The sequence below is a fragment of the Artemia franciscana genome, chromosome 4, assembly GCF_032884065.1.
Source record: "Artemia franciscana chromosome 4, ASM3288406v1, whole genome shotgun sequence".
In the NCBI taxonomy this organism is placed as follows: domain Eukaryota; kingdom Metazoa; phylum Arthropoda; class Branchiopoda; order Anostraca; family Artemiidae; genus Artemia; species Artemia franciscana.
This window is the reverse complement of record NC_088866.1, coordinates 19,619,777-19,691,865: the sequence shown is the minus strand read 5'-3', so window position 1 is coordinate 19,691,865 and position 72,089 is coordinate 19,619,777. Positions and strand designations below refer to the sequence as shown.

Here is a 72,089-nt window from a genome sequence, read left to right as displayed (position 1 = left end):
CCAAAGAGAGCGGATCCGGTCCAGTTACGTCAATCACGTATCTACAAAATTTGCTTATTCTACCCACCAAGTTTCATCCCGATCTCTCCGCTCTAAGCGTATTCTAAGATTTCCGGTTTCCCCCTCCAACTCCCATCAATGGAAACAGATCTAGTCGGGATTTGAAATTAGAAATCTGAGACACGAGTTCCTTCTAAATATTAAATTTCAATAAGATCTGGTCACCCGTTCAACGGTAAAAAATATCTCAATTTTTTTAATTATTCCAAATTAACAACCCCCCGCTCCCGCAAAGAGAACGGATTCAGTCCGGTTATGTCAATCACGTATCAAGGACTTGTGCTTATTTTCCCCACCAAGTTTCATCCCAATCTCTCCACTCTCAGTGTTTTTTTCAAGATTTCCGGTTTCCAAGATTTCAGTTTCCCCCTATAACCCTCTATGTCCGCGAATCCAATTCGAGTTGAAAATGGAGCATCTGAGACATAAGATCTTTCTATATATCAAGTTTCATTAAGATCCGATCACCCATTCGTAAGGTAAATATACCTCAATTTTCACGTTTTCTGAGATTTCCGGTTTCCCCCTCCACTGCCCCACTCCCAACGTCACCAGATCTGGTCGACATTTAAAAAAAGAGCTCTAAAGCACAAGATCCTTCTAAATATCAAATTCCATTAAGATCTGATCACCCATTCGTAAGTTACAAATACCTCATTTTTTCTAATTTTTCCGAATTACTCCCCCCCCCCCCCTTTCCTGGCTCCACCAAAGAGAGCGGACCGGATCCGGTCGGGATTTATAATAAGAGCTTGGAGACACGATATCCTTCCAAACATCAAACTTTCATTAAGATCCGATCACCCGTTCGTAAGTTAAAAATACATCATTTTTTCTAGTTTTTTGATTTAACCCCCCCCCCCCCTTGGTAGATACCAAGTGCCGAAAAAACTTATTTAAACCTTAACTACTAAAAACCAATTACAAAAAAAACTTTCGTCCCACCCAAACCAGAGCAAACGGTCCCAACCACAAATCCAACACCTCTTAAGGAAGGGCGCCTGCCCCCCGCGCACCCCTGGATCCGCCACTGCTCACTCTTGTTCCAACCCCTGTGCCCACAAATTGAATAAATGCTGACAAAATCAAGAAAAAAAAACATGAGAAACGTACACAATAGTGTTCTTAACATGTCTCCTTCTCAACAGCACCAATTCTAGGCTATTACCCTTTGTAGTTAAATCGATTTCTACAAACGAATAATATGGAAAAATAATTGAAATGTATACGATTTTTACTACTAATTTCTATGTTATGGGAGGGGTAAATTACATTAAAAAGCCACGAAGTATTTATAAGTAAGTGTTTTAGGATTTTTTAAAGTTGTTTCTGGATTATTATAGTATTTTCTACTTGGTATGCCTAACAGTACACCAGTACCAGTATCCCTTCGGAAGGTATTTTGAAGAGCCTAACCTCCACTCCGTCTTACTCAAAAGGGTGCTACCCTTAGATGAACAGTTATTATCTTAGCTATGCCTCGGCATGATCCGGGAAACGATGAAAAGAAAAAAAAAATTTGCAAGAAGCAACATATGTGAAAATAAAAAAAAAAAAAAAAAATCCTTGTCCTTCCCCTACATTCTTCTGAATTGTGCCCCCTTTCTTGTAAAAAAAAAGACTACGGGCAATCCCCAACCAAAATTCCGAATGTAGCCTGCATATAGTCGCTTGGTTTGCCAATTTTATTTAATATTCTTAAAGGGCCATTAAAGTAATTTCCTATGTCCTGTTGTTGCGCAGTGGATTTGACCTTAGCTTGGTAATACGGGACCCAGAGATCGAATCACGCTGCAGGAATGCACTGCAGGGCCGACGCAGGGACCATAGTAGTCAAGAAGCGTCGTTAATTCTTAAATAATAAGTAACTTCATATTCCTTATTACACTAATTGCTTATAGAAAATTGATGCCCAAAATATGCTCAGTTGGGTAATGTGAAAAACTATAAATTCACCTAGGCCATTAGGTTCTGGTTTGACCTCATGATCGGTAGCACAAACAAGGGCCAGGGGGAGGAGGGGTAATTTTTTAGTTTCGTCACAAGCCATATAAACTGGAAATATAGCACTTTTAGTCCATAATATAGTCCACTTGTACTCCATAATATAGCACTTAGAAATGCTAATTCTAGAGGCGCATCCCTTTCTGGTTGACCCTCCTCCTTCATGGGGCAAAGTAATAATGCGTAAAGTGGGCTTGCTTTACCTATAGAGCGAAGCGTATTAAACTCGAAAGTTTCTCGAAAGTGAAAGTGAATAATCTTGGATATGAGCATTAATGGTTGCTTGGGTTTTTTAATTATCTTTGGACTTTCCACTTTACAAAAATTACCAGTGATAACTGGAATTACTATTAAAAATATAATTTCATTTATATTGTACAACCCCAACTTTTCCTTTGGCTTCAAAACCCTGACCACTTTACGCATTTTTAGTTTGCCCCATGAAGGAGGAGGGTCAACCAAAAATGGATGCACATCTAGAATTAGCATTTCTAAGTGCTATAGTGTGCTATAGTGAATATAGTGAAACTATGCTGCTTCGCAGCATAGTTTCCACTTTAGACGACTTATGACGAAACTAAACCATTACCGGAGGAGATGCACCCATTTCAAAAATTAGCTTTTTACATTTTCAAAGAAAATTTCTTTTTGATTTTAACAAAATTCGGAAAATCAAAACTTTCTGGTTAATTTGAATTGATTTACCACATTTAAAGGGAACACGCTAATAAATTATCAAAGTAGAGCCACTAGATTCATTTTTTTATCATCTTGCTATTACCACGGTTATTTTTCGTACAATTCCCCCCCCCCTCTCTCTCTCTTATGGCTCAGATATAGCACTAGGATTTGTGCCAAGAAAAGGGAAGATAGCCCTTTTGGAAAAGCCTAAAATAAGGCATTTTTACAATAGAACACTTTATTAGACACAAATATATAAATTATCTTAAAGAAAAAACTTACATGCCTAGTGCATACTACAGCCACTAGGCTGTTGTTTACATATTGACCCTCCCCTCAAATATCTATGTAAGAGCATTCTAGCCTATAGAAAGTAATCTCACCTAAACCCAGTCTTGAAAAAAATTAAAGTCAACTCTCCGATTTCACACGCTCGACTAAATGAAGACCAGCTCGCATTACTTTGATTTATGACGAAGTGCATCTGCAAAGCTAAGCCAGTGTATTCTTTCTACACAGTCAAAACAAAATCAAATGGGGTTTGGTAGGGAGAATTTCATCTAGATAAGTGTGACATTACCAGCATTTTAGATATGCCATCACAATCATATCATATAGCAGGACATCAGACCATGAATCAGATAACAGACAAAGTGAAACACTTTTTTATTCCCCATTTAATTCTCTTCTGAGTCATAATTATTGCTACCGTCACCATTTCGTGCCAGCCCCTCCCCGTAAATCCTAAATAAACCCCTAGGCTGTGTACAAAAGTGGCATAATTTTGTAATTTGACTTATTTATTTGGTATTCAGTTTTTACATGGTGGCACAAGTTCACAAAAACATCGGTAAAATGTATTTCATCGAACCGGAGGGGCTGGGGGATAATTTTTTACTATTTCTTTCAATAAAAACACCAGAAAAGGGGTATCATCAATGAAGGTGCAGAAAGAGCTTTTGGTTTGAAATCTAAAAGTGAGCGAAAGATCTAGGGGAGAGGCAAGTGACACCCATGTCCCCTCCAAATTTACGCAATTACTGGCATTATGGGCCAAGTATTCACAGAGGTCGTTTTTGGGGGGAGAAAAAGGGCTACCAGCCCAGAAAAGATAAATGTTAGGGCCTCAAAATTTTGGATATTAATTAAATGATTTTTAGTTTTAGATATTTTATTTTTATTAGTATTAAGTGGAGGGGGCAGTTTGCAAAGTTTTGTGAATAAATGAAAGTTCGTTTAAAATTTACCTGAAAATTTTTGGGAGACAGGGAAGGGGGCTCTAATCAAGATTTTGCTCTGGTCGCAAGAGAGGTCAGAACCACCACTGATTATTAGGAGGGGTGGCTTGTAAACAATAGTGACAGTACTAACGGCAATTGCTATATTTAGAAACACAATTAAATGAAAAAAATATGGCTAGTAGTCTTACTGTGTTTAGCTAGAATTCTGCCCATTTTAAACTCAAAGGATTATTGCAGCCACTTGAATCTTTAAATTAAATTTGGAAATTTATATGAATTTAAATTCACCTGCTTCAACTTAGGTTAGGCTGAAAAGTTAGTGCAAACAGTAAATACCGACTCTACATTAGCTCTTAAAAAATCAACTTACATTACGTGAAGTTTCTTAAGTTAAGAAGATACTTAATTTACAATGGGTATGTGTCCCTATTCCTCAGATGGTTAAAATGTCCACTAATTAAAGAGACTGAGGGGCAAAAAGTTTATATCGGGGAATCTGTGTTCTGCTGGTGCCCCCAACCTTAATGCTGTATCCACCCCTGCTATAACACCCCTTTGAACATTCTATCCCATAAGACATAATAAAATGAACTAGTATTATAAGTAACAAGCAATCATATGTAAACTGATAATTACAATGATATAAACTTTAATGCTGCAATTTGAGTTTTAGGGTCTAGGCGTTTATCCCTCCTCAGGGCTGAAAACAGTCCCGCCCCTCTCATGAATAATACCTCCCCTGGAAGATTTCCCCTTGAAAATCTCCCACCGGATAATTCCCCCAAGATAATTACAGATGTTCATTAGAGGGGAAATTGAAAGTTCTTTTCACCTGTTTAATACAGAGGCAATCCTATAGCATTGCTTATAGTAAAGAGTCATAAGAGTTTAATGTATTAATATGAAAAAACAACAACCATCCCCTTTAGATTGATAGATTATTAGTAGATTAATTATTAGTAGTATATTTGTGTTGAAAAGGGGTTATTTTTTTCAATCTAATATGTGTTGACACCATGAATGGATTTAGTGAACCCTCACTTAAATCTGGCCTACAGTACCCAGTCGGTGGACTTTTGGATCTAAACTTGGTTTGGCAGCCTAAGAAACATATATATTGATAAATTGAACCCTTATAGCTCTTTACAACCACATAGGATTGCCTATATAGAGCCATAGAGCCTACAAGATTGGCTCTTTTGAACTCCATAGGATTGCCTCTGCTTATACAGGTGAGAAGAACTTTTAATTTCCCTTTTAACCGCCTTCTAGGATTACACAGAGGGAGATCATACAGGAGAAATTTTCCTGGGGAAATTTTTAGTGGAAGAAATTTCCAGGTGGGGTATGGGTTTGTATGGTATGAGCTTTCTAGTTGGCTTTGGAAAATAGGTACATAAAATAGTACAATAGGCTTGGTTAAGTAATTAAAAAAAAATACATTTACCCTAAACGGTAAGAACTGGTCAGTGGAAGATTTTAGGGAGGGACAAAATGGGGACTTACCCTGGGCACGAAAAAACTAGGGGCAAAAAATTTCTGAAGTTTATTTTTCTGAATTTTAACAATTTGTTTTTGAAATTGTATTATTAGAGTTGAATTAACAGCTGAAAAAATAAATTAAAATTGAATAAACCGTAGCAATTAAAATAATGTTTTTAACAGAATTAATAATAGTTAAATAAAATACATATCAAATATAAAAATAAATTATTAAATCTATTAATTAGTTTAAACTAAGTTTGTTATTAAATGAAAAATTTGTTAGAATTTGGCCTGAAAATTCTGTAGCAGGCAGGGGAGGGGGAACTGATCAAGATTTCCCCCTGGCTTATCAGAAGCTTGAACCGCAAGTGGTTCTGGTCTGACCTTATTTTCAGTGGCAAAAACGGGGCTGAATAAGGGAGATTTGTCCCCATATAAAAAATTCTGCATTCGAATTTTTTCTTGAAACTCCATTTTTTATTTTTCCTGAAAAATTCGAAAGACCAAATTGTCTGGTAAATCTGTAGTGATTTACTAAAAATGTTTTCGCTTTTATACTTTAATATAATAACAATTATTGAGTTTTTTTTTAGTAAACTGCAAATTATGTTCTAGTCTTGAGAAGGGATGAGGGTTGTGAGCCCTGCTTATATTGATTTTTGCTTGTTTTGAGCTTGACTAGGTTATCTATTGTAATTTTTAATCTTTTTTAGTTCCATTTATTTATAGATGGTGGTTATACAATCAAATACATTATCAATAATCGTTGCAGATCAACTTGGGATTCTCGTTATATTATTCACAAGCGGGTATAAATAATTTGCTCTCATGTAAATTAAAAAATAGCGACGAAGACCACACTGCCTTTCCATATTAAACAAACACAAAGTAGAAACCATTAGGAATTTTTTTTCAAGACAGCAGAATTCAATTCAGTGGATATTTTGGCCCTTGTCCAAGGGCTGTCTTCAGCAAAATACGAGAATATATATATATATATATATATATATATATATATATATATATATATATATATATATATATATATATATATATATATATATATATATATATAATACATATATATATATATTATATGTATATATATCCATTCATATATATTTTTTCTCGTGTTGTGCTAAAGACGGCCCTTGAACATAGGGCTGAAATATCCATTGAATTTAATGCCACCGTCTTGAAAAAAATGTCCCTATTGTGTCTACTTTGTGTTTGTTTCTCATGTAAACGATTTGGAGAGTGTGAAGTGAGAAAAGAATTCTATGAGAATATTTGTAGCTAACACATTATACATGCAGACTCGCTGCACATTACCCCTACTCCTAATGTACAAACGTATAGCCCAAATTTGTTTTTAAAGTATTATATTTCTTATCATGCCTAAGTATATTTAATTAGGATTAAACTAACTTCACTTCTTGAGATGCAGGATGTATATTATACAAGTACTTTATTATTTCGTATCCCTACATAACTCGCTCCATCAGGGAAGTAATTAAATTCACGAGTAAATTTATCCAAGTGACCACTGGGAGGCTTGTACACCATACTAATTAAAAAGTTTGACTTTTAATTGAAAAATATTATAAGAACCTTGCCTTCTTTTAAATTACCCTGTCTAGTTTTTATCATAGATCTTTCCTAGAAAAGGGGAGTTTTCTACTGCAGCTTAAGCTGGCAAAGGTTATTCCTCTTGGCCAAGGCGGCTGTAAAGAAGATATTGAAACCTGGGGAGCCACATCATTTCTACCATTCTTTTCAAAAACACTGAAGAATGTGGTGCATAAACGACTCAATATTTTCTTCGGATGATTAGAATTTCAAGCCAGACACAGGTCGAGTTTTGCAATGTTTACTTCACGAGCAGGCCTTAGAGCACCTGGTTCAAAGTGTTATCTGTGCTTTTAATTTTAAAACTTAAAACGAACAGAAATTACTCCCGTATATGAGATGGGTTGTCCCCTCCACAATCCCTCGCTCTTTACGCTAAAGCTTTTAATTGTTTTAAAAAGTAGAATCGTGGCAAAGAGTCAAACTCTAGCGTAAAGAGCGAGGGATTGCGGAGTTGACAACCCATTTCATATACGGAGTAGTTTCTGTTCGTTTTAAGTTTTAATGTCGCTCCTTACTTTCAGTTAAAAAAACTAGTTTTTTTATTTAATTTCTGAACGTTTTTGAATTAATGCGGGTTTGATTTTGGCTCTCCACTCATAAATTATTAAAATGACATTTTTATATTAATTTTTTTTGACTCAATGGCTTTCTCTTAGTTATGATCAGATGATTTTGGGAAATAAGGGGTGGGGAAGGAGGCATAGTTGCCCTCCAATTTTTCGGTTACTTAAAAAGGGAACTGGAGCTTTTAATTTTTAACGAACGTTTTTATTCGTGAAAAATATAGGTAACTTAAGAATTAACTTGCGTAACAAACTTTTATACTCTTATATTTTTATTATGTATACGAGGGGGTTTGTACCCTCGTTAATACCACGGTCTTTACACTAAATCGTGAGTTTTGTCCCAATTCTTTAAAAATGACCCCTGAATCATAAAGGCCGTAGAATAAATAGTTGAAATTACTAAAAATACTTTAGCATAAAGAGTGAAGAATTTATCTCCTCCTAAATACCTCGCTCTTTATGCTAAAGTATTTTTCAAACCCCTCATATGTGTAATAATCATTGTTCGTTTAAAGTTTCAATGCTACTCCTTACTTTCAATTGAAAAAACGTTTTCATGTTTATTTTTTCATTGTTTTTTATAGTAATGCTGGAAAATCCTGAGCCCTTTTCATTGAATTTTTCTTCCCTCATGACATATTCCTCCAAGGTAAGATCCTCTCACGTAGCCTCCTCGCCTCAACCCCCCCCCCCAAACCAAAAAATCCCCCTGAAAACGATTGGACACTTCCCAATAACCATTACTGTATGTAAACACTGGTCAAAGCTTGTAACGTGCCGCCAGGGACAATCCCGCAGGGATTGTGGGGGAGTAAGTCATTCCCAAAGACATAGTTATTATGGTTTTCGACTATGCTGAACAAAATGGCTATCTCAAAATTTTGATCCTTTGACCTTTGGAAAAAATGAGCGTGCGAAGGGGCCTAGGTGCCCTCAATTTTTTTTTCCATTAGAATGAGTCCTCTTGTGACATTCTAGGAAAACTTGGTCGATACGCTGACCCCTGGAAAAAAAAAAATAAATAAACACGCATCCGTGATTTGTCTTCTGGCAAAAAATACGAAAGCCCACATTTTTACAGATAGGGGATTGAAATTTTTGCTATGGGGTTCCCTGATACGGCGAATGCGATGCTGCGATTTTCGTTAAGATTTTAGTACTTATAGGGGGTTTTTATCCCTATTTTCCAAAATAAGGCAAATTTTCTCAGGCTCGTAACTTTTGATGACAAAGACTAAATCTGATGAAACTTATATATTTAGAATCAGCATGGAAATCCAATTCTTTTGATGTATCTCTTAGCATCCGTTTTTTAGAGTGTCGTTTACCATTGAGCCGGGTCGCTCCTTACTACAGTTCGTTATCACGAACAGTTTGATCATATTGATTGACTTTGTCTTAAGGAGAACAGGAAACGCAATGAGAGACCACAGAATCAAATGGAGAGGAAAAACTCTCCTGGATTTGGATTATGCTGATGATTTAAGCATCCTAGATGAAAGTCTGACCAAAATAAATGAAATTTTAAAGGTGTTGCGAGTTCAGGGTGAAAGAATAGGTTTGAAAATTAAAAATAAGAAGACTAAGTCACTAAGGCTCGGAATAAGTGAAGATGAAAAGGTGACGTTGGGTAACAAAAATATTGACCAGGTGGCCAGCTTTAATTACCTTTGTAGCATTATTATTATTGACAGTAGGAGCAGTAAAGACGATAGTAGAATAGCCAAGGCTCTGATAGCAAAAGCTAAGATATACTCTCAAAGACTGGAGGTGTTTGCAAGTTTAAAGTTCATAATTTGTTTGGGCCTGAATTTTAAGAAGACTTTTTTACTAACATGCTGTAGAGGGGGTGATCTGTCGATGTAAGTGGTAAAGTCACGCTACTTAGAAACCCTGTTGTGCAAGTAAATTCACTATGGTAAATCTCATTATGAAACTCTTTATTTTCTTCGAATACCTTATTTTGTGGAGAATATTTTCTAAATTAATTATGTTCAATTTTTATTGAATAGTCTTTTCCATGAAAAAAAGAAAATAATAGTTTTTATCTTTTCTTTTTTCAAACTGTTCGTGGAAATTAGGTGCTAATAAGGAGCGAGGCGGGTCAATAGTGCCAAAACTCTAAAATATGAATTCTGATATTAATAAATGTATCAAAAGAATCGGCTTATTATCTTGATTTCAAAAATATAAAATTCATTAAGTATAGTGTGACGCATCAAAAGCTAGGAGACTGAGAAATATTACCTGATTTACAAAAAAGGAGGAAACAGCCCATAAAAATCAAGGAATCCTTATGAAGATCAAACTATTAGATTCAGCATATCTTAAATCCCTGATGTAGAAGTTTCAAGCTTTCATATGAAAAACTGTGGAATGTACAATTTTTTTGCCAGAAAAAAGATAACGGATGTGTTTTATTTGATTGTTGTTTTTGTTTTTTTCACAGAGGTGATCGCATCAGACCAATATTTCTAGAATATCTTTAAAGGGCTCACTCGAACGGAAATTAAAAGTTCAAGTGCTTTTTTAAATAACCAAAAAGATTGGAGGGTAACTGGCGCCCCTCCGATCCATCTTTTTCCTAAAAGTCATCCGATCTAAATTTTGATACATTCACTTTGTTCAACATAGTTTAAAAGCCCAGTAACCAAGTCTTTGACGATAAGATACCCCCCCCCCATATCACCTGGGAAAACGTTTGTAAGTCAGGAAATTTGCCCATTAGTAGTGGGGCTATAATACGCCCTAGCAAGCTATAGCAACAAGTTCCGATCAAACCCTATCAACAAGCAGGGGTTTTTTATTTTCTTCAAGACGTTTTCATTCATTAAGTGGACTTCGGTTTTACCTAATACTATAGGGAGTCGACTGTTAGGTAATACTAGATTTTTTTCAATATTTCTTTGGTTGTTATGTAATATTAGATGTTTTGGTTCACCAGGTTGTTAAGTAATAAAATTATTTATACAAATTTATTGGAGATTTTGCAATATCGCGAGACTTGTTTTGCTAGAGCTCAATGCCCGCTAGTCAAGTGGAAAACCCTCGGTATTAACTGAAGAAGACATAACCTCACAGGATTTATTTTGGTAGAGCTTACGGGGCACTAGATAAGTGGGGGCTTCTGTTGTAACTAAGAGGGTTACAACACCCTCATATACTTATGCAAATATTTTCTTCAAGACATTCATCAAGACATTTTCAAGACCTCTCAAGACATTTCAAAACGTTTTTCAAGATGTTTCAACACATCTTAAGATACTTTTACACATTTTATAAACTTTTATAACATTTCAAGACTTTCCAAGATGTTTTTAAGACATTTTTCCTCAAGATGCTTTTAAAAAAAAATTTCAAATAATTTCAAGATGTTTATAAGATATTTTTCTTGATCACGTATTTCAAGACGTTTACAGACTTTTCAAAACACTATTTAAGATATTCTTCTTCAAGGTGTTTTCTTTTTATTCAAGATTTTTTGTTTCAAGATTTTGTTTTTCCTCAAGACATATTTTTTCTTCAACGCGTTTTTGAAGAAATATCATTCGACGAAAAGAAATTTGTCTGTCCACTGCAGCAATCGAATATAAGACCGGAGATTTCCCCAATAGAATAGTACCTTAGACACCTGAACCAACAAATCAGTCCTGATTTAACAAATCATAATGATTTAAACTATTACGCACAAGTGGTTGTCACATTGTTATTAATTTTCTAATGTGAGCTCGACAAGGACAGGTTACCTTAGGCATTAAAGTCAGTGATGTGTTAGGTGGCTTTGACGTTAGATCTTCTATAGCACAAATAATTTCATTAGCCAGCTTTTAATCTCATATTTAAAATTGAATGACAATAATTCACCTTATAGTTTCTTTAAAAGGTATATCAGTGAAGTATCACTGATAAAGTTGATTCAATTCGTCATTTCATTGTCACTATTGATGGTACTTTTATTGGTCAAATCAATTCAAGTCTCTTTCCATTGTCTATGCCTTTGCGTCTGACCATGTGTTTTCCTATATCTGTGGCTGTTTTTTGTTTTGTTTTTATGCCTAACTATATTTGTTGGTGTGTGTTTGTCGGCGTATGTGTGTGTGCGTGTGTATTTATTTGTCTCTCTCTCTGTGCCTATTTGTCTGACAGTGTTTTTCTGTGTCTGTCATGTTTGTCTATCTGCCTCTGTGTCTTTGTGAATATGTGTGTGTGCTTTTTTATCTCTCTTTCTCCTTCTCTCACTCTCTCTCTTTCTCTCTTGCTGTCTATATGTCTGACTCTGTGTGTATTGTCTCTGTGTCTGTCTTCGTATATTCGTCTGTCTGGCTGAGTGTTTGCTAGCGCTTTTCAAGATGTTTCAAAACATCTTAAGATAATTTTATAACATTTCAAGATTTTCCAAGATGTTTTTAAGACATTTTTCCTCAAGATGTTTTTCAAAATATTTTCATATAATTTCAAGATGTTTTTAAGATATTTTTCTTGATTACATATTTCAAGACCTTTAAAGACTTTTCAAAATGTTATTTAAGACATTTTTCTTCAATGTGTTTTCTTTTTCTTCGAGATTTCTTTTTCTTCAAGATTTTTTTTCTTCACGATTTTTTGTTTCAAGATTTTGTTTTTCCTCAAGACATATTTTTTCTTTAACGCGTTTTTCTTAAAAAAAAAAGTTTTTTGAGCTATTTTGTCTTTAAGATTTTATTCAGGATACCTTTATAATCCGAAGAAAACAAATATATCTGTCTATTGTAGCAATCGAATATAAGACCGGAGATTTCCCCGATAGAATAGTACCTTAGACAACTGAACCAATAAATCAGTCCTAATGTTATGTTCTTGGAAATCCAACAATGTTAATGATTTAAACTATTACGCACGAGTGGTTGTCACATTGCTATTAATTTTCTAATGTGAGCTCGGCAAGGACAGGTTAAGTTAGGCATTAAAGTCAGTGATGTGATAGGTGGCTTCGGCGTTAGATCGTTTATAGCACAAATAATTTCATTAGCCAGTTATTGATCCCATATTTAAAACTGAATGGCAATGATTCACCTTATAGTTTCTTTAGAAGGTATATCAGTGAAGGTATCACTGATAAAGTTGATTCAATTCGTCATTTCATTGTCACTGTTGATGGTACTTTTATTGGTCACATCAAATCAAGTCTCTTTCCATTGTCTTTGCCTATGCGTCTAACCTTGTGTTTGCCTATATCTGTGGCTATTTTTGCGTGTTCTTATGCCTAACTCTATTTGTTAGTGTGTGTGTGTCTATGTGTGTGTGTGTGTATGTGTGTGTGTGTCTGTGTAGGTGTGTGTGTGTTTATGTTTTTGTGTGTGTGTGTTTGTGTGTGTGTGTGTGTTTATTTACTTGTCTCTCTCTAAGTGCCTATGTTTCTGACCAGGTTTTTCTGTGTCTGTCATGTTAGTCTATCTGACTCTGTGTGTTTGTAAATTTGTGTATGTGCTTTTTTATATCTCTTTCTCCTTCTCTCTCTCTCTCTCTCTCTCTCTCTCTCTTTCTCTCTCTCTCTCTCTCTCTCTCTCTCTCTGTCTATATGTCTGACTCTGTATGTATTGTCTTTGTTTCTGTCTTCGCATATTCGTGTGTCTGCCTCAGTGTTTGCTAGCGTTTTTCAAGATGTTTCAATACATCTTAAGATACTTTTATTACATTTTATAGACTTTTATAACATTTCAAGACTTTCCAAGATGTTTTTAAGACATTTTTGCTCAAGATGATTTTTAAAATTGTTTCAAATAATTTCAAGACGCTTTTAAGATATTTTTCTTGATCAAATATTTCAAGATATTTAAATACTTTTCAAAATGTTATTTACGACATTGTTCTTCAAGGCGTTTTCCTTTTCTTCGAGATTTTTTTTCTTTGAGATTTTTCTTTCTTCAAGATTTTTTGTTTCAAGATTTTGTTTTTCCTCAAGACATATTTTTTTTCCAATGTGTTTTTCTTTAAAAAAAAATTTGAGCTATTATGTCTAGTTTTGATTAAGGGAACCTTTATAATCTGACTAAAACAAATATGTCTGTCCACTCTAGCAATCGAACATAAGATCGGATATTTCCCCAATAGAATAGTACCTTAGACACTAGAACCAATAATTCAGTCCTAAAATTATGTTATTGGAAATCCAACAATGTTAATGATTTAAACTATTACGCACAAGTGGTTATCACAGTGCTATTAGTTTTCTAATTTGAGCTCGACAAGGACATATTACGTTAGGCATTAAAGTCAGTGATGTGTTATTGGGCTTGAGCGTAAGATCTTTTATAGCACAAATAATTTCATTAGCCAGTTATTGATCCTATATTTAAAACTGAATGACAAGGATTCACCTTATAGTTTCTTTAGAAGGTATTTTTGAGGATCCGCCATTATTTTTCCCCATATTATACAATTCCCATATTTTCTCATTAGTTTTTTCCCCAAAATCTATTTAAAGCGTGGGAGAGGCTGCTTTGGCTTGAAACAGCGCGATCTACTTCTACGAGCAAAAATTATGGAATACTGAAATAAGCAAAAGAGAACAGAATATCAAAAAAATTGAAGGAACTCAGGAAATAAGCAGGAATGAAAAATAGATATTGAAAATCCCCGGCTTGTAACAATATTTGGCTGGCCTGCGGCATCTCTGTCATACGTATTATCATTTCTAAAACATTTTCAGACATTTTCTTGGTAAAAATTTTGCTTTCAACCCATTGGGTTTTTTTTCAAAAGTCAACCCCTTCGTGATGCTTCCATGGCAGTTTACACCACAGTAGGATTATACGCTTAGCCTGTGGCTATCTCAGGGCACAAATTGTCATTTTCAACCATTTTCCTACGAAAAATAGCCATACAAACTAAAATTGATCATTGTTTTTTTTGAACTGTGAGACTTTCCATATCATTGTTAGAACATGAGAGTCCAAGGCAGTTCAGCTCACCGTGGCATTATACGGCTGCCTTTTGTACCTTGTGGCACATAATATCATTACTAAAGCAAAGCAAACGCTCAAACACACAAAGGTAGATACAGAGACAGAAACACACAGAGTTAGACACATAGGCACAGATAATGAAGTTAGGATAGGTAATTTTTAATTGATAGGTTGCTTTCAAGCTAGGTTCATTTAAGTTCACTTACCATGGTGCGCCACATAAAAATCTCTTATACCTGGATACAGGTACCCAAGGTAGGGCAGGTTAGCTTCATGTACCCGCACTGTGGCAAGTGGTACTTTCACTGATAAAGTTGATTCAGTTCATCATTTCATTGTCACTGTTGATGGTACTTTTATTGGTCAAATGAATTCAAGTCTCTTTCCATTGTCTGTGCCTTTGCGTCTGACCATGTGCTTGCATATATCTGTGGCTGTTTTTTGTGTGTTTATATGCCTAACTCTATTTGTTGATGTGTGTTTGTTGGTATGTGTGTGCGTGTGTATTTATTTGTCTCTCTCTCTCTGTGCCTATGTGTTTGACCGTGGAAATCTCTACACATTTAAAGGCTACTGTTGATTATGCGTTAGAAGTTGACCGAGCATTAACTTTACTAGAACTAGGCCAAATACCCAAACTTTTATTGCCACCAAAGGAACTCAAAAAAGTTTTAGAACCTATTGAACACATGCTTTCGGCAGAAGGGCATTTTGAATTACCAAATAGCATCGACCCAATTGTTCCGTTTTATTGGTATTCACAAATGGATGCATCGTCTTTTTTTTGTCAACAGGGCATCTTCAAATAGTTGTTCAAATTCCCTTAGTGAAACCTAAACGCAATTAAATAGTGTATCAAACATTTCTGACGTCAACAGAAGGACCAGTTGGTACTACAATCACGCTGGAAACTTCTAAACAGTATATGTCAACAAGTGAAAACAGGGATCAGATTCTTACTATAGGGAACAATATAGATGATACAATTTTAGAAATGGGTATCTTGGATCCGAAAATAACAAAGCAAGGCATGAAAAAAACCAGCAATGATACCAGTCTTAGTTGTTGGGAGAGTATATTACTAGGAAATTTTCTAGGCATTGACAAAGCTTGTAGTTGGAAAGTCACAGCTAGATTGAGTACCACGGAAGGCATAGTTCGTATTAGCGCATCAGAAGTAGTAATTACGAATAAGTTTAAGCTAGAGGGATCATGTATAAGTAATATAACCTTAGCCAATTTTCCGGTGGTCATAAGTTCTTCTTATGAATGTAGTCTATGGTACAAGGATACTGAATTTCGGTTAACCCCCCAAAACTTGGTTAATACTAAGAATTTTACCACAAAAATAGTCAGTTTTCCTTTGAAATACATTTTAAGTGGAAATCAGTCAATTTTCACAAAAGGAAAAAAAAGTAAAAATCTAGTAGAGTCGTTGAAAAGAAACTTCAAGGAACCTATCGAATGGAGACAATTGTATAATGATGTTGTGAAAGAAAATGAAATAGCTCTAACTCAGGCGGATGTTCTTCTGAGAGTTATTAGGGCAGAAAGTGTTCAATTAAGAGAGTTATTGTTAGTAGCCTCCACAATAGGAAGATTGAGTATAATTTTATTTTCACTGACGGCAGGATGGGTCATATATCAGAAAATCAGGATTAAGAATGTTACTGAAGAGATTAACGAACTTCAGTTATTATCGGTCACTCGTGAACAGCTCAGAGTTAAAAGAATACGCAGATTATGTAGTTGTCGGTCGTTTAGAGGTTGAACACGTAAGAGCAAGTATAATTATTTTCGTTTTTAATCTAATCTGAAACTTACTACTTCCAGATGAAGTTACCAGTTCTTATTTTCATTTCTTTTTTGCTTCATAAAACTTATACCGAGTATAGGGTTGACAAAGGAGTCGTCTTTCGGAAGCTGAATAACGTACGACCAACCGAAAGCGAATGGCAAGTAGTAATTCATTTTGATGCATCACCTCTGTACTCGAAAAAGTCGTTGGTTACTCTTTTATATGATTTTGTTTTGACTTTAAAATTTCTAACAGTGTTGAAAGTGAGTCATATCAATATCAAATAAAATTTGCCAGTATGACTCAACAACTCTCACCTGAGGTAACTGTAAAGCTAGTCCTCCGTCTACAGCATGTACTAACACTCCCTCTGGTGTCAATTTTGCCCCCACATATCTTCCCTTTATAGACACGATCGGAATAATTGCCCCAAAGAGAATTTTCAACTTTTCTAAAAGAAATATAACCAATGAAATCATGACTAGAGCTATCGGTTTCCAACTACGAGCACGCCCACATCATAAATACATTGTGTGTGAGAAAATCAAAATATCTTGTTCAATACGATATATTTTATTCTCTTTTTTTTCTATTTTAACGCTTTCCAACAAATTAACTTCGGTAAACGGTAGTTTGGTGAAAATATGCGCAATCATGAAAGTCCACTGTTCATAATTGTGCCACAGTTTAGATATGCGATTTTTACTAATGGATCCTTGCTAATTATAATTTCAAAAGTCTCATCCGAAATCCTAACTATCCACTCTACTCCTGCAAAGCTTTTTACTAGAGAGTCTTTGTTCGGTTGTTGGTTTACCACATGCCATAGGTCTTTTTTATCTTTCATGATTTTCTACCACTGTTTTCAGTTTCAATAAAAACTCAAAACTAGGATAATTTCCTACCTTGCCAAAATCTCTGCTAAAATGGTTAGTACGTATTCTCGCGAAAAATCTTTTGTTACCATGTTATTTCGCTTGGTTTCCGTGCAAAATCGCCGTAATGCGGAGGTATCTCCCCTGGGCGCTGCAAATTCAGTTACTTTCATAGAATCCATGCCAAAATTTGTCTACAAAACGAGCCAATTTGGAATTGAATTGCTTCTATGGGGTTTCACATTTGATACTTTTTTTTTACTTATTAGTTTAAAACTAACCTGGTTGGAGGTAAACATGATCTAACCGACAAACTTTCTTGGGGAGACTCAGACTCCTGTGGAAGCCCTAATCGTTTTTTCCCCTTAATGCTTACATGACTTTTCAGTAACATCAGAATCCGAGTGAGACCTAATTTTTGTCGCTTCGTCAAATTTTTGCATTAACTTTTCCTCTTATTGTTTTGCTTTTAATTTGATCTGTTTGGCTACCTGAGCCGCAGATTTTGACGGAGCTTTTGGAGACCCAGTTTGGTGAACTTTCCTACAAAGTTTTTCTCGAATCGTTAACCGTTCTGTTCCATGAGCTTCGGTATCAGTTGACGAATCGCCAGTGTCCTCTGAGGTCATTTTCTGTCGTAGTCCAGCTGGTCGCTGGCTTATCTGTTTTTGTTTCAGTTCTGTTGGGGATTCCAAAGAGTAAAATCTGTTAAAATCTTCTGCTGGCATAGGCTTTAGAAATCTAGTGAACTCCGTCTTTGGTTCTTTGGCTCCACTGGCGCTGGGGCCACAAGCGTAATCACCACCGTCCAGAAATCCTTCATTTACATGCTCCTCGCAGTCCTCCGTGTGACTTCGCCCACGATCCTGACAAGTTAGTAATTTTCTTCCTGTGGTAAGTTCGATATTTGGTGTATTCGCCAGTTCCCCCATTTGCAAACTATTTGGTGGATGAGCTATTGGGCTGATGGCTTCTGTAATGGTGGCGGGACTGACTGCTGGAGGAATCGGTGAACTCTGTTTAGTTAGAAAGAAATGTTGCTTGGGATTCTCGTCTCCAGATTCGACGTCACTCGATTCGGGTGAATCTGACAAGTCTTCCTTCTGGTTGTATTGCTTGAGGTAGGCCATCCAAGTGCGTGCTAGATACTCCTTTAATTCCTCCCATTTGTTATAATTGTTAAAAAGATCAAAGAACTGATATGGCTTATGTGTTAGAACCGGGGCTGCCATTTCATCATTATCTAAATAGTTTTCCTGAACAGGTTTTACTTTTCATGGTTTGGGATAAAAACCAGGTTCGATGCGGTTATGGTGTACTATTTCCTCTGTTTATTTTTCTGAATGCCTCAAGATATGTGTTAAATTGTTGTAATACGAAAAGGTTCATTCCATTTTCCTTTTAGCTTTTTTGTTCCTTCCAAATTTGGTTTTTGAACCCAGACTATGTCTCCTATTTTATGTTCCCATGTATTTTTTACTCTACGATCATATTTATCTTTTTGTTTTACCTTAGCTTTTTCTAAGTTTTTAGCTACCTGTTCCATTGCCTTTTTCATTCTCATTTCTTGTTTGTACTGATCCAGACTATAGTATACGCGCTCATTACCTATAGTTTCCATACAAATCTTGGGATCCCGCAAGCGCTGTATGAAAAACGGCGTGTCTCCTAAAGTAGCAGAATAAGCGGTATTTATTGCGAATACTACAAACGGTAGGTAATCGTCCCAATGATTTGGTTCTTGCTTGGCATGAATACCCAACATGTATTCAAGCTCACGGTGTTTATGTTCTACTTTCCCATTACAAACGCCCATATAAGCTGATGTATACCACCTCTTTATCTTAAGGTAGCTGGTGACTTTGTCAAGCAGTTTGGCCCAAAAGCAAGGCTCATTATCTGTTAGAACGGTTTTAGGAAAAATACCATGATCCTAAAATAAGCGAGTGACTAGAGTTTTTGCAATAGTGCTTGCTTTTTCATCGGGCACAGGGTAGGCGTATAAAAACGAGTTGAAATAGTCCGCGATGGTGAGAACACACCTGTTTCCTTTAGCTGATACTGGAAGTCCACCACCTCAGCCCCAGATGTCAATTGATATCAAGTCTCCACTCCTGCTGGTACTCCATAAGTCCCCAATTCTGCTCGTGGCATTGTTTGTGGTGATTTGTGTTTTGCGCAATCTTCGCAGCTCTGAATAAATTCTTTGACCGTTTTATACATATTTGGAAAATAGAAATTTCCCTTGCTTCTACCCATGGTTTTTGCTTCTCTTATATGGCACCCATTGATGACATGTGAGAAATGAATTACTTCTCACTCCATACTCTTTGTTATAACTGGTATTAATCGGGTGTCATTTTGCCTATACGTCTGTAATACTGTAGTATCTTCCAAAGGCATTTTTGTCTTCGTCTAGTTCGTAATGATCTATGTCCTTCATATGATGCTTGTAGTGTTCGGATAATTCCTTACCCTCCGCTATAAATCTTTTCATTGATGAGCAAAAATTGTCTTTGTCCTAATGAAGTGCTATGTTTCTTATCGAAAAGATGGCACTCTCCTCTTGTATTTCGGTGATAGTTAGAGATTGTTCTGATTTTTCCTGTGGATTTCGTGACAGAAAATCTGGCAATATATTACTACGCCCTTTGATGTAGATTGGATTATAGTCAAGAGCTTGAAGGCGAAGCACCCATCGTGTTAACCTTTGTGGAGCTGTTTTGCATGGTATGCAACCAAATTAGCGATTTTTGGTCTACCCTCAAGGTAAATTTCTTCGCCAAGAGAAATTGTCGAGAATGTTCCATATAAACAACGACAGCTAAACATTCTCGTTGAATTGTGGAATACTTTCTTTCAGCCTCAGTTAAAGCACGACTCGCATATTGAATAATTGACTCCTTTCCATTAGAATTAATATTGAAGAGTACGGCTCCTATATCTACTGATGATGCATCCGTTTGTATGCAAAATCATGAGAAAGGCTGGGAAGCTCTAAAACAGGAGCTTTTAACAATTCCTGTTTCAGCCTTGAAAGGGCTTCTACTGCTGCTGGAGGACATTCAATATTTCCAGATTTATTAAGGAGGTCGGTAAGAGGTTTAGCGATATTAGCATAATTTTGAAAGTAGCGCCGGAAATAGCTTAATAATCTACACACTGATCTACAAGTGTTCTGATTATTTGGAGGCTTTAGTTGCTTGATAATTTCCATTTTATTTGGGTTTGGAGATTTATTTGGTTTATTTGGTGACCTGAAAAGACCAGCTTCTGCAACAATATTTGTGGTTTTTGGGGTTTCAATTTCAAACCTGCTCTCTCGGATATTCCCAAAATTCATTTCAGTCCATCAGAATGACTTTCAATTGTTTCAGTGAACAAAATGACATCATCCAAATAGCTCAGTGTGTCTGTTTTCTTTTTGATGTTAGTGTGAGAAAACTTCCTGGTCGTTCTCTTTCAGAACCAAATTCATGAGTCTGCTGAAGCAATTCGGACTGAAAGATAAACCGAAAGGCATCCACTGATATTTGAATGTCCTACCATCATCCAATACGACAGTAGCCTTATGCTTGGTTTCGGGATCTAGTGCTATTTGCTAGTAACCAGATATCAGATCGAAACTAGTGTAGAAATTAGATCCTCCTAGTGAGTCCAAAATGGAATCTATGCAGGGAAGCTTCATTACATCTTTCACTGTAACAGCGTTCAAGACTCTAAAATCCACACAACATCGCCATGTATTATCTTTCTTTCGCACAATAACCAATGAAAAATACCACTCGCTAACAGCTTCTTTAATGACCCGTTGTGTTTCTATGCCTTTAATTTGTTCATCCAGCCACAATCGTAAATGATACGGTGTATTGTATGGCTGGTTTCTAAACGGTGAGCCTTCTGTAGGTATTTTGTGTGTAATTAAATGTGTTAAACCATAATCAGACTTGTGTCTGGCGAAAGTCCATTTGTATTTCCACAAAATCTCACCAACTTGCTGTATGCTGCTGTGCGACAAATGTTTAAGGTCAAATTGTGCCAAGAATTCAGTTTTCGTCATGCCATATTCCTCCTGCTTTGATCGTGGTGTATTGAAAGATGTATCCCGTACGCTATTTTCCCATAACTTGGAATTTTCAAGTGACTTGATATTTTCATGAGAAAATTGCTCTGCTACTTGTAGCTTAATTTTTGGAATCTTGACCTTTTGATTGCTCAAATTTGACACTTTCAAGTACACTGCCCCCCTTTCTATGGCCAAAATCTGACTTTCAACAAAAATAGAAGGATATTTCTCTAGCGTATAGACTCACTTACTGTCAAACTGTTCTAGTGCTATGCAGTTGGATTGTTACCACCCTCAAGTCCTGTGAACCTTGACCACGATGCTTGGAGAACTTAGTGTCGTCTAAGGTAAATACTTTCAGTTTGTTAAGTGAGCATAAATGGAAGTCTATGAACACCTTCATCTTTCAATGTCTGAGTGACGGCCAAGACAAAAAAAACTAGTTGTGGTAATACAGCTAAAATTTCTGATTCTTCAGGAAACGCTAGACAAGCCTTATCACCAAATCAGAAAACATTCCAAGGCTAGAGCTTTCAGCAATACCCATACATATGTCGAACTTCGAGCTAGATATCAAACTTCCCACTCCAATTCGCACGGCTACCTCATAATCTCACTTCTGTGGTATTCTGTGGCATTACATAGTTTTAGTAGCTTCAAGTCCTTGACCACTTTGAGTAGAGTTGGTCTTTTACCACTTGTAAGCCATGAAATTAAATAAAATAATGAAAAGCCAAAATTGAGTCCGTTTTTTATTTCATTTAAGTTGTAAGGGGAAATACAATGGGCTTTAGAAAATTCTTTCCTTTTCTGTTGATAATACATCGGTTTTAACCTATTCTTTCATGGTACCAAACAATCATGCAAAACAATTCAAATATACTTTATTGTCGTAAATAAACTTGAATACATGTGTTCGATAAACAAAAAGGCGCTTTTTTTTCAATTTTTGTTGTTTTTCTTTCTTCTAGAATAACAGTCACAGCATTATAATTGCAATTTTTTCTACTAGTATCTTTTCTTGCTAGCTTTTACTGTCGAAACTTGACAATAGCTATCTTATATACTTGTATTTCAGAAAATTAAAAGGTCAAAAACAGAAATAACAGCAAAAGCCTTATATTGTTCTTATGTTTGATCTGCCAGTCAGAGAGGCTCAAAGATGAATTTTATTTTAGCTTAAGATTTATAGTTGGAATTTACAATTAGGTTTAAAATTTCCACATGAATTTACATTTAAATGCTTACTAAATACCAACCACTGATTAAAATAAGGACAATATTAAATTCTAAATCATCTGAACTTGCTCAATCCCATATAAGGGTTTCAGAAAAGAAATTGACAAAATACATCCAAAAAGGACCAAAACATACTACTTCTTGCTAAGAAAAACTTGCTAGCAACGACTTTCTATTAGCGTTTCATAACTGCTAGCAACGTTTTGGGATGATTTACTACTTAAAGTTTTGAAGGGTTTCCAACTAGTCAAGTTAGTTTTTCATTTCTTTAACATAACTGGCAATAAAACAGTATAGAAAGATACTAATTGGTCGATGGACATCGTCGATGGATCAATCAAGACATTACTTTATAATTCGTCAACCTCCAGGGTCCAATTTCGAGATTCTTTCTTGGAATCAAAACTGTGAGCAACGATTTTGGCTCCGTACTCTTTTTTTAAGTAAGACATAAATTCAATAGCCTTCATCGAATGAACGAACATTTGACCATAACCATAACCATCAAAAAATAAATTTTCATTTGCGCTGAAGTGGGTATTTGACAGCAACAGTTTTTCTTTAAAACAGTCGTTTTGTCGGATGTCTATTCCTTCTAATATTAAGCAAGGTTTGTTTGTAAGTTTGTTTTGTTCTGCTACATGAAGAAAAATACCTATAAAAACAGAATAAATAACAGCTGGGCTATAACAATGGGGTGTCCTATATTTTTTTCAGCAATACCAGCTAACGCATTCAATTGTCGGTGCAGTTTTTCAACGTCTAGGTCGTTTCCAAAGAACTTTGTTGATTTTTAAGAAACTGCTTTCACCTCTAATTACTAAAAAATATAAAAAACAAGCTTTTTCAATTAAAGCTGTCATCCGCTCTTCGGTCTCTACTCAGAAGGGAAGCAAATACAGTAACAACAACAACGACTCTTAAAAGTATCAAGAAACAAAAGAAGGGCAATAGGAAGAACAAAAAATGTTAGATCAAAGAAAGGTTTCTTCCATTAACCTTACTTTTCATACTAAAGTCTTTAATTCTTTTAAAAGAGCTTTTTATTCTAAATAAACGGTCCTTTTGTTTTAGAAGTCATTTTTAAAGGATTGGAACAAAAATTCAGAAGGAGGCGTCAATTTCCATATGACTGTTGGTTTTCAGTTTTTATGATGATACTTTCAGTTGAAAAAACTTTATTTTTGTATTTCTGGTCGATATTCAAATAATGACGGGAATCCATCCCCCCCAGGAAATCCCTCCATGGGAAGTTGATCTCACGTAAAATATCCTCCCTCCTCCGTAAAATTTCCCTCGGGCAGTTAAATCATCGCTGAAAATACTCCAGAAAATTTCTTGGGGACAATTTGACCTGAAAATTTTCTACTAAACATACTTTAATTTGAAAAAAAAATAAGTTTTTCCCAGAAATCACCCTCCCCCTAGTGGAAAGTTGCTTCCGTTAAAAATTCCGATTGAGAATTTCTCTCAAGAGAAAATTCCCAATGAAGAATTTCTATCCTGCAAAACATTTCCCCCACAGAAAAATTTTCCTTAAAATTCGTACCCCACTAGCAATTTCCCGAGAAAATACCTCATAAATAAAATTTAGTCGGTAAAGAGAAAGGAAGACTAAATAAATACGATTTCATATAAGAATTCTAGCAAACATCCCCCGTGTTAAAACTCCTGTAAATATCACCCCCGGAAACTTTCCTCTATAGAAAATGCTCCCAGTGAAATACCCACCCCCCCAAAAAAAAAAATAATGTCCTTAGGTTTCCTGATCAAAAACGGTACATGTGAGCATCGGGTAAATTGCGTTTCTTATAGCCATTTTCCAATAAACTACGGTGCTGATGTAATGGCATAGGACCTTTCAACTATGCTTAATTAAGTGGCTTGAATTGTCTTGAAAACTCCTGTGATTTTTGGAAAAGGAGGAAACAACCTTTTAAAGCTAATCGATCTTAATGAAAATCATATAATCCGAGCGTATGAGGTAACCCTGATGTAGCGGTTTCTAGTTCCGAATCCCATTTTTTAGAACCCTGATGTATGTTTTCTTTTTTTCCCTGGGGTGAGTTTGTTAACGAAGTCCTGGAAGATTTAGAAGGGGCTCACTTGAACAGAAATCAAAAGTTCTTGTGCTGTTTTCAGGTGACAAAAAAACACATTTGAAGGTAACTAGTCCCCATGCCCCTTTTCCCGAAAAAAAAACATCCGATCAAAATTTTTAAGCAAGTCTTTTGATTAAGAATAGTTGAAAGGTCCTACGCCTATGACATTACATTAACCGTTCAGGGTTCTAAAAACCGGGGTTCTGAACATCAGGGTAACCTGATACGCTGAATCAGATGATATGATTTTCCTTAAGATCGATTTACTTTTAAGGGTTTTTTCCCCCTTTTCCAAAAATCAGAGGAATTCTCCAGACAATTCAAGAATTGATTGCTCTAGAAAATACAGTAAAACAGTACAAGCATCATGACCAAGAGGTTCAACCAATAATGAAAAACTAATCCGAAACATGGTATATCCTACTTTTTTGGCAGCTAACCAAAAAGATTTTGTTGACATAATTTTACAATATAAGATGTTAAATCATTTCAAATCAGTGAATATTCTGTAAAATTTTAAATCAAAGAAATACTATTACTTCTCTTAACTTTAGTTTCAAGCTGAATCAAACGGTTATCTCAAAATCTGGACCAGATGTTTTTGGGCAAATAAGGGGCGTCCTACTTTATTGGCAGCTAACCAAAAATATTTTGTTGATATAGTTTTACAATATGATATGTTAAATTATTATCAGTGAATATTTTCCGAAATTTTTAGTTTAAAAAACACTATTACTTAACTTAAGTTTAATTTCTAAATGAATCAAACGGCTATCTCCAAATATTGACCAGATGTTTTTGGGAATATAATGGGCGTGGGAGGAGGGATAGTTGCCCTCCAATCTACTGGCCCTCTTATCTAATCTTTTTGGTCTCTAATCTAACGCTAAATCTAAAGATGTGATTTTCATTTAGATTCTTTGAATTTTAAGGGGTTTTCCCCCATTTTGCCAAAAATTGTGTCTATTTTCTCAGACTAGTAACTATTCATGGGTAACGTTAAACATTACACAACTGAACATTACACGTTTAGGATCAGCATAAAAATTCGATTCTTTCAATGTATCTATTGTTATCAATATTCTGCTCTTTTACAATTTTGTTAATATTCAGCCAAATCGCTCCTTTTTTACAGTTCGTTACCACGAACTGTTTCACAGTAGGTATTAAGAGAGTTTATTGCTGTTAAATTACTCCCTCCCTCCCATATGCTACGGGACCACCATTCCTAGATTGATATTGACATATTATACAATTTTAATACACTATATCTTTAATACAAGTAATTTCCCTCGACAAAATAAAGTTAAGATTCTATCCGAAGAATAAACCCTTAACAGATGCAGCAAAATGTACATTTTGATAAAACAATAATTTTTCATAAATAAATAAATGACTAACAGACTGTTTTACTCATAATTGAAAGGATTGCGTTTAAAGATTAAAATATTGATGACTATTTATGGCAAAGGAAGCTAATGAAGCCAAAACATACCTAAAATGAACTAAAGCTATATCTACTGTTAAAAATGAGAAAAGGTCTGCATTTCAAATAAATTTTTACTGGAATGAAATGGTTTGTAATAATCTAAGTTTGGAGGTTTGAAGAGGCGGAGGAGGCATTCCTATTCTGCCTGTTTTAAGCATTTTTTCGCAATTACTTTTGATTTTAAACTAGTAACAAGAACGAGAAGTTTTCAAATCGCAAGACTTTTTAACTATTTTTCGTAATTTCTTTTGTAAGTTTTTTTTTACAGTTTTGCTTCTATATTCCAGTGGATAAACTACATAAATAGGATTCCTTTTTTGACACATGAAACAAAGAAAAAAAAATGAAAAATAAAATCAAATAGCCGAGAAAAATGATGGTAGTGTCAGCCAGAATGTTTGGGGAGAGGATAATGATTGATTTTACCTACTGGCTGATCATTTATACCGACTATTTTCACCACTAATAAACATAATGTACATTTCTAATAAGAGACTTGGGATCACAATTCCGCCTAAAGAATCATATAATATGAGGAAGAATAGCTGCTTAGTTCTTTTTCAAATAATAGCCCAAGATAAGATGAGATGTCGTAGATTGCATCATCCAAGCCGTTCACTAGGGCTCTGAGGACAACGCATTCACCTTAGCCAAGAAGAATTTCCAATCATTCAACGGGTTGGCTCCAGAATTAGCAATTGCCTCTGAATAACGAGCAGGCGGACGTCTAGGACGGTGTTTAAATTGGAACTCTTCATTGGCTATTGAACCAAAGTTTTCCGCTACTGCTTTTGCTGCCTTAATTTGCCTCCTTATCTGATCAAGGTCTTCGAGGAGAAAATCTAAGATATCAGGTGTCGCCCCGAGATTTTCGTTAGCAGTCATCAGATTGAGGTGTTCAGGCTGCAACTTTTCCGCAAGAACCTTCGTCCTTAGCATGACCTGACGCAGGAACATAATAAAGTCAAAGTAAATAATAAAGTCAAAGCAGGTTAGGCGACGCTGCAGAAGTTTAGCTTTTTCTTTTATTATTTTGTCCTCATTTTGTTCTTTTAGCTCTTTGAAAACCTCCATAATGGCGTCTAGGCTGGTCCACAATGCCATCAAACTCTTCGGTCTGGATATCCATCTTGTCATTGACAAATTCTTTAGCTTCAGTACTGATTCAGCCCTCTCCAGTGCTCGTTCATAAGCAATAATTCGTTTGTAAGCAAGGGAACTGTTGCTGCACGCATGTTCCATGATAAGTTTCTCTCTATTAGCCATGCATCGAACGTAGAATACTTGTCTTTCCGGTTTGGTTGAACACTGTCGGACATCAAACATATTATTTGCGTAATCTGAAAAATAAGTGCCTCTTGCTCACGCCATCCCTTTATAAAATCTCTAGAATCTTGTCGGCAATTTCTTTAACTTTTTTTGATTCAACTGGTACCATGTCTAAAAGTCTCTGCTGGATGGTGCCATCGCAGTCAACATACCTGACACAAATCACAAGCCTTTCTTCGTACGCATAGTCTGGAATGGCATCTGCGATAATTAAACACGCACCAGTATTTTTCACATCGGTTACAATTGTACCCTTGATGTCGTTACCCTGTACCTCAATGAATTGGTTTTGCAAAACACCACTAAGATAGTTCATCGTACTCCTTTTCATCATTTTTTCACACAACCAGTTGCTGAAATGTAGATCGTAGCGAGTAACGAGGTTAACAATTTGACGGAAATTTCCATCGCTGTCATCAGCCGTACCACGAATAGCTATCAGTTGCTTTCCTAGTGTTTTTACTATATCCATAAGAACCTTGACCCCTCGTCAGTTTTCAGTTCATGCGTTTTCTTGCTGGCTTTTCAAGGCCTTTGTCTTTTAATTCAGCATATTTTCAATCCCGTGCTCGAGTTTGCGATAAACTACCACATCAATTACGGTTGACTGATGACCAGTGCTTTCCAAATGTTCTTTCATCTTGCCAGGGTTTTCCGTCCCTCAGTTCAGAATCTTGTTCCAGGAGCACACTCCATTTTTAACTCACTCATCTTCTGTCTTTTCGCTTTTTGGTCCAGTAGGATACAGCATGCATGCGAAGCAGTAAAGATACAGTGAAGAATTTAGGATTGGAAATCTCTGATCTTTGATTAAATTATTTGAGCAAGAATTTCGACTTATAATATATTGGGATGAAAGAGCAAAGTTATCTATGAACAATTTCTACACGATAACTTTAATATGTTCCATTTTCTTCATTTAACCAAATCAAAAATTGTGGTGCCATACGTAAAATCAGGATATTCGTTGGTAAAAACGTTGCATTAAACAACCAAGAATGAGATTTTGGTAAACCTTATGTCATTATTTTCATTTCCTTTATTTAACCAAATAGAGCATAGTGGTACCAACCGTAATATCACTGCACAAGTTGGCAAAACCGCTAAATTTACCGATCGAGATTACTGCTGCGTTTACCGATTAAGTTCGAAATTTTGTAAATGACTTGTCAGTATTTTCTTGGTTTCTGTTTGAAAAAGTCTTGCTAAAACAGAATCCCATTTTCATGTGGAAAGTTTTACATCGGAAGGACCCACCAACCGCTGGGAGAACGGTTGCAACAATGCAAGGTTTAAATATATAAATTCCAGTGATCTGGATAAAAATGACACTAAAATAAAACAAAAATAACATTTTTGAGTGTGCTTTGGCCCTCCACATTTTTGGAAAAACACATCATCTAGTTCTTTTTGAGGAGGCAATTTTAATATCAAACGTAAATGGCTAACAACAATATTTTAGAGAGACAATTGAGATTAAAAATATATAAATAGAGGACTTGCTATAAATAGAGATACTGGAGATATTTCAACAAGCCCAATTTATAATAACTTAATAATAAAAGTTTCAAATAAATTTTTCTCAGTTTAAACTGAAACCACTTGTCCACATTTTTAATGAAAATTGAGTCTATAGACAAGCTAAATCTATTGCTAAGCAAAGAATTTTGCACAATCCAATTGATGAATGGTCGTTTATTTATTCTGGTTTGTTTGATTCAGTGTGTATTTGTCTTGTGTCAAGTTTACTTCAAAGGCTAGATTTTTTTTTCTTTTTTAGAACAGAAAACGACTTTGGCAGAGGTCCGTATTTTTCATTTATAATATTATTTTTTTTATTTGTTTCATATGTCATGTATAGCCAGCGTGGTCTTAGAATGTGTTTGTTCCTTTCTTGGTAAAACCAAATTGTTTTTCTTTTAAATCAAAATCACCAATCATCAACAGATCATCCGTTGTACTCAACGCATTTATTTATCAACAGTGCCCACCCTTTTAAATGTATCATTTGTTTTAATAGCAAATCTGAAATGAAATGAACTTCACTTTTATACTTACATTAGTTCCAAACCCCCCCCCCCCCCCGTTAGTTTACTGCCACAAAAAGTGATTTTAAATTGCGATTTGTTCAATTATGTACATTCTACAGCCCCATTGGCTGTAGTGCCAATTAAACTACTCCGAAGGAATAGATAAAAGTGTTATTCCAAAAGTTTAAAAGCGTAAAATGAATATTGAACATCATATACATCAACAATAAGAGTAACAAAAATTTGCTTTCGTTCTTCTTAATATAGTTTTTAGTTTTAAAGTTTTATTCTAATTTTAAGATAAAAGGCAAAATTGAAAAATTTTGGAAACATTCGATCAGTTTGAAAAACAAAAAAAAACTTCAAGATAAAGATTAGAGACGAATCAATATTTGTTTAGGTTGTATACCTGAATTCTTCTTTTCTTTCGTTCGCACCTCGATTTGAAGTTGTAGCTTTGCAAGTTCCAGTTGTTGCCTTTCTGCAAATGAGCACATTAAGCCTAAATGATGACGCGTCGATTCTTCTTCATGTTTATCCACTGTATATTGCGTACCCTAAAAGAAAATACTTCAACCTTAAAATGCAAACAAGACGTCAATCCAATATCAGTATTGTGACAATAATTTACTAAAAACATTCCCCTACCGTAGTGAGTAAACGGGGTTTTTCATTAGTCATGAAACTTAGCAATAAGAAGCAAGGGTATCTTTTAAACAGTTTCCGAATGTAATAATTGCTGGTATCACAAATTTCACCCGGCCAACCCCCTGCCTCCTAATGGTGCCAGCTATAAGATTACACTGCAATCAATATCAGCTAATTCACAATCTTTCTCTTGGTGATTAGGAGAGAGTTATACAGTTATCCTCTAATGAGCTATGGTCTCTCGTTCAGGTCCTCCCAATGTGGTGGAAAACCATTTCTGCCATATACCTCCCTAGGCAGAGGCAGATCTAAGCCTATGTAAGTAGGTAATTTACCATATTTTTTTCTGATTGGCTGGATTTGGCCTGATGCACAACTATTGATAAGCCATAACCGAAAATTTACTATTTTCATTCTAACTATTATAACTATTTTAACATTTCTAAGGACTTCTTTTCTTTACGGAGTGCAAGTTAGACCCATATACAGGTTAATTTAGAATGTTGTCTTTTTTTATTTGACAAACTTTTTTACGCTCTTGTCAATTCTGAGATTGGAAGGTTGAGAATTTGGTCTTCTCATTGATACCATGCATCTCAAGGAAATTCGTCAAAAATTAATAACACGATATGGGACTGCTACCCAGATCTTCCGTAGCTGGTCAAACAAATAAACAACAAATTCCACAAATCACAACAAGGCTTTCTTTTTGTTTGGCAGGTTTGGAATCTGGTTCTTGCTTGAAATTATCATCCACTGCCCATATACAACGTCAGGCCCAACTGGGACAACTCGGCCAAGCAATTTAGAGTTTCTTTGTTTTTAAAAAGAGTTTATAAGTAGCTTAACGGTAAGTTTAGTAGGCAAAATAAGAAAGATAAGAAAACCAGTTTAACTTAGAGAACCAAATTAGAAGAAAACCAAACCAATTAGAAGAAAAAAAAACCGATCTTGAAATTTTATGTGCGATTTAGATTTAATGTACATTAAATTAATTTAATCTTACAACGTTTTATGTGTGAGAACTACATATGCGTCTGCATCTACAGTACCTTGAATCCACATTCGACTTTCTCAAAGCTGCAGTTCACAGTCAAAGCTGAGCATGACTCTTTAATATGAGTTTCTATACGTTCTTCAGTGAGGCCTGCAGTTTCACAGCCGCGGGGACAGGCAATGAAAGTAAGAGAGTGTTTTCCATTATCCTAAAAATAAAAAAGTCTTACAAAGGTGTTTTTGGATGTAAAAAACAATGCATTCAATAGACCACTTCCAGTTATGGATGTGAAAGTTGTCAATAAAAAATCTTTGATTTAAGAATATTTAAAATATTTTTTTTTTCCTTTGCTACAGGAGACATTATGATTAGCCATTACATCACCATCCGGGTTAGATATAAAGTAACTTTCAAACAAATTATCTGTTTCCAAAACAAAAATTTTTCGTTTACATAACTTTCAAACTAAAAATTAAAATTAAAATATGAAATTTAAAGTTTCCTCAACTTTCTGTTTCTGAATTTAAATAAAACAGTCTGAAAATGGACCTCAATTTCAACTATATACATCCTTTCTTAGAAGAAACTAACAGCCAAGATTACTGTTTAGAACAATCTAAATAACAGACAAAAACAAAGTTAATTGTCACATAATGCAAATTTATTAGCATATTAGTGTAACCGTTTAAGTTGTACAGCATTGTTGAGAACTCAGGATCAACTCTAAGACAAGGTCTGTAGTTGACTGACTTTAGAAACATACAGGAATATAGAATTGTTTCATTTGATTTAGAGAACGTCTGCAAAAAAATGAAAATCAATAAAGCCTATTTCATGAAGTTAGGTACAATAAAAGCCTATAAAAAATCTTAAAATAATTTCAATGAAGTTTAGATACTCTAAAAATTTGGTTTAGTACATCTAAAATACTTTTTATTGGTTACCAAAAAATAAAAATAAAGTCCGTAAATTTTACAAACAATATAAAGAACACTTGAGAAAATTCTGAAATTTAGTGAGGATTAAGGCCAAAAGATAGTGGCAGTTTTTCTCCAAATGACCAATTTTTCCAAAAATGTGTCGAATGATTGATTTTTTAATAATAACATATTTAAACAGCTAATGTAATTGAAAATATCCTTATTCAGTCAAAAATCGAAGGAAACTTGATTGTTTTCAAGGAATACTAACGAAACAAAATAATACAACTGTGGCCTAACAACAATAAAAAGAGGAAAAAATAACTTACTCGGATTTCTTTGGAGCCACCTAATGGGTCGTCAGTTACCACAATGGCTTTGTTTAAACATTCTGGTGCAGCTAGTAATAGAATGTTGTCAGTACGGTCTTGGAATGCATGCATGGAAATAGGCGACTCCACCGTGCCTTGATGTTCAACATGAGGTATTTCAGGAGCAAGGGTGTCTTGAATAATTTCAGGGTTAACAACTGGTTCGTCCAAGTGTTCCCGTGGGCTTGCTGTTGCAGCAAAGTCTACTGTATCACCTGGTATTTCAGGAGACGAACACGAGGACATGTTGAGCTGGGTAGGAGGTTTCTGCAGTTCAATCAGTCCATCAGTGTTTAGGTAAGAGCCACATACAACAACGTTTTGATTTTCTGTTGAAACATTAGTAGTCTTGATTGTATTCTCCTCTGTATTTGCAGCCAGAACGGGGTTAGCAGCCAGAATTGCAATAATTTTTTCAAGTTTCTCCTCTATTTTATCTAATCGAGAGACCGAGCTCTCAAAAAGGTCTCTTTTAAACTGAAATACAGGAATAACCCTTAAGAAAGCAACATATAGAAGCCAAATACACATTGCCTTAAGAAAAACTCTTGAATAAGAATAAATAGAAAAAATTTAATGCATGACATCCTACTAATTCAGTCATTAAAATTTGTCTACCCTTGACTTAGCAATCAGTCATTAGAAACCAGCACATTTACTTTTCTTAAGAGGGGGGGGGGCAAAATAAAGTTATTTAATATTTTTACCAAGAGTAGAAAAATGTACTTTTGGAAGCGACCCACACCCAAAAGCCGACTTCTTCACCCTCTTCCACTTCACTGCGTATGAGCCTGAATAGAAACTTGCATGATATTTGTTTTTAGTTAAAGAGTTCGTTGATACAAAATGTTTAAAACACCTTTTCTGTTCCATTTTTAAGAATCCTCTACAAGTAACTTAAATCCTTATAGTTTGCTGCAAAGATTTGCAAGAAGTCCATCCCAGTACCCCTTCAGTTCAGTCATTTAGCCAGCAGTTGTTAATTTAGAATTGGATTGAAATTAAAATCTTTTGTCCAAAATTGTTGATGTAGTTTTACTGTATTAGATTGCTTTTCTTTTTGGATCAGTTTCATCAATTAAATCATTGATGAACGTTTTACAAAACAAATGTCTCGTAAATTTAATCCTTTAGTCACGATAATCCTTCTGACTAAGTCCTAGCCAAATATCTCTTTGTTTTTTTAACAGCTAATCTTAGAAAAATTACAAATCAAAATTATCGCTGTTTTTAAAAAGATGGTGAAAGCAATACTCCATGTACAAAATTTTATGTGTATTAGCAAGAAATTACAATTTCAAGTCTAGGACACTAGTGGATGATTGTTAACTATTAGGGGAAAAACTTTGTATTGGCTTTTGAAATGTGTGAGTTTCGTCCTAGACGAAGCGTCTATGCAGTGAGTTCTAGCGTACTATTTTATGCAACTAACCATTTGACAAGAACAATCCAAGCAGCTAGGACAAAAAACATTGAAAAGACATCTGGATTAATAATAAACACAAATGAAGAACGAAAATTTTACACGTAAAAAACTTACGGAAGAGACAATTTATAGCGAGTCAACAACGAAAGTGAAGAACAAAGGAACATAAAAGGAACACAAAGGAACAGTTACAGGTTGTCATGATGGCGAAATTCAAGGATGACTAATTTTAATTTGGAACTTTCAAAAAATGATAAGCGAAATGATCAATTGACAAATAAGGCAATACTTGCAGGCTAAAGCTGCTACTACTACTACTACAACTTGTAATCTAACACAGCAAAACAAATCACGTACATTCTCAACCATTCTAGGTTGAAAAGACTTTGAAATGCCAAATAAAAAAACATTGTCAAATTTAGCCCACAACCAAATATTTAAGCAACAAAAAACGTGTCGACCAAATTAGAACTAGAGCTAGTTCTATTCCGAATACAAAATGCAAGGAAAGTCGGAGAAAAAGAATTGGAGTGATTGCTTGATCAAAAAGCTAGTAAAACTTTAGAGAAATTACAAGTAAATTAGTCAATTCTCTCAGAGCGTTTTAACTCGTTGAAATAGATAAAAAGCAAGGACACTTGCTTTTAATTTTCAAATAAAAAATAAATAAAAATAAACAAAAAAAACGAGATTTTACTATAAGGCCATCTGGTACATTTGTTAAAACAAATTTGGTCTTATTAAGTTGTGCTTATTATAAATTGACTGCCTTTTTAGAACAAATTAGACTGGGTACAATATATTGAATTCCTCTGATTCTTTCAAAGGCTTCGAGCCATCTTCCACTTTTCTAGTTTACTTGATTTGAAAGACTCAACTTTTCAAGTTCAAAGTTTACTAAATAGGTTGTGATTATTTTTACGTCTAAAAAATTGAAGATGATTGGTTTAAATTTAAGGTCTTTGATTTTTATTCCAATCATTGGAATCATCTTATCAGGATAACTCTTGTTGAAAAATAGTATACATGAATAATAAAAGGAAGCAATAGCCACTTGTTTGTTGAAATTTGATGATCATAATACATTTACATATTAATTATTTGGTTAGATTTAAAGCTAGTCAACTCAAACAAAATAATTTAAGTGAGCCCCATTTTTACGCTTTTGTATTAAACAGTGCTTTTATTTAGAGCGTAATTTTATCCAAATAAGAAACCCTCAATTCAATTTTCATAATATTTAACATATGTCCATTTCTTTACTATATTTTAGTCCATAAATTTTTGGCCACCGCTAAGTGTCACCATAATCTTCTGTCGCGAAAAGGTGTTGTTATCTTTTTCTGATATCTTTTGATTGATTAAGCATTTTCTGATCATTGAGTAGTTGGCTTTATTAACTGTGGACTTAACATTGGACTTAACTTGTGAAGATCTACTGAACGAATTAATGAATTCCTAAAAACCTATCTGATGATTCGTTAATAAGAGGGCCCAATTTGAAAAAAACAAATGTGAAAAGTGGTGGTATTACATGGTGGTATTACAGGTCATACGTATTTAGCAGACTGGTGCCAACAAAATTTCATAAAGCTAAAAACATATTTAATAATTTAAATTAATAACATTTGATGGATGAACCATTGGTTCCACCATTGGTTCAATGGTTCCACAATAGGCTTCCATCCATTTAAAAGTTGAAAGCAAACATTTAACCCTTTTCCAATATTTTGACATTACTTGGCATTAATGTGGTTATCTTGCTAGTTTAAATTCCTTGTGGGTTTTAAAATAGGCTACCATCTGTCATAAAGCGATTCTGAGGCATTATTTATTGCATGTCATAATCATGCAATATATGACCCAAAATTACAGTATTCTACTGCAAAATGCACTATAGACATAAACTGAAGCAGTCAAAACATAAACTCTAAGGATTGCTAGTATCATTGCCATACTTTATGATGGATTTTTTCCATCCATTGAAATTCTTCAATCCATTTAGTGCTCAAATGCAGATTTCATCTTCTATTTGCAATTTCCTGCTAACTTCTTAGAAAAGGCAGAATTTCCAATAATAATAAAAATAGCAGAAATAGCAAAAAAGTAGTAAGAAAAAGGGTGAAAAAAGCAATACAAGAGAAAGAAAAAAATGACAAAAACAACACAAATACTAGGCCTATTTCAGATGCATTCTTCACCAAGGGATCTTATTTTCTACACAGATGGTTCACCTGATGACTTCACTAGTATGTTGCTGCAGTCAGTCCATACATGTTTGACACCAAACCAATCCCTTGGAGCATTTAGCAAATCACAACATTGCTTTGTAAGGGATTCTGACACAAAAATGCCCAAACCAGACATTTTAAACTTCTGTGAGAAAACTTTTTGAGCAACTTATTTGCTTGCAAATTGCACTAGTACTGGGGCAATTTTTCACTATCAGTATGAGGCTCATTCATTCTAAACCCAAAAACACTTGATTATTCACCAGAAGACATAGAAGTAACACCCATCAGTGTCAATAAGACATTGAGCAAAGTTGTTTAAAGGTCAACTCCTGGCTTTTGTTTCAGACCATTGAAAACAAGACTTTCCAAGATATTTTCTTGATTCATAATGCCAAGCTTGACGTCAATTTTTTCAAGTTGATTCTCCAGATTAAGAGTTTTCATTCTAATTGCTTTCAGATCCTGTTCAATTTGATCTAAGATGGGATTGAACTCCAGTGACACAGAATTGTACAACTCATTAATTATAGTCTCAGAAGAGTCTTAAAGACCAGATTGCACTTTCATCCCACATTTTGCAGAAATCTGACAAGATATCTCTGAAACACTAGATTCCCTAGTTTTCTCAAACTCCTGTTCTGTAGCAGAAATTGATGCAAATAAAGCAGACTGTGGAGTGGGTAATGCAGCAGCTTCATTGGATGCTTTTAGAGCAGAAAATGCTTTTGAAATTGACCTTTAAATCTCAGGAAAATGATAAACTTCGTCAAATGTGAGTTTAACATTCTTTGCAGTTTTAGTAGAAGCTTCTTGAACATTGTATTCATACAATACAAGGTTACTCTCAGAAACTATTTACTCATTAGGATCCCTGTAGCATTTTTTGTAATTATTGGAATTTGTACTGTCCACAGAGAATAGCCTGCAAATTTTGCCAGTGCTAAACTGAATTGCTTGTATAACACCATGACTAATGTGAGCAGGAGAAAAAGAAATAAAAAACAACAAATAAGACTTATATTAAAGTTGGCAGGCCAACAGATGATGTTGGCAATAATGGCTCTTGCAGGGTGGCCCAGTGGACCATGGAGGCCTGCAACATATTTCTTCACTGTTTTCTTGCATCCCGAACAGCTTAGCATCTATTAATTAACAAAACAAACAAATCCAGTCTTTTTTGCACAATTTTCACAGCAAATGCCTTGTTTACTTGGCACAAAGCCACACAGCAGTAGATTGGTATTTGTGCAAGTAATGTAATTAATGCAATTCAATTTTTTAAGTTTCATAATTGTTTATCCTTGTAACTTGAAAAAAAATAATCAAATTAATTTAGCTTATGTTCATGCTTCAAGAAGAAGGTAATATCCAAAAAAGGTTATTTTTTTTGTCTGCACTGAGTGAAAGCTAGTTGAACAATGAAAAAAAGCTCTAAATAGACATCTCTTATCCATTGGCATAATTTCATCAAAATCCTGGGGAAGGGGCAAAGCTGGAGCTATTCTTCCAAAATCCAGTGAAAACTGAAAAATGAGCCATATAGGGTAAAGGTACCAATGATTCAACAGTGCAATTTTGGAGCCACTGTCAAAATTTTCCTTCAAAGTGGAATAACTCTTTTTAGCCATGACTTGGAGTGCCATCTCTTGAAGCCGTTTTTCTATTTCAATGATAGGAAATGTTGACACTATATCCAGTACACCCATATAAGAAAAGAACATTCAATTCAGTCAGTTTCCTGTTTTTGACAAGAAAGGAGCTCCCAACAATTTTTCAGGTATGTAATGTTCAAACTGTTGTTACTTGGTCATTTATTGTAAAAAAAAAAGTTGGGATTAGCACCAATACATCTGATCTTATCTGAATTCTAGCCACATTAGTTTTTTCTTGATAAAATTAAACGAAAATGGCAACAAATATTACATTGGCAAAAGTAGTTTCCAAGGGTCAAAAAATCTTGTTTAATGCAGTGGAATACCAGGCACACAAAAAATTTTCCTTCAGCTGAATTTAAATGTGGATACTGGCTTCTATAAATGGCTTTATTTCTTTTACAAATATCTTGAAGTAACTTAGTCAAAATTTTTGACAGACAGCAACAGGTCCTGTCGAAATATAGGTGACTCTGTCAAAACTTCACTGAACATATTAAAGAGATGAGAAATAATTGCATGTCCAAACTCCAGGGTACACTGACAAAACTATAGCTTTCAAATTTATGGGTGCCCACTGCTGCCAAAAATTGCAGAAATTCACATGGAAAGTTATTTTTCCCTTTCCTTGGCATGTATCAATAAAACTACAATAAATAAAATTTTCAATTTTTCAAATCCTTATTTTCTCAGGTTTGGGGGGGGAACGCTGAGAACCATGTCACAGAAATATAAAGTGACCCCCCTCAAAATCCTGACCTATTCTTTGGATTAAGCTGAGAATCTACATATGAAAATAAAATCCACTATATAAAAAAAAATGACAATAAACTTCTTAAATTTCTTGAAATCAACTTCTGTTTTCCTAGACCCTATCCCTTCTGAAATGCAAGTGAAACATGTTAAAATCCTTGGTGTCAAAATTTCTAATAATCTTAACAAGGAAATATGGTTCTAGGCGTATACCCCCCCCCCCCCCTCTCTCGCTCAAAAATACCCTCCAGGAAAAAAAAAACATAGAAAATAAGGCTTTTCAAATTCAAAATTTTATTTGATTTTTGTTTTTTCTTCCATAGGGGGAAAGAATTTTGTACGTGTGTTATACAACCCTCACTCAAGTTTATGCTGAGTAAAACTCAAGAACACACTGGTTTCTTCATTACTTTCTTTAAGCTTACCATGAGAAAAAGTAAAGACAAGTGACACTGTGGCACAAGTTGCACTGAAAGCAGCTACTTCTAGAATGGTAAGGAGGAATTTCTACCAATATCTTTCCAATCTTGACTATTGCTATGCAAAAGCCAGAAGAAGAAACAAAGTTCATAAGGCAATAGTCAAAGATGGCAAGTCAAAATCATTTTCTGGATCCAACTCTGAAATTCAGCCACTTGTTGGGTTGGAAGTTGAACTGCAGCTTGACAAATGCAATGTGGTTTTCTTTGGTTAGAAGAAAAGTGAGGTGCTATATTTTTTTGGTACGATTCTGAACTTTCCTGACAAAGAATAGTCCAAATCAAAATTTTTCAAGTGGATTAGAATCAGAAATCACACTTTGAAATGATCAAATGCTGATGACATTTACACTGTCAACAATGAACAAATTTTTGCTGGACTGTTAAAACTGACAAGAAGTGGGCCATTCCAGATAGCATTTGGATATGCTATTCCTGTGGCATATATGCAAAACTTATAAAAACAAAGATTTATGTGATCTAAGTCACAATATTACACTCCTTATGATTAAAAAAATAGTTATACTAAATACTATACACTTGAAGCAACACTGTTAGTTTCATTACTTCTACTTTTTGAATAGTGTTTTATACTAATAAACATTAACTGTTCAAAAGTATAAATGTATTCCCCAAGTATTTTGACACACATCAAGTTGGGTTCCGACTTGCATTGAAAACAGGTAGCTTTTTTTGTGTCAAATTTGTTGGTGAAAATGCTCCAATTCTTGGAAAATCAGAGTTATGTACCCTTTTCAGATAAAACTTTAAACTTCTCATCAAACAGTTAGATTCCTAGATGTTTTTTTTTTACATACTGAAACCCTTTTCAAACCAAAAGTCTTTAAATTAGGACTTCTTGAGCAGAAAAAGTGTTTTGTTTTTTTTACAAAAATTGTTGAATCATTGGTACCTTTACTGTAGTACCTTAAGGTACTACAGTAAACTAAACTAAACTGACTTCAGTGGATGGTTGAATTATTTAGGCCTTTCTTAGTTTTGCCAAGAATTTGGAAGAAAATAGATTTCAGCTGAGGGGGAGGGGGGGTTAACCAAGGTTAGGGAGGCCAGTTGCCCTCCTGCACCATAGCAAATAGGGCCACTGCTTGCACACCTACTAAAGTCTAATAAATATCCCTACAAAATCTTGAAGGCTCTCAAAGTTACATTTTAAAACAAGAAAGAATAAGTATTATTTATATTTTGAAAATAACATAAGGCAACCAATAATTTAGAAATTTGGCCATTATTCTTCCAGAAATTATAGTGATTCTAATTACTCAATTAAAATCTAATATCAGTTGAGACTTCATTTTCAGTTGACACTTCATCTTCAAAATGATAGTTAACTTCCCATGACTTCATATTTGAAATTTCCTTAAAGACTGATAAACCAAAATCTCTTAATTTAAAACTAAAACTAATGCCATAAAATGCATTGAAAATGTATAATGTCAGAGGAAATACTATGGCATTACCTGACGTAAGGAGGTGCTACTTCATTGCTATAGCATTCAAATGCTATATAGCATTACCTGTAGTAAGGAGGTGCTACTTCAATGCTATAGCATTCAAATGCTATGTAGCATTACCTGTAGCAAGGAGGTGTAAATACTATTAATTTTTTGAATTGTTCAAGGCTTAATTATCTTCAGGTTTTAGGCCCCAGAAGACCTCATTGAAAACAAAGAAATAAAAGAAAAAACTAGGGCTTCTCCACAAGAGGACCATGAAAAAGGCTATGAAAATATTTTGACTGGGGGCACTGGCTGGCTAAAGAAAAGGCAAAGGTTTATTTTTTTGCATGAGGTTTGCCTTAACATTAACCAAAAAGCCATACAAACTTTCTCCTTTGAACAGATTAGAACAGAAAATGTGTCCTTTGTCAAATGAAAAAATATAGAAGGCAAATTTTATGTTGAGGGCATGGTCTCTATAGAAACAATGGAACCAAAGCCTTTACTTCAATTAGCTTATAACTGTCTAGGACTATTGCATGGGCTAAAGATGCCACACCTTCTTGTTGGGAGAAGAAAAAGCCAAAAATTTGTCCTTGATCTGTCAGATATTTGTAGCTGTGTCTCTGGGCCAAGGAGAAAAGATAATGTTTATGTACAATTGCAGCTCTTGAGAAGGAAATATTTTAAGAAAACAATTCTTAGGCCTACTTCAAATATACAATAAACTGTAAAAAGCATAGGCCATTTTGAAGCTGCTTTGACTAGGATTTCACCTAACCTCTCACCACACCCTGTAATGGCAAATATATAGTCCAATGTATATATTTTTTTTTGTTATTTGATTTCATCAGCATTGATTGAATTAAGTTGAAACAAGTGTGATGCATGGCAACATGCAGCATTGATTCAATGCTGATTTATGCTAATCAGTATTGATTCAATTAAGTTGTGAAAAAGCACAAACTACATGGCAAATAGAAAATTTAAATTAATATTTTAAAATTAGAAGGGGGGGGTAATGTCCTGGAAGCAGTTTCGAAATACACTAACTACAAGTGTTCTAAATATTATGAAAATTAAAATTGTTTTCTTAACATGTTCACTTCTCAAGAGCCCTAGATGTAAACTATGACTAAAAAGATTTTTCTTAAATACTTAATAGCATATATACAGGATCCATTAGACCCTGGGTTCATTCCTTACAGTTTCATTCACCTAACTCAACTATTTTATTAGATAGCATGAAGCCTCAAAGCCAGAGCTGCCTAACTTAGGTAAAATTCTAGTTAATTGACTTCTTGGTATCTCAGAAAGGGTTTTAGGTTAGGAAAATGAAACTTTCGGGGATGGGTCTACAGGCTAAAGAATGTCTGGGAAGGTATTTTAAAGTACCCACCTCCACTCCTTCCTCCTCTAGAGAGCCCTTGAATTTCCCTACATGACAGGTCCTATACCTATTGAAATCTTGACAAAACAACATTTTACCTTAATTTTCAGTTACTAGTTGCTTTTTCTCTGCCTTTAGTTCTGAAAATGCAATTTCTGTTATTTGAGTTGAATTTGGAGCCATATCAATGTTTCTTTTTCAAGATTTAGGAAGTGTATTTGATATCTTTAAAACCTTATAAAACGGAATTGAGCAAAGTTATGAAGCTGAAAACAATTTTGTTGTACTTCAATTAAGCAGAAAATCTATTTTGCAAGGTTTCACTTTTATAACACACATATTTTTAAAGGTCATCAAAGGTCAGGGCCCTCTAGAGGGAGGAGTGGAGGTAGTTGATTCAAAATACCTTCCCGGGACATACTTTAGTCTGTATATTCATCCCTGAAACTTTCATTTTTTTTAACCTAAACCCTTTCTGAAGTAGCAAGAAGTCAATTAACTAGAATTTTACCCTAACTTATTTTTAAGGTTGGACCTAATATTGAAGAAATAAGTCTTCCAAGGTTGTAGGCTAGTCTCAAAACTCCAACTATCATAGCCTTGTTTCCAACTAGGCTACTTATCTTAGCCTACCTCGTGTCCTAGCGTAGTTTTCTCAATAGAAAACAATTAGCATAGATACAATTTAACATAAATGAATTTTCCAAGAATATTCAGTGTTAGAGTGCAAGGAGAATAGGAGATTTACATTACCTATAGGCTACAACTGTTTCCAGAATTTTAAATGTTTGGGTAACCGTTAACGTTAACAACCACAGTAAAGCAGGATTTCCATCTATAGTATCCATAAATGTTTCCCATTAGGGTCAAAAAATGAGTCTGTTCTGGCTAGAATGTGTCCATTTGGAAATCTCAAAAACAGGATTTTTTTTTTATTATTTGTTTTATTGACCAAAAAATATTTAAAAACCCCTTTCAAAGCGATCAGTTAATGCCTATAAAATAGGTAGCTTTTGTCAGGGCCGATTTACAAAATCGATGTCAGTTTGCAAAAAAAAACAGCACTGATTTAAAATCTTTAATCGTATCCTTTTTTCAACAAAAATCAAAAGAACTAAATAATAATAAAAACAACATAAATATTTGATAATAACAGCATATTTGAATAATGAAAATTCGAAATTTAAAGAAATTTTTTTAATGACCTAAAAATTCAAAAAGGATAAAAATTTTCATAGTTAGGGAACTCAATGATAATAGTAAAAAAAAACTAAATAAATTAATATCAATCATGTAAATCTGTTGATCAGGCAAGCAAAATAATGAACTATTTTTAAACATTTGTAATCGTAGTTCGAAGTGAGTGGTCAAACCATACGGCTTGCTAGTGATTGTTTTTATTATTATTTTTTAGTACATTCTTTCATTAATTCAGGATATTTTACCCAATAAGTTTCTTGACACGAGTACATAACCTGGCTTTCTTTAGTTGGAAGTACATGAAGTTAATGCCATGTCACTTCATCGCTATAAGTCAAACAGTTCATGGTAACGAACTGTAGTAAGGAGTGACCCGGCTCAATAGTAACTGAAACTCTAAAAAACAGAAATTTGACGCAAACAGTTACATAAAAAGAAATATATTTTAATACTGATTTTAAATATGTAAGTTTCATCAAGTTTTGTTTTACCCATCAAAAGTAACGAGCCTAAGAAAATTTGCCTTATCTTAGAAAACAGGGGGATACACCCCCTAAAAGTAAAAAAAAATATCTTAACGAGAATGACATCATTAGATTAGCTACCAGAAAACCCTACTGTAGAAGTTTCAAACTGCCATCTACAAAATGTAAAATTTTGTATTTTTTGCTAGAAGAAAGATCACGGATGTGTGTTTATTTGTCTGTTTGTTGTGTTTTATTTCCCAAGGGTTATTGTATCGGCCCAGTCATCTTAGAATGTCACGAGAGGGCTCATTCTAACCGAAATGAAAAGTTCTAGTGCCCTTTTAAAGTAACAAAAAAATTGGAGGGCACTTAGGCCCCCTCCTACGTACATTTTGTTCCTAAAGTCACCGGATCAAAGTTTTGAGATAGCCATTCTGTTCAACGTAGTCAAAAGCCTAATAACTAGGTCTTTCAGGGACGATATAATCCAACACAGTCCCCAGGGGAGGGGCTGGAAGTTACAAACTTTGACCATTGTTTACATATAGTAATGGTTATCATGAAGTGCACATACGTTTTAGAGGGGGGATTTTTAGCGTTGGGGTAGAGTTGGGTTGGGGTGAATTGGTTACGTTGGAGGATATTTCCATGGAGAAATTTATCATGAGGGAAGAGAATTTCCATGAATTATCAAGTAGGATTTTCTAGTAGTAGTAGTAGTAGCATCTAGTAGTAGGATTTTCTATCATTTATTTAAAAAAACAGTAAAAAAAAAAAAATTCAACTGGAAGTAACGAGCAGCATTAAAACTTAAAGCGAACATAAAATATTTCTTATTTTATGTGGTTCATTTCCTCCCCGATACCTTGCTCTTTACGCTAAAGTACTTTTAGTAATTTCAACTATTTATTCTACGTCCTATGTGATTCAGGGGTCATTCTTAAGGATTTGGGACAAAATTCAAGCTTTAGTGTAAAGAGCTAAGTGTTGACCAGGAGGTGAAACCCCTTATTTACGTAATAAAATACACAAATACAGAAGTTCGTTGTGTAAGTTAATTCGTAAGGTACGTATGTTTCTTACAAACAAAAACGTTCGTAAAAAGAATAAGAAAATCTAGGTGCATTTTTAAGTAACCAAAAACTGGAGGGAAAGTAGGCCTCCTCCCTCACCCTTTTTTATCAAAATCGTCCGGTTGAAACTATGAGAAAGTCATTTAGCAAAACAAATTAATGTGCATTTTTTTTAAAATTATTTATGTGCGGTGAGCCCAAATCAAAACATGCATTAATTTAAAAACGTTCAGAAATTATAGAAAAAAACAAGTTTTTTTAATTTAAAGTAAGGAACGACATTAAAACTTAAAGTGAACAGAAATTAATCCGTAAATAAAAGGGGTTGCCCCTTCTCAACGCTTCACTCTTTACGCTAAAGTTTTGTTTATTAATTAAAAAGTAGAGTTGTGACAAAGAGTCAAACCTTAGCGTAAAGAGTAGAGTGTTGAGGAGGGGACATCTCCTTTCATAAAAGGAATATTTTCTGTTCGTTTTAAGTTTTAATGTCACTCCTTACTTACACTTAAAAAACTTATTTTTTTATTTTATTTTTATTTTGAATCCCTGATCCTCTTTAATGAACAGATTATTTACTTTGCCTTAACCTCCTTGCAGAAGAGCCAATACACATTTATTGAACCAAATTTGATAAGCTATAGTGTGTACTTTGCTTCAGATTCCTTCTGTCAAACGTTTGAACAGTTTATTTACTATCTATCTTGTAAACTTTGTTCTCATTCTGTCTCTCGTGCCTTTTTATCATCAGAAGACATTTTCCTTTTCATGCTCATATTACTCAATATTTTCAACACTGTGTCCCACAGTGACACTGATAAGTAGCTCAAATAAAAATTTCCGCCCAAGTAAAATACTGCTACTGATTTAGGAAAAAACTTCCAGCTAAGATATCCCATTAGGGAGAGTGTATTTTTTAAACCATAAAAATAGCGTTACACGATTATTTAGGGTATAAATTAAGTCCTTGTGTTTGTTTTAAAGTTGTGTTTGTCAATAGACTATGTCGATGTTTCAATAGGAAGGGGTATATTTCTTTCTCGACTTGATGCAGTAATCTACAGTGAAGGCACAATACCTACAATGCAAATGACAAAGAAAACTACGAAAATGACAAAACCTGGTGAGACAAAAATACTTTCATCAACACAAACAGTGCAAGAAACAACAGAAATAAGACTTACTGAAACAACAGGTAAGATAATTGGATTTTTGAAAGTGAAAAGTGACTAGTGATACATCAGAAGATCGTGTTTTCCGGCTAAAATTTTCAAAACAAAGTTCTTGAAATAGGAAAAGACAACAAGATTTGTTTTTTTATTAAGGTCTGTCTGAGCAACGAAAGATTATTTCAAAAAAGTAAATTTATTTTCAGAAAGTGCATGTTTTACTCTATTTTTCAACATAGTTACCAAGTTTTTGAAACAGTTATTGTGCCTCTCACTCAATTTTAAAGTAAAGTTTTTATAAGAACTTGCGGCCAGCTCCAATAGCCAAGAGTTCATTGTTGTTTTTACGTCGTCTTCATCTTTTTAACAGTTGCTACTGAGCTGGTAACTGGTTAAACCGGAGACGATACATGGGTTTTGCATATCATACATTGGGGGAAAAGAAGTTTGAGAGGGGGGAGACTAGTCACCATTGGATCACTTTTAACTCTTAAAAGTTTCAATTTTTAAACATTTGAGTCCTCTTAAAATTCATACGACCAGCTCTTTCATAAAAATCTTACCACCGCAGCATAAGTTACAATCCTTACCCTAGGTTAGGGGGGAGAGGGTTATGTTGAGAAATAACTTTTTGTTATCTTTTCCTTTGACTATTTACTACAAACTAGCTATCTCACTTTTTAAAGAGAGATAAAACTAAAAAAAAAACAACCTCAAATGAGACTGCGGCCAGTAGAGAGAAAAGAAATGAAAGGCTGTAATAACGCAGATATTTCGCCTGTTAATAAACTAGGCGTCATCAGCACAAGATAAAAAAAATACGAAAAACACTAAACTAAGAACAAATAAAACCACTGACTAATGCTGCTAATTTTACTACTACTAGTAGTAGTAATACTCCTCCTAGTACTACTACTATAAATACTTCTACAAATAAAGATAAGTATGAGGGTAAAAATTTCAGGGAATGTTGTGAGACGAAGTTGAACTGGCTCAAAACACGTTGTGTGCATGCAGGTTGTCAAAAGGATCCATAAAAAATATCCCAGGTGCTTTATACGAGAATAAGTTGAATTTTTCAGTGTGTATCAAGGGGGTGTTAAAAATAACAGCAAACGGTCCTCTGTGCATTCTGCTACTAATGCTAAAGCTACTACTACTACAACTATCGCTACTACAGAAGCTTAAAGTAATAAGCTGAAGCTTTTATGGAATGTTTAGCAGGCTGAAGAACTAAATCAAACAATGATTTATCTAAATCTAAATCAAACAGATTGTTCAAAGTGTGTACCAGCAATATCTCAGAAACAGCTTCAATTATTAGGTTGAAACTTTCAGAGTGGTTGAGTTGAGGTGGAATATGAATAAAGACACAATATGTGCATACTACTACCATTAACACTGCTACGATTACTGCAACTAGTGAGGATAGTGGTATTTAGGTAAAACGTTTAGAGGGCTTAGGAGGAGTTCCATTTAAGTCAAAACAAACCTTATACAAGGATAATTTTAAGAGGGCACACAAAAAATATATTCGGAACAACTTATAGTATTAGCTTAATACCTTTAAAAATTTTCAGAAAAGAATTGAAGTGTTGAGCTGATATTTTCAGGGCATAGTAAGGGGGATGTTAAACTTACCAAAAGGGACTATTACTATTATCACTGGTAAGACTACTAATTTTTCTGACGTTAAGAGTATTAAGTTGGAACTTTTAGGGAATATTTAGGGAGATGTTGAACTAAATCGAAATGCACTTTTTGCTGCATAAGCAACTCAGGAACAGCTTAGAGTAGTGATTTGAAACTTTCAGGCGTGTTGAAAGGGCTATTGAACTAACTAAAGGACAAACAGTGCTTACAGCGAATACCGTTATTGGTGCTACTACTGTCAATCTTACTACTACTATTACTCCGACTACTACTACTGTATATTTATTAACCAAAGCTTAATGCTCAGTTTTCATGCCAAACTCTAACTTTTGGTTCTTACAAGTTAGAGTCGCATCCTATTTTTCTGTAAATTTCTAGACATAACAAATACCCATTTTTTAGCTTTGTGCTGAGGGTATATAGCACATAAATGGACTTTGGAGTCGCTACAACTGGTAGTGATCTTCGTTTCATGGGTATATGGGACGACCTATCCCCTTTGGTTAACTCTAATTGACGGCTTATTTTAATTTCTTAAATAAGTGGATTATTTTAATCGTTAATCTTTTTTTTGAATAGCCTAAGCTTAGTGCACATTTTCGTGCTTAATTTAGTGTCTGATTTTTACTGATAGGGTAGGCTCTTACATTTTTACAAGCTGCTAGACATAGTGAAAACTTTTTTTTTGAATTTTGAGCTAATGGTAAAGAACACTCTAGTGGACTTCATGGTCCCTATCGGGGATGCTAATCTCCATTTCATAGTGGTTTGGGGCCATCCAAACTGCCAAAGTCTTTGGCTTTAAGGGTGGATTATTTAAGGGTGCATGGTTGAACTGCGAAAGAAGATACTATTTTGAGCTTATTCCTTAGTTGTTAACAATATCCCATAAATCAAACGGACGAAATAATTTCTTAAAAATAATTCAACTGAGAGGTAAACATTTTCAAAAGTTAGATATTTTGAAACTACTGACACAGACTTACTAAAACCTTATGACTTTTGTTAGCATTTTTAATCTCTTTTCAGGCTTGGACTTGACAGTTTTATTAAGAGTTTATAGCTCTAAAAACCCTATAAAGTTGGAGATTACACGAAGAGATCCGAATTAGTTGGTTGTTTGACAGACTAAGAACTCTCTGAGCGTCCCTCTCCAAGTATTGGCAACCAGACGAAGCATACTGTAACCCTTAAAAATAGCAAAAATAATCGATGTTTTCCTAATACTTGTCCTGCAGAAACGGGTCACTCTAAGTTGCTGCATTATTCCTTTTTTGAAAACTTCTGCTAAAATTTTCCAACAATTGTGCCCAATGCTTGCTAACCTTTTTGTTAATCTGATGCAAAAGGGATTACTAATACAATTGTTAGCAAATAATTTTTTCTGGGATATCTGGGAAATGGATTTCCTGTCAATAAGGTTTTAGAAGGTGCAATAACGTATCACAATGCTGTATACATAATATGGCCTCTGCAATTACTAAGACAACATAGTATATGCAATTGCAATAATACCATTTGGGCGTGGAAATACTATTTGGGTGTGAAAACTAATCGAGCCCCTAATAAAAGAGGTCTTTCTTAGATTTTTAATCAGCAAATATTTTAATCTCTACGAATAAGAGAAGATTGTAATCTGTATGAATGCTTAGGAATAAGAGACATATTTTCCATAGGTGCGATCTCAGGCGATTTGTGCTTGACTACTAACACTATTCGGTTGTAGCAAGATGCAACGTTTCTGTTAAAGAATAGTACTGCCATGCTCCTCAACTGCCTTTGAGCGCCACAACACGTGTTTCTAGGAAGTGATACTTTTAACAAGGATCTCTGGTAAATATTCATTGTGTCCACTTAAGAAACAAGTTAGGCTGTCAAAAAAGATGATTTATTCATAAATAAGTACTCACAGGAACATAAGAAAAAATATAAGGACACATTACATTCGTCACCACCAATTTTCTGTCTATATTTAAGAAAATTTGTAAATAGCTCCATTCCCCCGAAGGAAGAGATTTCTATGTACCTATGTTTATATATACCATTCAGGATTAAATACACTTTGATTAGCTCCTTAAGAGCTGTAAAGCACTAGTAGTGTTGCTTTTTTGGGGAAAACGTTTTAGAATAAAATTTTAAAGTTCAGAGGCTGCTCAAAAAAAATTGTTCAAAGGCTTTTTAACCTTGCAAGCAAGTGATTATAGAAGGCACAGGGCATAGGATAATTGAGTGATAGGAATGCATATGAAGTATTGGTCGAACGCGTCAAACCCCAAACAACAACAACAATAACAACACTCTTAAAACATCTTGATTAGCTATTTATGCAAGTAAACGAAACACTACGTATTAAATCCAATTATTTCCCTTGGTCTAATTAAAAGTGCTTCCTTCTGAATCTACTTCTCAGTAATTTGAAATATTGTACGTCCAAGCTTCCAAGCTAAAAAAAAATAAAACGGAAAAAACGGAAAACGGTAAAACGGAAAACGGAAAAAAGTTTTCCGTTCTGTCTAGAATTTGCCATCTATAAATAGGACACATTTTTGTTCAACTGATATATGAAATGGAATTAGTTTTAACTTTGCTAATAGCTAGTTTTATTGCTAATCTAAATGTAAATTTTTGCCATTCCTTTGCATCTCTAATATCTTAAATTTTAGGAATCATTCATAAAACTCAAAGTATGAAATATGGCCTTACTGGGATTATTCAAAGCAGGATAGAGTTACAATAGATATTGAACATGAAAAAATTGGTTTTGATCCAAGGAGTTACTACAACATATTCAAATAAGGCCATGTATGTTCGACATGTTATAACTGTGTCCTGCACCGTCATGTGTCTCGCATGGTTACAATTAAGATAAAAAAACAAAACATTCCTCTAAGCAAAGGCCATGGCTTTGAAGTCGGCGTGAATTAAAGACGTTTCTACTTATTTCACTTTTCGTGCAAAAAGTGGAGTAAGTACAGCGTGAATTAAAGACATTTTGTATTTATTCCGTTTTTCCTGCAAAAAGTGGAATAAGTGCAGCGTGAATTAAAGACGTTTCTAATATTCCATTTTTCTTGCGAAAAGTGGAATAAGTGCAGCGTGAATTAAGAGTTTCTATTTATTCCGTTTTTCTTGCGAAAAGTGGAATAAGTGCAGCGTGAATTAAAGACGTTTCTATTTATTCCGTTTTTCTTGCGAAAAGTGGAATAAGTGCAGCGTGAATTAAAGACGTTTCTATTTATTCCGTTTTTCTTGCGAAAATTGGAATAAGTGCAGCGTGAATTAAAGACATTTCTACTTATTTCACTTTTCCTACAAAAAGTGGAGTAAGTACAGCATGAATTAAAGACATCTCTACTTATTCCACTTTTCTTGCGAGAAAAGTGGAATAAATGCAGCTTGAATTAAAAACGTGTCTACTTATTCCACTGTTTGTGCAATCCAAGTTATTTAGAATACTGAAACCTCAAAAAATATATACAATAAGTTAAAAATATATGCAATATTAACTTTATATTTTGACTTTTTTACATATATAAAGGCACGTTGTTTATACTATATGCCAATGAAGATCACTCAAGTGGTTTCACACTGATCTGTGATCAATCAAAAGATTACAGATGATTTAATTTATTCTGGCAAAGTGAGCTTGGTTGGAATAACAAACAGGCAATTTAATTTCATGTGGGGTTGCTTGAGGGATAGGCTCACTATACTCTTCTTTCTTTCGATTTCTATTAATGGTTTCTATCATCTCTTCTATACTGGAGTCTTGCGGAGGTTCACCTGATGTTCCTGTCTCTCCTGTCGTAGGTAAAACTGTAAAAAAAAAAATTAGGATTACATTTAGGCGTACCCTGTGACAAAAATACTAGCAATCAGGACCAAAAAGGAAAATATCACTGTCATGTCTTCGTGCAAGGCTTTCTGGCTAGAAATAAAGGAAAAGAAGTTAAATGAAAACCCAGCTGTGACTTTGAAACATGGCGAAATTTCAAATTTAAGTGTCATTTTGTTAAGAATTGATCCAAAAATTTACCGATGGGGATTGCTTCACTCTCTACGCAGCAACCCCTAGGCAAGATTCAGAATTGACTGGAATTGTTTTTTACTTACTGAAAGAGTGGGAGGGGTTTGATTTTACATATCAAGTAGCTCGAAATCTCGGGGATTGTTTTGTGGCAAAATAAACACATATTTTATAGTGGAAATGGGGAGAAGAGGCCAGAAAAGGGACCAAAATATTTTTGCCCATGATCAGTTTCATACTTAAGGCCGCTAGCTCTTGGGCCAACACAAACTAAGCATTATGCTATTTTGGACATGATCCCTCCCAAAAAAATGACCCACGGAAGAAACTTAATTTTTCCTACTTGACTTGGAAATCATATCCTGAAGTTTGTAAGTCAAGAGCACTAAAAAAAGAGAAGAAAAATGGAAAATACAAGAAAATTAATGTTTCCCCTGGCTGAAATTGGGCCAACAAAGGGTCAAAATGGCTCAAAAGCTTCTCTTCCCCGGCCACCTCAGGTGAAAGGAGTGGACAGAAAAATTAATATGGAGCTTATTCAACATGAAATTGAAAGTTCGATCGCCCTTTTTGAAGATCAAAAGTTCTATCCCCTTCATAAGCTACACAATTAAAGTCCACATATCAATATATCAAAATAGATTATTAAAGGTCCTGTTAGTACAGCGTTGGAATTCAAATTGGACTTCACATTATAGAGTCATGCGTCCGATTCCTGTTTGCTTTTTTTTTCAATCACAGTTTTTTACCTCCTATACGGTCATTTTCAGATAATTTCCCTGTTTTTGTAAATGTAGCGCAGTCATTTTTTGAAGCATATCCTGGGCAGGTATTTTGTCAAGCATTTTGATTCAAAAAGGAATAGTGGTAATCAAGTTCATATTTTGCACAAACATTTTAAGTAGATCACTAAATCCATACAAAAATGGCGTAATTTTTTCAAAATCCTACGGGGCAGGGGTCAAAGTTGAAGTCAATTTTGTCAAATCGAGTGAAAATGAGAGAGAATATTGAAAAAAAGAGTCATATTGCAATATGTTTTGTAGGAGAATCCAGGTAATTATTCCCAAAATGTTTAGATGAAAACAAACTTAGTTTATAATACCATTTATCGTACTTACAAAAGAAATGATATTTTTTTAAACTTTGATTCATCTTTAAGTAATGAATAGCTTTTTACTCGATAGGTCAAATAACTCCCTAAGCCTGAGCCACTTCCTTAAGTGCTACAAAAATTTGATTAAAAAAAAAGAAAGAATTAAAGATCAATTTTATCTAGAAAAAAATAAAAAAAGAAACGATACTATGATTTAATTTTTCTTTCCACTCTAAACTTATTTTTTCCTCTAATTCTTGTACGGCTTATTCAATCAGCTCCTCACAAAGGGCTGATGTGTATTATCCCTCCTAGATTAAAAGTGATAAGAAATTATACAAAATATCAAGTTTTCAACTGAAAACATTGAGTAATATTAAAGCTTAAAACGAACAAAAATTATTCTGTATAAATAAAAAAGATCGTGGGAGTGTTATTTCTAAGTTAAATTTTAATCAAAACGAGCAAAAATTAGTCTCCGAGGGAAGTAAAGAGCGAAGTTGAAAATTAAAAAGAACAAAAGTTATTTCTTCCTAGCCAAAATATTATGTATCTGTTGGGGTTCCACCCCCTTGTTCTTTTCTTTTTTCAGAAAAATGACCTGTTGTCGTTTCTGTAATTATATTTGCATAGATTCGCCTGTAGTATAATTTTAAATGATAAATTAAAATCTCATCGCTAAGCTAGGGATTTTGCAATAAGTTAACTTTTAAGATAACTTTTATTTTTGTCTTCTTGATCTGGGCCACTGAAAGATAATATTATTCAAAAGAAGCCAGTGGTTTGAACTTTAATTTAGAAGATTGACCAGCATCAATCGGAGTTCCACCCCTACCCAAAGTTCGTTGTATAGACCTAGTGATTTCGATTTTAGTCTGGAATGAAACTCCACTTAGGGAGTCTGTTTTTCAGAGTTGATATATGTGTGTTTTGTCAAGATAGCCATGGAAAAATACCTGCGTGTTGTTTTCTACAACCGTGAAGACTATTTTTCCACGAACCCAGGCAGGATAGGAAAAGAGTTCGTGAGAAGTACTATCGTTAGTATCTCGACAGGGGAGTTCATTTACCCTACAAAGAAATAGCTAGAGATAATGGGAGTGACCAAGATTGTGGCACCCTTGGCCTAGAGTTTGGCGTGTTTGACAGTTTGGTAACGTTACCATACCCTGAAACAGGGTATATCGTAATAGGGTACTACCATACTCTATATTTACAATACAGTAGTGGAGGCCACGAGGCACTCCATTACAATATTTGGTACCAACATGGCTTTACACTTCAATATCTGGTGCAGCACCGATATCTGGTGCCAATCAGTCAAGAAAAGTTCTCATGAGATAGCTAAGAGAATCCACATTTTCCAAAAAGACGATTTAATTTAGCCTAAACAGCAGCCTATTTTAAGTCCATAGAACCGATTACGTGAAAAATACGGAATGAATTTAAAACTGTCAAAATCTGAATGTGTGTTGCCTAGTTAGAATAAAATAAAAATTTTGACGCAACTAATTATCTAACGGCTAACGATTTTCTCAGTTACAATCTTGACAAGCGATTTATGCCTGAGCCATAGCATAGTCACATCTGTAGGTAAAATCAAAATTATACACGAAGACAGCAACAATTATGTTCACTTTTCGTAATTTCACGAAATGAACATTGTTCAAATTTTAAGCCTTTATTTCTTGACTCACAAATGAGCCAAGGTTTAAGGCAAACATTTTGAAACTAGAAAAGGTGGAAACTTAGAACACTGGTTGGTTCGTCCTATGGTGGCGCAGTGGATTTGACCTTAGCTTGGTAATACGGGACCCAGAGATCGAATCACGCTGCAGGAATGCACTACAGGGCCGACACAGGGACTTTAGTAATCAAGAAGCGTCGTTAATTCTTAAATAAGAATAAATAATAAAACACTAGTTCCTGTATCTGTCAGAATAATCTGAAATATTTTTTAAGAAAACGTAGTAAAAGGAGAGAAATTAGTGTTGGTGGAAATAATTTAAACTAATTTATTCTAATTTTTATTTAGGGCATAATAATTTAATGATTTCTTCCAATTAGGACACAAATTAGTGTTGGTGAAAACTCTTTAAACTACTTTCTTCCAATTTCCATTTTAGGCTTTTCAAATGCAAGCGCAACGCTAAAATCAAGAAAATACCCTGGCATTTATATCTTTTTTTATTCGCAGGTATATAACAATAATATGACTCGGGCATTGGGTTCTTTCAAAGAAAATGAAATAACAAGGCAGATAACTACGTCAAGTTTTTCCAATTTTAAATAAAGCTAGTTTAGTACAGAATCTCTTACCAATAATATTTTATCTTTCCAGGCGAGCTTACTTTCAAAAGATGACGGTTTGCTCTGCCTCTTTTAGCTTTTTCCTATCCTATAGCTCATTTTTAGTCCCTCCAATGAAGTTCCATTTCCTTCAAATCCTTCATTTTGATGTTATTCCACGCCATTTGAGGACAACCTGTTTTGTGTTTAGCTCTAAATGAAGGGCCAAAAAAGCCTAATTTTCTGCAATCTATCATCAGTCCTCTAGAAGATATTTCTTCCCTTTTTCCGAAGCGGTTTGACTAGAGCCATACTTAACCACCGTCACTGTGTTGCTAGATGTGGTGCACTTATGGCTACTGGTTGCTTTTGGGGGGATTACTCATTAAACTCGTCATTTCGGAGGATTTTTAAGTTGAATTTGTTTGATAAATTTAAGATTTGAAATTATTTGCTCAAGAATTAGTTCTTTTTAGCTCTTATTAGTGTTCTATCTTACAGTGCATTTTGGAAACACTTACCACTACCATCCCCCATCCTTATACAGGTGTTCAAAATCCAGTTCCAATTTTCTGGATGGGTGCTTTTTTTCAAAACAACGTAAGAATGAAAATAAATATAAAATACTCCACTTTTATTTTGAACAAACTGCCCACAACCACATACCACTACCATTTTTCATCTTTATCCAGGGGTTAGATATTCCAATTCTAATTTTTTGTATGACTGTGTTTATACTAAAACAACGTTAGAATGAAAACAAAGGAAAAATATTCCACTTTGATTCTTTTACTTCTGTTTATGCTTTTAAAATTCGAGCTTTCTGCAGTGCATACTTCTTGAAATACTTCAATAAGTAGGTCTTACCTTTAATAGTTGTGCAACTGTAGATGATGTTTGACCATCCTCCTCTTGGGGGCCACAGTTTCCCTTCGCTAAGCTTCAGTCCTCTTGTTCCTTGAGATGATTCACAATAGAACGTCAACCCAATTGCATCTGGAAACTAACTTGTCAGAGTAGCAAGGAAAGGGAATTGTCATCTTCCAATGGTAGCTCAATAGTTCTTCCACGGCTGGGAGATTTTACACTGATGTAATTCGTCTTTGTCTATGATTAAAAAGTCAGGGTAAAAGTCAATGAGTAAGTAAAAACACATGAGAAAATAGTTTTAACAATATTCACAGCAAAACTCAGACGAATGCAATAATGTAAGAAAGACTCGTGGTAGTTGTCTGATAAACGCCCTACTTAATGTTCTTTAACACGTTTCTCTGACGCTATGTCCTAATAAAATATAGCAAGTAAGATAAAAATATAATACTTTAGAGGTAAATTCGGGATATATTTCTACACATGAAAGGAAGAAGAGGTAAAGCAAAGCGGGTGTGCATGCTTAATTTGTTAGGTGCATTTATTCTGCGTATAAACTACCTAGCTTAACACTGACCACATACTTCCTCCCCCCACCTAATGTGCAAATTAATAGCCAAAATTGAATATTTTACATATATTCTGACACATCCCTTTATCTGTCTCATGCCAAACTGAAGAAATACTAACGAAGAGAATCGGTCTTATAATGCGCTAATGAATGACTGACATTAGGTGGGCGTTGATTATACATGTCCCCGATTCTTATTAAAAAAAAAATTTATAGTTGCTATTAATTCACAATGCTTAGCCAAATTATTATTTATATTATTTTCAATAAGGAATTACAATTATTGATATTTGAACTAGTATTTTAAGATTACGAGACAAAAATCTTCTTTTGTATTAACAAGAGGTTTAGATCTTTCTTTTTTACACTTTCATATAATTTTATTGTCTAAAAGGTGTTCAACAATTTTGTTCCTTTAAAAGGATCACACAATAATTTATCGTATTTTACAGCTATTTGAAAGTAATTTGCCAAACACTTTGTTTAAAGTAGGGCTAGTTTTGCTGTAAGTTAATATTACTATTAAGCTTCAAGTTTATTTGTCAATTAGTTCTAAGTTCACCTAGCTTTACAAGATTTGTCAAAGTAAACATTTCAGCATTAAAGACAAATTTTTGTAAAATAACACTGAAACCAACTTTATAACAGCAATTATGTTATAAGAAGCAACAAAACACCAAACATGTTACAAAAGTTTTCCTTACAAAACAGATCACAATTGGACCTGATTCTGAACACTGTTGAAATTAATCTTACAGGATTCACTGTTCAGTGTATCAAAATCCTGTTTTAATGGAGTTATAGGAGTATCAAACAGTTCGTGGTAACGAACTGTAGTAAGGAGTGACCCGGCTCAATAGTAACCAAAACTCTAAAAAATAGAATTTCGATACCAGTAATTACATCACAAGAATTGCACTTTAATGCTGATTTTAAATATATAAATTTCATTAAGATCAGTTATACTTATAAAAAGTGACGAACCTGAGAAAATTTGCCTCATTTAGAAAATAGGGAGAAATACTCCCTAAAAGTCATACAATCTTAACGAAAATCACACCATCAGATTCAGCGTATCAGAAAATGTGGAATCTCGCATTTTTTGCGTGCCCTTTTACGTGACCAAAAAATTGGAGGGCACCTAGGCCCCCTCCCACGCTCATTTTTTCCCAAAAGTCACCGGATCAAAATTCTGAAATAGCCATTTGATTCACCATAGTCGAAAAACCTAATAGATATGTCTTTAGGGACGACTTACTTCCCTGCAGTCCCCGTGGGAGGGGCTGCAAGCTCCAAACTTTGACCTGTGTTTACATATAGTAATGATTACTGGGAAGTGTACAGACGTTTTCAGGGGGATTTTTTTGGTTTAGGGGAGAGAGTTGTGGGGGGGGGCTACGTGACAGGATATTTACAAGGAGAAACTTCTCATGGGGGAAGATAATTTCAATGAAGGGGGTGCAGGATTTTCTAGCATTATTTGAAAAAAAACAAGGGAAAAAAACATGAAAAGTTTTTTCTACTGAAAGTAAGGAGCAGCATTAAAACTTAAAACGAACAAAAATTATTATGCATATGAGGGATTTACCTCCTCGTTATACCTCACTCTTTACGCTAAAATATTTTTAGTGATTTCAACTATTAATTCTACGGCCTTTGTGATTCAGAGGTCACTCTTTAGGAATTGGGACAGGATTTCAGCTTTAATGTAAACAGCGAGATATCGACGAGGGTTGGACACCCTCATAAACGCAATAAAAATATACGAATATAGAAGTTCGTTTCGTAAGTTAATTCGTAAGTTACGCATATTTGCCCCAGAAGTGGTAGCAAAATGATTTAGAGATTTGATTTTATTCTTCTGACATAGTATTCCGAATCTTGAGAGCGTGTTCTATTACTACTGTTGCAATGATGACCATCATCGTGTTGTTTTCTCCCTTGTAACGAAGGAAATGAACCAGACAAGCATTCTTTCTACTAGTTGCTAAACAAAGTTGCTACTAAAGTCCATTAATAAAATATTTTGGTATTACGTAGGGATAATAATTCAAAGCTTAGAAGTGACGCCTAAAACTCAGTCACACTGATTGCCACACGTGACCATAATGATTTTAGTGAAATTTTATTCGTCTCATTCATTTTTTGCTGCACACCAATTGATTTTTAGAAGCACTTCATTTCCACACAAGACGGTTCATAAGAGTAATTGCAAATCTTTTGAGCACAGGACCAACTATTAAATAGACTGGATACTTATCAGCGAATTGAGGAGATCGTTGCTTGAATATGTAAGAACGCGTCATGGTGCAGACGTCTTCTCAGATCATCAACTTGTGATAATAAAGTACCAACTATAGCTGAAAATTGAGAAGAAAACCTACTACAAAAATACTATGTCTCATTATTTCATGAAAAGTTTCATGACAAGGCTATACAGATGGGAAATGATCATGAATTAGAAAATAGATTCACTGAACAAGACCTTAAAGATAACAGAGTGCCAAGTAAAGCTGAAAATTGAGAGAGAAACATACTAAAATAATACTAAGTTTTATTTTATCATGAAAATTTTTATGACAAGGCTCTAAAGATGAGAAATGATCATAGACTACAGAATATATTCACCGAACCAAAGCTTAAGGTTTGTAATGCAGAGAAAATAGATGGATATTGTGACTCAGTGCCACAAAAGACGGTGCCACAAAAGTAATTGGATATAAGAAGCTTGAGAAAGAAAGAAGGAAAAGTGATGTCACTTCGTAGCTAATAAAGATAAATTGTTGATAAATATTTGTCTAAACATCACTGTGATAACCGTTAGCATCATATTTTGAACAAAAATGTAAAAGTGGTAATAAAGAGGTAAATAAGTCTGTGGGGATGATAAGAGAGTATATGTTTAAGAACACAGCCATAGAAGCCGGAAGGGCTGCTGGTCATGGAGATATATGAAATGTATACTTCATAACCAAAAAGACAGTAGGTAGCCAAAGAGACGGCTTCCCATTTGTCGGGAGATGTAAATTTTCATCTTCCGACTAGTCCAGAAAAGGTGAAAAAACGGTGAAAACAAAACTTTTCTGGTGTTATCACCCATCATTTCATAGGAAGCCGTTGATATTCCATATACCCCAATCTTTAATCCTGGAATATATTCAGATCTAATGCTCCCGATGAAGTGGATACTGCAGTTAAGTCCCTAAGAGATGTAAAACCTCACCATGACAGAGTTTCACCTAATTTGCAAAAATATGGCAGAAAGGCTGTCAAGAGGCCGCTTAGTAAACTACTTACAAACTATCATGCTGATGAGACTATTCCATATGAATGGAAAAAGAGAAGATTGTCAAATTTTTCAAGAAAGGAAAGAAATCAGTGCACGATAACTGAAGGGAAAGTAATCTTCTTAAAGTCGGAAGTAAGGCTCTTCGCGAAATAATATTAAATACGTTAATATGATATATCAAATAGGAACAAATCTATGTGGACGGACAGTTTAGTGTACATTAATTAAATAAAGAACATATAGCCATAAAAGCCAGAAGGGCTGCAGGTCATGGAGATCTTTGAAATGCATACTTAATAAACAAAAAAGACAGTAGGTAGCCAAAAAGACGTCTTCCCATTTTTCAAAGATGTAAATTTTCAGCTTTCGACCAGTCCAGAAAAGTTGACAAAAAGGTGAAGAGAAAACTTTGCTGGTGTTATCAGCCAACTTATTTCATAGGAAGCCGTTGATATTCCATATACCCCAATCTTTAATACTGGAATATATTCAGGTCTAATGCTCTCGATAGGGCCCCCCTATCGGGGCCCTATGCTCTAAGTCCCTAAAGAGGTCTAATGCTCTAAGTCCCTAAGAGATGTGAAACCATCTCATCATGACAGAGTTTCACCTAATTTGCTAAAATATGGCAGAAAGGCTATCGAGAGACCACTTAGTAAACTACTTACAATCTATCATACTGATGAGACTATTCCATATGAATGGAAAAATGGGAAGATTGTCAAATTTTTCAAGAAAGGAAAGAAATCAGTGCACGATAACTGGAGGGAAATTAATCTTCGAGTCTCCGACTCGAAAGTCGGAATTAAGGCTCTTCGCGAAATAATATTAAATAAGTTAATATGATATATTAAATAGGAACAACTCTATGTGGACGGACAGTTTAGTATGCATTAATTAAAAAACTTTATGGAAAATTTTTTTCAAAGAAAATTAAATGCCATTAAAAAAATTTCCATGGTAATGAATTGTAAGTGAGGGTAAATGCAGCTCAATAGCAGCCAAAACTTGAAAAACCCATTCTTTATCCCAGTAGGCACATCAAAAGAATAAGCTTATTATGCTAATTCCAAATATATAAGTTCCACTAAATTTACTGTTACCCATCAAAAGCTAAGCTACTGAGGAGATTTGCCAGACTTTCCAAGAATGGAGAAAAGTCTCACTGAAAATAAGAGAATCATAACGAAAGTAACACCATTAGATTCACCGTATCAGAGAGCTCTTTTAAAAAAAATTCTAGCTTCTATCTGAAAAGATATGGCATTTTTGTTTTTTTTTTATTATTCAAAAACGATCAGCAATTAAGTAAAAAAAAATTATAAAATAAAATTTCAATAATTGAATTTAATTTCATTAAATTAAAGCCAAAGTTTTGTCTTTACTAAATCTAAATGAGAGACATTAAGCTAAAATAAGGAAACTAAGGATACTGAAAGTAAGGAGCAACGTTTAAACTTAAAACAAAAAGAAATTATTCCATAAATGAAGGTTTTCCCCCCTTCCCCAACATTCACTCTTTACGCTAAAGTTAAAATTATGTCACATTCTCTAAATAAAACTCTTGAAACATAAGGGTTGTACAATTAGAACTTTAGAAGAATAAAAAGTTCTTGAATAAAAGAGATTCACAGAGGAACTGCTAGGAGATATTTCACTCTTTACGGCGGCTCTAATGAGCTCCAACATAAGGAGCTAGGTGTTGAGGAAAAGAGAACCTCCTTTTTGTGCGTAATAATTTCTGCTCGCTTTAAGGTTTAGTTTTGCTCCTTAATTTCAGTGGATTTTTTTTATTTTATAATGACGAAAATCACAATGTCTTTCCATAATACAACCAGAGAAGAAAGAATAATGAGGATTTCTTTCCCAAGACAGTGAACCAAAAAAACTTATTTGAACATTTTAGCCCTATATCTAAGGGCCGTCTTCAGCAAAGAAAATAAAAAACAATAAAACACTTACAATTAAAGCTCTCGGCTAAAAATCCATTTTTTAGATTGCCTTGGCATCATTACTTCTTATCAAAAATGTCAGCCAAGACTGTGTGATAAAAGCTAACATTTTACAATCTAAAAGGGTTTTTTCATTGAACTAACTGTATTTATTAAGTATTATGTATTTACTTAGTTATACTTAATAAAGTTATACTTGATTAAGTATGGTAGGTAGGTAGGTAGGTAGGTAGGTAAGTTTTATTTTATCCACAACACAAACATAAATAAAAAAATGACAACACTAATAAATTATTGCAGCAAAAAGAAAGTCCTAAGGACTTGTGCTGCAATTTCATATTATGATTTACATCTTATAAATAAATATCTAAACATAACATCTCATGATTAACCTCCTAGCCTATCTTATATATAAAAAATAACAACACATACACATGAACAAAATACAACAAAATAATCATATTAAATATCATTTACCGGTATTCAGTCCCCACCCCACATCAATAAACTGCAAAAAAAAGACATCAAAAACCTTCTGCCCTTCAAAACCTATTACTTAAATAAAACATTTTCAATTTATTTTTAAACCCATATAAAGTGACAGACTCCCTGATGCCAGCCGGCAAACTATTCCAAACAGAAGGCCCCAGATTACGAACCACATATGATGATCGAACTGTTTTTCTTTGTTCATGGCTTAAAAGTTGTGAATTTCTTGTATCATAACTATGGTACTCCTGATTCATGGAAAAATAATCATGAAAATACTCAGGGCATATATGTTTCATGCTCTTGAACACAAAAATTGATGCCTGATAGTCACGAATCTGACCAACATTTAAAACATTACACCGGGAAAAGCTAGCAGTAGTTTAGGATTCAATCTGCTCTTTTATGTCCGCAATCAATCGAATGCTTTTATTTTGAAAAATCTGGATCCTTTTGTAATTAGAGAAGAAATTGCTAGCCCAATGAACACAACCATAATCTATATAAGGATGAACAAGGGAAATATAAAAATGATTTTGAAAATCTTGAACGGAAAAGTTCTTTTTACACGTCTAAAAATTCCTAGACCCCTAGCCATTTTAGCACCAATAACACTGCAATGCTTTTTCCAACTAATATTATTATCTAAATAAAACCCCAAATACCTAATTTCAAAAACTTGTTTAATGGGTAAATGTCCAAAAAAAATGTTATTATTATCATTAAGTAACCTACCTGTTCTACTAAATATAATGTAATCTGTTTTAGATGCATTAACTGCTAGGGAACTACCTACTGTAAAACTGCGCAAACGTTCAAGTGCCAAATTAGTCTTATGTGCAACCTGCACCAAACAACTACCAATTACTGTTATCGCAGTGTCGTCCGCGAAAGAGGTCAGCGCTTCAACATCAACATGTGAAGCCAACGAATTAACATAAATAAGATAAAGTAGAGGTCCCAGCTAGGAACCTTGAGGCACTCCACACTTAACACCGAACTCTCTGCTAGATATATCTAATAAAGCAACTTTGATAGTCCGGCCATGCAAATACGATGAAAACCCCTTTACACAAGTACTACCCAACCCAAGCCCACTTAGTCTACTAAGAAGAGTATTAAAATCAACAGTGTCAAAAGCCTTACGGAAATCTACGAAAACAGTTAAAGGAACCATATTATTTTCAAACGCATTATCAACAAAACTTAAAAGAGGGTGTACTGCATGACTAGTGGAATGTTTACTTCTGAAACCAAACTGTCCATTATACAAAATTTTCTTCGAATCCAAAAAATCATACAATCGTTTATAAATAACTTTTTCATAAATTTTACTAAATAAAGGCAAAATGGAAATTGGTCGCCAATTACAGGGTTCTGAGGGGTCCCCACCTTTATGTAAAGGTATGATTTTAGATCGTTTCAGTTCCGACGGGAAATGCCCTTTAACCATTGAGAGATTAATTAAATGAACCAGTACCGGTAAAAGATACACCGACACATAATTAAAAGCCTTTAGGTTCAATCCATCTACACCAGAAGAATTTGATTTAAGGCTACAAACAATTTTTTTAACTTCATCTACATTACATGGTACAAATTCAAACCCATTCTGCATGCTTGAAGGATTTACGTTAATGTTGACGGCACAACCACCTCTAGACACTTCATTCTGTATAACACTACCAATTTTCGAAAAATAATCACCCATGTAATTTGCTATTTCCAATTTATCATGAATAATTCTATTACTAGTTTTTAAATTGGTTATACACATATCTTTTTTCACATCCTATCACTTCACGGACAATTCCCCAAGTATCTTTTATATTACCTTCCTTAATCTTCAAACGGTTAAAATAATACTCATTCTTTGCATTTCTTTTTGAATTATTTACATAATTTTTCAACTCTTTAAACTCATTTAAAATCATTTCAGATGGATTATCAAGATATTGACAATACAACTTATTTCTTTGTCTTATTAAACTCAAAATTTCATCATTTATCCACGGCTTTCTCGGTTTAGCTTTCTTGCAATTAATTTTATTCAATGGGCAATTTTTCTCAAACACAGGGTAAAGAATATCTGAAAAAATGTTAAAAGCTTTTGAAGCATCATCCTTTTCATTGTAAACCACCTCCCAATCCAACGAACTAACTTCATTTTTAAATTTAGCCCGATTAACTTCTTTCATGTCACGCCGAAGAATCTTGTTTTTTCTTTTAATTTTACAATGTGATAACTTCTGCAACAAACAAAGAAGCGGTAAGTGGTCTGAACCAGAATGGATTAATACATCACACATTCTATCTTCCACCATAACTTCACTGACGAGAACATTATCAATCAAAGTTGCAGAATGGTCTGTTAATCGGGATGGGATAGAATTTAATGGAAAAAGACCAAATGAAAGCATGACATTAAGGAAATCCAAATTTTTGGCTTGAAGATCTAATAAATCAAAATTAAAATCACCTATGATTACAATTTTATCAAAATTTCGATTTATTTCAGATATTAAAATTTCGAATTCATCTAGGAAAAAATCCGGACTAGCACCAGGGGGTCTATACACCGATGAAATAAGAAGTGGATTATTATTACTTGTCACTATTTCAATAGCAAAAGTTTGATCTTACCTTCAATCCATAAAGATAAATCTTCCCTTACTTTAAATTTTATATCATCCTTGATTATGAATGCTAAACCTCCCCTTCCCATCAACGACCGGTTCTTGGAAATAAGTGTGTAACCTGGAAAATTAAATAACGAAGCAGGACACTGTTCACTAATAAATGATTCACAACACCTATCACTAGCACCTCACTGTCAAGTTTATTAATTATATAAACTACATCTTCATGTGAAGTAGTTAAATGACAATTCCAGTGGAGAATCTGGAATCTGGATAGCATAACGGGTGCACTCACATCATCTACTGCAACATATTTTCTAAGCCTTGCAGGCTGTTTATCCGAAAATTCCGACCGGCTACCAACATCACTCGACAAAATATTATCCAACGAAAAGCGATTTTTTTCTAACTGTAGTAATCGTGAAAACATTCTTAAATAAATTATTCTACTTCCTATTAAAGAACTATTCCTACGAAAGAATTTAAACACTAAAGTACACATTTATAACTTACCTTAGACCCTTAGTTCCTCCTGTGCCGCCAGAGGCACCCAGGGCATCCAAAAAGAGTCGCCAGTCGTCCCTCATATGTGCTGCTGCCCAGACGTCTTCCCACTGGGGTTGGACTATCGCATTGATGTGTTTTAGGTCCCGCTGGTACGTACGACGAAGTGTATTCTTCGGCTTCCCTCTTCTTCGGGTTCCCTCTGGTTGCCACTCCAGTACAGTTCTGGGGAGTCTATCTCCCGTCATACGGATAACATGCCCCAGGTAGCGCCATCTTCGTTGGCGTATGACATCTGTTACCAGGGCTGGCGCGATATAGACCGAACAGTCTGGTTGGTTATGTGGTCTCTCCAGTTAATGTTCAGTATTCTGCGAAGACAGTTGTTCTCGAAGGCAAGAATCCTCTTTTCTTGTTGTTGGTTTAGTTTCCAACATTCACAGCTATAAAGGAGGGTGGAGATGACGTTACTGTTGAACAGCCTCATTATCAGTTTCAGGGAGTACTTTTTCGATCGCCACACTGGCTTTAGTCGATTAAAAGCTCCACTGGCTTGTCCAATCCTAGACTGCACCTCCTTTTCACTGGATCCAGTTCGTTCGACTGTACTTCCAAGGTATCTAAAATCCACTACCTGCTCTACTGTATTGTCCCCGCACTTTAAGCCCAGTGGTGAGTCGCTTGTTGCCATGCTTTTTGTTTTGTCCGAGTTGATCTTTAGTCCCAAAAGACTCGCTTTCTCTCGGATTACTTCGAGAAGATCCTGGAGCCTTTCCTTGTTTGCTTCCATCAGGGTGATGTCGTCGGCGAAATCAAGATCTGCTAGTCGTTTGTTGTCGCAGATTTGGATACTAAACCCCGTGCAGTCTCGGAGCACATAATCGATTACAAGGACAAAAAGCAAGGGGGAGAGGACAAACCCCTGTTTGACACCGGACATGATATGGAAATACCTTGTATTTCCTTCGTGGGTCCGAACGCAGCACTCGGTGTTTTCATATAGGGCAATGATCATTGCTCTAACTACTAAAACGAAAAAAAAATCAGATTATATGTCGTCACAACTCCACTGTATTTATTAAGTACTAAGTACATAAATTTCACTTAAGAACTTTAAGACCCATTGTAGCTAGTACAAAATCCCCATTGCATTTAAACCATTGCTTAACTCCCAAAAATCTTATATAAAAAATTCAGGTGATCTTGTAGAAAAATTGAATCCCAAAAGAACTTCAAGATTAGCTACAGAGAAGCCAAATATCGCAATAAGAGATTACTCCAATTTTTAATAAATACAGTTAGTTCAATGAATGAACCCTTTTAGCTTGTAAAATGTTAGCTTTTATCACACAGTCTTGGTTGAACTTTTTGTTAAGAAGTAATGATGCTAAGGATATTTAAAAAAAAATGGATTTTTAGCCGAGAGCTTTTATTGTAAGTGTTATATTGTTTTTATTTTCTTTGCTGAAGACAGCCCTTAGATATAGGGCCGAAATATTCAAATAGGTTTTGTTGGTTCGCGGTCTTTGGAATGAAGTCCTCACTCTTCTCTTTTCTGTGGTTGTATTATGGAAAGGCAGTGTGGTCTTCGTCATTATTTACTTCACACTTATGGGGAGCAATTGACCAAAGAAACTTTTCATTTTATTAGTTTAGGGAAAAAACACGCCAACATTATAGATCAACACATGTTTCAGGAATCTTTCAGAAAGAATAAAATTATTCATAAATCCTTAAGGCATAAATTTCACTTAAACACATTAAGACCCATTATAGCTAGTATAAAATCACCTGCCTCAAACTTTGGAAAATGGTTATGCAATGCATTTAAACCATTGCTTCACTCCCAAAAATCTTACATAAAAAACTCAGTTGATCTTGTAGAAAAATTACATCCCAAAGAATTACAAGATTAGCTGCAGAGAAGGCAAATATCACAATAAGAGATTATTCCCATAATTAATAAGCACAGTTAGTTCAATGAATAAACCCTTTCAGCGGGTAAAATGTTAGATTTTATCACACAGTCTTGGCTGAACTTTTGTTAAGAAGTAATGATGCCAAGGCTATTTTTTTTAATGGATTTTTAGCCGAGAGCTTTTACTGTAAGTGTTTTATTGTTTATTATTTTCTTTGCTGAAGACGGCCCTTGGCCGAAATATTCAAATAGGTTTTGTTGGTTCACTGTCTTGGGAAAGAAGTCCTTATTATTCTCTCTTCTGTGGCTGTATTTTTATTCAATTAAACTTCAGATCAGCAGAAATAAGAAACCTATAATAATTCAAACTCAAGACCACCAGAAATTACTTTTAAAGAGGACAAAATGAACACAAATTATATAATCAATTAGAGCAAACAAACATAGAACAGTTATCAACATAAATAAACACATAAATTTAAGCCTTGTTTTTGATTGTGAAAAATATTACTCAACAATATTTGACTATTAAAGAACGAATGACATCTATTAAAGAATTACTATTAAAGAAAAAGGTTTTCATTTCTGTTGATCTGAACTTAAAAAGAAAACTAGAAGTTTCCGTTTCAAATCAAATGAGCACTCTTCAAAGCTAACACGACCAAAAAACCCTCATATGTTAATAGTGGGTAACTTGTATAAAATGCAGCCCTTGTTTGGGGGCTCTGTTTTTTTTCAACCCCTATGTTGTATTTATTTAAACTTCGAACTATTTTGAACAAAATGGCTATTTGAAAATTTTGATTTTGAAATATATTGAAATTTTGACCGTTTTTGTCAATATCGACCTCTTCGCCCGGTTTTGTTTCTCAAAAAGGGCCAAACTTTTTCAATTTTAAATCGAATGAGCCTCTTCGAAAGTTTATATGGTCACCCATTCCATAAGAATTTCAAATGCTAAGAATTGACTCTAGAATTTTCAATTTGTCACTAAAAGTTCATGCTGCCACCCCTTCTTTAAAACTCTTATATACCCAGGGGTACAATTTACAACCCTTGACCCTGGTCTTTGGGGGTGTGTCTAAAACCCAGAGGCATTGTTATGTTACAAATAGACTAATAAAAGAAAATGAATATCTCAAAATTCCAAACAAATGTTTTTTGGGGGTAAAGAGAAGGCGAGAGTCTGGCTGCCCTTCGATCACTTTTGAGCATTAGAAAGAGCACTAAAACTTTTAATTTTCAATCAAATGAGCCTCCTTCGAAATTCTTACAGCCTCTCCTTCCATATAATCTTTATATGCTCCTAGGGCATTCTTTTCAAAATGTAATCCCAGTTTTCTGGTAAATTTTGTCAACCCCAGAGTATTGTCGTCTGATCTCTGAACTATTTCAAACAAAGTTGATATCTCGAAATTTTAGTCGGATGCATTTAGGGAAAAGAGGATGCAAGAGGGGGTTTAGTTGTTCTTCGGTTACTTTTAACTATTAAAAAGGTAACTAAAAATTTTCAATTTATAACCAAATGAGCCCCTCCAAGGTTTTTTGGAATAAAAAAAACGTTATTATTTTTCTAGAGGCAAGGTTGGGGTTAGGCCAGTATGGGAGGGCTTGGGGTTAGCTCCCATGATTTTAGAATAAAATATTGTTAATCAATTGTTTGTTTGCTTATATGTTGGGGGGAGGGGGAGAGATCATTAAGGGGGAACCAGGGGTTAGCTCCCTTGATTTTTGGAATAAAATATCGTTAATAAATTCGCATTGCCTTTAAATTGGATTAGCCATGGCACTTAATTTTTTCATAACACTTCACCAATTTGATTTTAATTTCTTTTGGTTATAATTCCAAAACACAGGAGTAAAATACCTTCAATAATTTTGTTGGGTGGAAGGGGGGTCGGGCAATGAAGCAAGGGCTAGGGGTCAGCTCCTTGGGTTGTTTTGAATAAAATATCAGTAATAAGTTCGTCTTGGGCTTTTCTTCAATCAGCCATGGTTCTTACGTTTTTTTTTCTCCAATCATCCATTGCTCTTAACCCTTTCATCACAGTCCACCAACTTGATTTTAATTTGAAAATGTTTTGAATTAAAGTCAAATTAATAATTAATAATAATAAGATCGACGAACTTCGTTCATGATTTTATACTAAGAGGCGGAGGAATTTATCTATGGAGGAAAGACCGGGTTTAAGCTCCAATGCTCTTTGGATTAAAATATCGCTATTAAGTTTTCTTGAGGGGAAGGAGGTCTGCTTATGGAAGGAATGCCAGGGGTCTGCTCCTATTATTCTGAAATAGTATATCGCTAATGAGTTGGTGTTTTTTGGATGAGGACGGGGGCTTTAGGCCGTGGGGGGAGTATTAGGGGTCAGCTCCCATGATTTTTGAAGCAAAATATCGTTAGTGATTTTTTTTTTGTGGAGGGCTTGAATAGAGAGCCAGGGGTTGACTCCTAGGATAGTTTGAATAAAATGTCCTAAATAGGTTGTTGTTGTTTAATTTTTTTGGTGGTGGGGGGTCTTCAACACCAAAGTTTTTGTATAATATTTCTTCTACTTTGAACAAAATATTTGCCTCAGAAGGCTCTTAAAAAAGGAGGCTAAGGGATCCATAAGAACCTTATATCTACCCGGAGCATAAATTACAATTCCTTCCCGCCAATTTAGTGTTTGATAATTTAAAAACTGTTATAAAGAAATCTTTCCTCTTATCTAGTAAAAGGTTCTTAAAAATAGACAGTTATAATAAAAAAGCCATATGGACAAACTGCTTTAATACTACAGTTAACTTGAGATGTTACAGCTTGGATATGATTTTTGAGTTATTGGAATTTGTTTTATACAATACTTATATAAGATTTGGGGGTGATTTGTACAAGCAAATTATGGGAATTCCCATGGGGGGGAATGCCAGCCCATTTATAGCTGACTTGTTTTTAAGTCAACTAGAATATAAATATATGATGGATAAGAATAATCCAATTAATTTAAAACATGCTTTGTCAAATAATAAAAGATATTTAGATGATATTTTGGTCTTAAATTGTAAGGATTTCATTGATATTTCTAAAAATATATATCCATCAGAGCTTATTCTTGAGCCTAGTCATAGCGCTGGTCATGAAGATCATTTCTTAGATTTAAATATTAATATTTGTGATAATAATAAGTTAAGTTTTAAAATGTATAATAAAACGGATGATTTTGATTTTGAAGTGATTAGTTTCCCATTCCCTGAAAGTAATATGCACTCAAATATCACATATTCAGCGTTTTTCTCACAGTTACTTCGTTATGCAAGGATTTGTAGTAATTATATTGATTTTAAAAATAGATGTAAAATCTTAAGCCAAAAATTGATATCAAGAGGTTTTTCTGCAAATAAATTAACTTGGCAATTTAAAAAATTTAGTTTTCATTATAACGAACTTTTAAATAAATATCAAAAGAATTATCTAGAAATACTTAAAGAAATTTTTAACTAATTTGGGAGGTTCGAGAAATGTTGTCACAGCGCCATTTATTTTGAATTGCGTTTCTAATTGAGCGTAATTTTTTGAAAAATTAGCCACATGGTAAAGATGAATTCTATAATTGTTTAGTTCATTCAGGTTTTTTGCAATGTGTTAATACTTGTGATTTGGTAAAATTTATAATATTTAGTTTACCTATTGTTGCTAAAGGGAGGGATATATTAACAGGATAAGCTTGTTTTGGTTTTGGTTTTACTTGGTTGTTTTACATTTGCTGTTTTTTTTTTTCATAGGCATGTAATTTGGGGGTGATACCTGACGCGGGGATGCCATGGATATTCTGTGGTAGCCACAACACTGTGCTGGGTAGAGAATTTAGAGTGGCGAAACCCAATATAGGCCAGTGTATTCTCCTGATGAGCCCTTATGTTGGGTGTTGCCTCTGAATTATTTGTCTATATTATTTTTTCTATTGTTCGGTAAATGACGACTTATACTTATTGACGACATGACTGCCTGTCCATGGATTATTCTTTATGGTTGATTGTGTGTGGCTATGCTGTTTGACCTATGTGATTGTATGGATGAGTAGGGTTGAGGCCTCATTCAAGTGCTGGTCTATATTAATCACTAATTTAGGAAAACAGTCTTCCTTTTCTCCTTCTGTCTCTTTATTTTATTTTATTTTATTTTATTTTTTTTATTTATTTATTTTTTTTTTTTTGTGTGTTTGTGCTGTAGCATTGGTGATTTCTCTTTTCATGATATTATTTCAGGTTGGATCCAGTGCTGGTGGAGAAAATTTTTTTAGTTTTCTCCCCGACAGACCTTTACCCTGGTCCAGGTTTTTAACCTGATATTGTTAATTATTGGTGAGATGGCACTTATGCAAATTTCATGTTCTTTCATCTTTTTGTTTATGTATTTATTGACCTATTGACCTTGGCATGTTTTTTTGGACTTTGATTGTTGGATTTTGATTTGGATGTTGGTTTGTTTTGGATTTATTTTCAATAACTTTTTATGCAACAAAACACAAATATTAGCCTCGGAACTCGGAACGATTTTTTGAAAGTTAGTAAGTGTAAAAGTCGTTGTTTTCTTTGCCAAGATCATTTTGTCCCATGAACTTCTGTTAAAAGTACATTGTATATTAAAAATTTTGCATGCAAGTTACGTGGTAATGTTAATTGTAGAACAACCAATGTAATTTACCTATTAGAATGTAATAAATGCTGCCTACAATATGTGGGGGAAACAACTAATAATATATATAAAAGATTTTCTGGACACAAGACAACAGTTAATAATGAAAAAACTAATAACTATCTAGTTCAACATTGTAGTGGTGGTAAATGTTCCATATCAGATATAACTGTCACAATTTTAGAAAATTTAGAATTAGAAAATTTAAATAAAGAAGAGAAGAATAATAGACTACGTAAACAGGAGGATTTCTGGATCCATACTCTTGGTACAGCTTATCCTTTTGGGCTAAATGATCGTGTAGCAAAATATGGCGACATGTCTCATGTTGTTGTTAAAT

The 72,089-nt window shown here is 34.4% G+C and overlaps 2 protein-coding genes and 1 long non-coding RNA gene across 3 annotated transcripts; all 3 read right to left on the bottom strand.

Annotated features, from left to right (window-relative positions):
• Nucleotides 1-20,230: 20,230 nt before the first annotated feature.
• LOC136025721 (uncharacterized) lies at nt 20,231-20,629 on the bottom strand. The gene has a single exon (XM_065701705.1). The coding sequence runs from the start codon at nt 20,627-20,629 to the stop codon at nt 20,231-20,233; it is 399 nt and encodes a 132-aa protein (XP_065557777.1).
• Nucleotides 20,630-22,216: 1,587 nt separating this feature from the next.
• LOC136026110 (uncharacterized) lies at nt 22,217-42,691 on the bottom strand. Its single transcript, XM_065702391.1, has 5 exons — nt 42,622-42,691; nt 32,436-32,954; nt 31,242-31,394; nt 29,951-30,098; nt 22,217-23,246 (listed from the first exon to the last, which is right to left on the bottom strand). Exons 2-5 carry the CDS (start codon nt 32,721-32,723, stop codon nt 22,942-22,944), a joined length of 894 nt encoding a protein of 297 aa, XP_065558463.1. The 5' UTR covers nt 32,724-32,954; nt 42,622-42,691; the 3' UTR covers nt 22,217-22,941.
• Nucleotides 42,692-49,298: 6,607 nt separating this feature from the next.
• LOC136026109 (uncharacterized) lies at nt 49,299-56,265 on the bottom strand. Its single transcript, XR_010617206.1, has 2 exons — nt 55,707-56,265; nt 49,299-51,243 (listed from the first exon to the last, which is right to left on the bottom strand). It is a non-coding gene; the product is annotated as an uncharacterized LOC136026109 (long non-coding RNA).
• Nucleotides 56,266-72,089: the final 15,824 nt, after the last annotated feature.

What these genes read in the sequence shown, in the direction of transcription:
- LOC136026110 (XM_065702391.1), bottom strand. Translation starts at nt 32,723, where the DNA reads ATGTCCTCGTGTTCGTCTCCTGAAATACCAGGTGATACAGTAGACTTT. An exon ending in GTGGCTCCAAAGAAATCCGA is followed by an intron (nt 31,395 to 32,435) that starts GTAAGTTATTTT and finishes TTTTATTTTTAG; the next exon opens with GATAATGGAAAACACTCTCT. An exon ending in AAGTCGAATGTGGATTCAAG is followed by an intron (nt 30,099 to 31,241) that starts GTACTGTAGATG and finishes ATTTTCTTTTAG; the next exon opens with GGTACGCAATATACAGTGGA.
- LOC136025721 (XM_065701705.1), bottom strand. Translation starts at nt 20,629, where the DNA reads ATGAATTTTGGGAATATCCGAGAGAGCAGGTTTGAAATTGAAACCCCA.